At 44.0% G+C, this 65,262-nt stretch overlaps 1 protein-coding gene across 2 annotated transcripts; it reads right to left on the reverse strand.

Annotated features, from left to right (window-relative positions):
• Nucleotides 1–5,003: 5,003 nt before the first annotated feature.
• lrriq1 (leucine-rich repeats and IQ motif containing 1) lies at nt 5,004–55,704 on the reverse strand. Of its 2 annotated transcripts, XM_045688450.1 has the most exons (27): nt 55,595–55,704; nt 55,315–55,501; nt 55,020–55,122; nt 54,752–54,864; nt 54,550–54,658; nt 54,180–54,400; nt 54,006–54,083; nt 52,784–53,848; nt 50,916–51,068; nt 43,730–43,880; nt 41,804–41,997; nt 39,273–39,400; nt 38,078–38,151; nt 36,732–36,825; nt 32,491–32,667; nt 29,982–30,497; nt 29,422–29,614; nt 28,552–28,677; nt 27,891–27,998; nt 26,542–26,675; nt 26,286–26,357; nt 26,009–26,097; nt 24,848–24,949; nt 14,532–14,733; nt 13,721–13,781; nt 12,967–13,087; nt 5,004–6,896 (listed from the first exon to the last, which is right to left on the reverse strand). In XM_045688450.1, the coding sequence occupies exons 2-27, from the start codon at nt 55,441–55,443 to the stop codon at nt 6,763–6,765; spliced, it is 4,647 nt and encodes a 1,548-aa protein (XP_045544406.1). In that variant the 5' UTR covers nt 55,444–55,501; nt 55,595–55,704; the 3' UTR covers nt 5,004–6,762. The 2 variants fall into 2 exon arrangements, with proteins under 2 accessions (XP_045544406.1, XP_013981174.2); XM_014125699.2 differs by lacking the exons at nt 54,752–54,864; nt 55,020–55,122; nt 55,315–55,501; nt 55,595–55,704 and having other exon boundaries at nt 54,180–54,372; nt 54,550–54,637.
• Nucleotides 55,705–65,262: the final 9,558 nt, after the last annotated feature.

Consider the following 65,262-nt stretch of genomic DNA (forward strand, 5'->3'; position numbering starts at 1 on the left):
CAGATTGCATAGCGGAGAAGGTACGGTGGGATTCGAAATGGTCGGTGATCTGTTTGTTAACTTGGCTTTCAAAGACCTTAGAAAGGCAGGGTAGGATAGATATAGGTCTGTAACAGTTTGGGTCTAGAGTGTCTCTTCCAATCTTTGGGGGTCTCAGACGATACGAAAGAGAGGTTGAACAGGCTAATAATAGGGGTTGCAACAATTGCGGCGGATAATTTTAGAAAGAGAGCATGCAGATTGTCTAGCCCAGCTGATTTGTAGGGATCCAGATTTTGCAACTCTTTCAGAACATCAGCTATCTGGATTTGGGTGAAGGAGAAATGGGGGAGGCTTGGGCAAGTTGCTGTGTTGGGTGCAGGGCTGTTGACTGGGGTAGGGATAGCCAGGTGGAAAGCATGGCCAGCCGTAGAAAAATGCTTATTGAAATTCTCAATTATCGTGGATTCATCAGTGGTGACAGTGTTTCCTAGCCTCAGTGCAGTGGGCAGCTGGGAGGAGGTGATCTTATTCCCCATGGACTTTACAGTGTCCCAGAACTTTTTGGAGTTTGTGCTAAAGGATGCAAATTTATGTTTGAAAAAGCTAGCCTTTGCTTTCCTAACTCCCTGTGTATATTGGTTCCTAACTTCCCTGAAAAGTTGCATATCGTGGGGGCTATTCGATGCTAATGCAGTACGCCACAGGATGTTTTTGTGCTGGTCAAGGGCAGTGAGGTCTGGTGTGAACCAAGGGCTATATCTGTTCCTGGTTCAATTTGTTTTTAATGGGGCATGCTTATTTAAGATGCTGAGGAAAGCACTTCTAAAGAATAACCAGGCATCCTTTACTGACAGAATGAGGTCAATATCCTTCCAGGATACCTGGGCCAGGTCGATTAGAAAGGCCTGCTCGTGGAAGTAATTTAGGGAGCGTTTGACAGTGATGAGGGGTGGTCGTTTGACCGCAGACCCATTACGGACGCAGGCAATGAGGCAGTGATCGCTGAGATCCTGGTTGAAGACAGCAGAGGTGTATTTAGAGGGCAGGTTGGTCAGGATGATATCTATGAGGGTGCCCGAGTTGACGGATTTGGGGTTGTACCTGGTAGGTTCATTGATCATTTGTGTGAGATTGAGGGCATTTAACTTAGATTGTAGGATGGCCGGGGTGTTAAGCATGTCCCAGTTTCGGTCACCTAACAGTACGAGCTCTGAAGATAGATGGGGGGCAATCATGTGTGTGTATGCATGTGTCTGTGCCTATGTTTGTGTTACTTCACAGTCCCCGCTGTTCCATAAGGTGTATTTTTACCTGCTTTTTAAATCTGATTCTACTGCTTGCATCAGTTACCTGATGTGGAATAGAGTTCCATGTAGTCATGGCACTATGTAGTACTGTATGACTCCCCATAATCTGTTCTGGACTTGGGGCCTGTGAAGAGACCTCTGGTGGCATGTCTTGTGGGGTATGCATGGGTTTCTGAGCTGTGTGCTATTATTTTAAACAGACAACTCAGTACCTTCAGCTTGTCAACACCTCTTATGAAAACAAGTAATGATGATGTCAATCTCTTTTCCACTTTGAGCCATTGACATATATATTATTAATGTCAGCTCTCCGTGTACTTTTAAGAGCCAGCCTTGCTGCCCTGTTCAGAGCCAACTGCAATTTTCCCAAGTCCCTCTTTGTGGCACCTGACCACACTACTGAACAGTAGTCCAGATGCGACAAAACCAGGGCCTGTAGGACCTGCCTTGTTGATAGTGTTGTTAAGAATGCAGAACAGCGTTTTATTATGGACAGACTTCTCCCCATTTTAGCTACTGTTGTATCAATATGTTTTGACCATGACAGTTTACAATCCAGGATAACTCCACGCAGTAGCCTCAACTTGCTCAATTTCCACATTATTCATTACAAGATGTAGTTGAGGTTTAGGGTTTAGTGAATGATTTGTCCCAAATACAAGGCTTTTAGTTTAGGAAATATTTAGGACTAACTTTTTTCTTGCTACCCATTCTGAAATAAAATAAAATACTTAATCAGTTGTCTTCCTCAAATCAAGGGGATGCTGATGCAATCTTTGCAAGAGGGAGGGAATGTGGAGTTAACCATGACTTAATATGCCCCAGAGCAGGATTCGTTTCCATAGAAATTTAACTGGCTAAAAGGTGGAGCCACTTTTGTTTGACCTGTTATCCCGAGTTGAACTCAGAATTGACCAAACTTACCTCACTAACTCCTCAAACCTGCTTTTCATCAAGTCCCAGAATCTGTTCCGAAGTACAATTTCAACTGTCCCAAACTGAAGATGAATCATCCCAAATTAAATACTTTGTTTATTTTTATGTTTTGATATGCCAACATGGGTCTACTCTAGGACAGGTCAATCACAATGATTTAAAAGGCTAATAGGAGTACAACTGAAACAGATCAATGGGGCTGTCAACTGAGTCAGAAATTCACATTCAAACATGTGCCCCTAAAAAGGTCAACATTGGAATAATATTCTAATCTATTTAGCATCAATGTACATGTAACTGAATAAAGGAAACACTTGAGTAAATTAGAGATATTAAGTATATTGAAAGGTGGTGTATCCACACAGGTGTGGTTCCTGAGTTAGTTAAGCAATTAACATCCCATCATGCTTAGGGTCATGCATAAAAATGCCCAGTTGCCCATTATTTAGATTACCACGGCTAGAAGTGATTTAGATAGAGGGGTCTCAAAGGTTCATAGGGTGTGTGTGTCTTAGTCACCAGATCTCAACTCAATTGAACACATATGGGAGACTCTGGAGTGTTGCCTGAGACAGCGTTTTCCACTACCATCAACAAAACATCTAACGGTGTTACATCCCTCCAATAGAGTTCCAGACACTTGTAGAATCTATGTGCATTGAAGCTGTTCTGGCTCGTGGTGCCCAACACCCTATTAAGACATTTTATGTTGGTGTTTCCTTTATTGTGGCCGTTACCTGTAATAAATAATTAGCCTAATTAGCCTCAAAGTGTAGCCTAGGTGATATGTGTTTACAGCCTCTCATTCCACACTGATGCTGACATCAGGGAGACGCCAGAAAATGTAGCCAAACTTTTAATTACATAAATATATGCTAAACGCCAGTTATGTTTGACAATTATAATGTAGGATAATTAACATTAAAGTCTAAAGGCTTGATTCTGTTGACATACTCGAGGCACAGTTCTTTCAGACCAAATGGTCACAAGTGCAGAGAGCAAGGCCTGTGCTTGTTGCCTGGGGATTTTATGTCATTTTATGAGGCATGTCTTACCTTATTTCAAAGTAGCCTAGCCAAAATCAGACCATAGACATGTTGAGGGAATTATTTTATAAACAATTCCTTATGCCATTGAAACCAGCATTCTCACATGTTCTATAAGCGCGCATTGCTGAACTTACAATGTGAAGAAATAATAGTTTAATCAACATTTTAGGCTAAATGTTCTGATCTGTTGCATCAGCCTCATTGCTTTAGAATCTTTTGGGGATGTACAATGGTTGTATGAATTTTCTATCTATCGTCCCAGAGTCTGTTTTGAACCGTCACTGCTTGGCGCTTTACAGTGGGGAATTTTTTTCCCCTCAATCAAATTCATCATAACCTTCATCCTCCCCGCAAGTTGCGCTACTGCAACACAACCCTGCCCATGCAGGGGCCAGTTATTTGGTTTCTATCTACTCTGCCTAGACCAGAGGAGAACGGCTGCCCCCTCTCATTGACACCACAGGAGTTCATGACCGAAGACAATCATTGTACCAGTGCGCTATTGAGTCTTCATATAGGAATAAATGGTGTCACGTGATTGATGGCTTTGTCCACTCATACAGTCATTGGCCTAGATAGACTAGATAACAAGATAACAAGAGTGACATCGGGCTCTTCTTCAGGCCTCCTCCTTTATCTGTTATACAAGCGTTTTTCATCATGAATCTTGTTCTGGAGGCTGCCCTGCAGAGTGCTCATTAGCTGGCACAGCCACAAAGTCATACAATCTGATTTTAAACCTAACCTTAACCCTAACCACACTGCTAACCCTATTGCCTAACCTAAACCTTAAATTAAGACCAAAAAGCAAATTTTTGTTTTCATACATTTTTACAATATAGACAATATCAACTTTGCAGCTGGCCTAATTAAGGGGAAATCTCTCAGTTCTGCCTCCAGGATAAGACTCATAACAATAAACGTCAACCTACATATCTGGAACAGACAGACTCACATCATGATCTCTTCTCTCTCTACCCTCTAATGTCTTGTCTAAATGACTAATATATGACACACTTATTTTACCACAAATGTGAGCTTGGGGTGATTACGTATAATGAAATCTATTAGGCAAACAAACGGATACAGGACCTGAAGACATTGTGTGCAGCCAGGCGTTGAGGCGTGAATTCCTCCACTACTTTCTAATGAAAGACAGCATACAGTCAGAATTGAACAACGTCCTGTTAAAGATAATAATGGGAGATAAACCTACTGGGACAGACACACCCAGTCCTAGCAACACACGTAAGGTGAGTACATCCTGAGCATTATGAAAAGTTCTTCAAATGAGTGGCCTGAAAATGTATTGACGTATTAGTCGATGTTAATGTTAATTTAAGCAAAACAACAACTAACATATGGGAAAACAGTGTTTGGTGGACAGGGTAAACAATAGAATCCTCACCATTCCAAATATTGGCTGATAACACCATGCTATGGGCCAAAAGAGAAAATAATCCCCAGGTAAAAGCCCCAGGCTTCTCCCGAGGGGGACAGGAGTTCAATCCCCCCCTGAAGGAGAACAGTGCTCTTGGGTTTCAAACCATAACAGTCCTAATGGGCCGGGCAGGACCACCACCAGCACAACTGGCACTAGTCATGATACAGCACTGGTCCTGTCTGTAGACTACATTCCTGATGGGCTGAATACAGTCAAAACACCACCAGAGACCAGGGAGAGAAATATGAAAGTGCAGGGAGGATAAAATAAATAGAGGGACAAGCATTTCCTGCCAGGGAGCCACTCTCCTCTGCAGCTCCATCTATTTGTTTTCACATTCATTAACAGAACATTTACCGCCAACAGACAAGCGATGAACCTTCAACCCCAGGGTTAGCCGCTTTGGTAAGGCGGTGTTTGTGGTTGGATGGAATCTGAAATCCAAATACACAGAACAAGAACCATTGTAGTGTGCAGCTGGTAATAAAAAATAAAAAACACAATTGTAACACCAATGTTTGCGCTTTACTTAAAGCTGCGGCTGCTCTGACACGCTGTCTGGCAACATCTCTGGATATCCGCAACTCCAAACTTAGTTCAAATCGGCAGACTCTACTGTGTACTGTATTTACACTGAGTGTATGAAATATTAGGAACACCTTCCCCATTTGTCGGGGGCATGGACTCTACATGGTGTCGAAAGCGTTCCACAGGGATGCAGGCCCATGTTGACTCCAATGCTTCCCACAGTTGTGTCAAGTTGGCTGGATATCCTTTGGGTGGTGGACCATTCATGATACACACGGGATACTGTTGAGGGTGAAAACCTCCAGCATCGTTGCAGTTCTTGACACACTCAAACCGGTGCGCATGGCACCTACTACCATACCTCCCCATTCAAAGGCACTTAAATCTTTTGTCTTGCCCATTCAGCCTCTGAATGTCACACATGCACCATCCATGTCTCAATTGTCTCAAGGCTTAAAAATCCTTCTTTAACCTGACTCCTCCCTTTCATATGCACTGATTGAAGTGGATTTAACAAGTGACATCCATAAGGGATCAAAGCTTTCACCTGGATTCACCTATGTCAGGTGTGACTAATGTTTTGAACACTCAGTGTATATGATAGTAAAATCAAAAAAGAAACTTGAATATAATCATTATTTTACAATATCAAATGTATTTACCTTGATTATTAACATCTGAGTAAAAGTGCCACTTCATCAACTTAAGCAAGAATCAAGTAGCATTAAAAAAGCAACATTTTTCTTAGATATGCAACATCTAAGATAAGACACCTTCTACATGTACATTTTAGTAGCTGCTCTTATCCAGAGCGACTTACAGTTGTGAGTTCATACATTTTCATACTTTCTTTTCATACTGGTCCTCCATGGGAATCAAACCCACAACCCTGGTGTTGCAAGTGCCATGCTCTACCAACTCAGCCACACGGGAGCCAATTCTAAATTCTATATTTTCTTTTACCAAAGGCTACTATACCCCAGCAGCAGAGACCAGTCTGGAAAGCTTGTAAAATAAATCTAAATGAAATCAAAATACAAACATCCTAACAATTAGAATAGAAATGCTCTGTTTCTTATTTCCAACCATTGTCTGCATATTAAGCGTGTGATTTGTTGAGCGTTTTGGGACTTCGCTCCATGCGTTCCGGTGTTGGCTGAGGTCGCATTAAGGCAGCGATATCCATGCATAATGACCAGCATGAAAACGCCTGCAGATATTTGGGCTGGGCTTCTCCCATTGCTTTTAATTAATTTTCAGAAGACCCACGGAGGCCGAGCCCGATCTGAGAGCGAAAAGGCAGCTGCAAGGAATTTTAGCATAGGAGATTAATGACAATCAAAACTTTTGGGGGGAGGAAAGTAAAACGTTTCAGAATTAAATGTCAACATAATGCATATACTGTATGGGACTGTCAAAAAGTTACTGTGAACAGAATAATGGTTGTCATGCTTACTGTTTTGGACATACAGTGAATGAAGCTAAACCAGTTTCTTGGTAATTAACAAATGTCTTGTTACTTGTGCAGTTTGTCCCTTTTTTTGCCCCCTCCCCAGCCACCACTCATCTGGACAGGGTTATCCCGGAAAGACATGCGCTCCTTTTTAGATGAGGCAGAGGTCACTCTTTGGGGAGAAGGTGCTTCTTTGTCTGCAGAAAAAGAGAAAGACACAAAAGAAAAATCGAACAAAACTGCATGATATATTAGCATATCACATATCAACATTTCTCAGTATTTATGGCCTGATGCTCTTTGCCTGAAGAAAAATATATTGAAACATACCATTTACTGTAGTTTTATACAACGGGTGGGTCTAATCCTGAATGCTGATTGGTTAAAACCGCATTCCAGCTGGTGTCTATTCCACAAGTTACCACCGGCTAAATCTATGACGTTAAAATGCCTATTTACTCTGTTCCATCTGACTGAGCAATCCACTGTCTCATCAGCCCAGCCAGGTACTTTATAAACTTGATCTCCACTATAAAAAGCATCTAGACATTATCTCACATTTCTTTTAGACTAACATTTAGTTTTCAACAGCAGAAATTTGTATAAACCTTGCTGTCTGTATCTCCAACATTTGCAACATTGTTTCAATATTCAAATTCAATCTCCAAATGTCCAATAGTAATGAACGTGTCGGTAGTCGGATGAGACTGACAGGCTTTTCTCAGGCAGTTGAAATCATTAATCAGCATCATTTTTATGGATATATACAAATAACTATCAATAGAAAACAGGTGAAATGAAATGAAGTGCAGCTAGTTTGAAGTCTTTCCAGCTTCAGTTCGAAGTGTATGTGTTAGCTGCATTGTTGGCTAGCTCTTGAACAACAGTATCCTGACGAGAGAGCACACTTCTATGCCAGGTGAAGTCGCTCATCATTAGCTTATTGTTATGGATGTAAAACAGCTTAAACAAATGCAAATGCAGCTACCTCATTGTTATTCTGGCTGCACTGTTTGACGTGACTGTAAATTAGCCATAGTTGGCCAGCTAGCACGCAAGGGATAATAACGTTGGCTGCCAGTATGGCAATGGAACATTTAGAACGAACGACTGGATACAGAACAAAAAGACTGAATGACTGGGTCACGTCTCTGGCAACGGAACCGATAGAACGAACTACCAGCCGGCTTGGGTAGCAACTCAAGATTTGTGTCGGGAATATATCTTGTGGAAAGATGAAATAGTATGAATAAAAATAACGTTTAATGAAAATAATGTCAATCATTATTTGAATATGTTGGTAACCTGTTGTATAAAAGTGATAATTCCCTCGAAGCCGGTGTTTGAAGGATATATATGCACGGTAAACAACACCTGTGCCAATATATCCTCCAAACACCAGCTTCTTGGGCATTATCACTTAAATATATTACACTACATGACCAAAAGACCACCTTCTTGTTCCAAAATCATTGGCATTAATATGGAGTTGGTCCCCCCTTTGCTGCTATAACAGCCTCCACTCTTCTGGGAAGGCTTTCCACTAGATGTTGTAACATTGTTGTGGGGACTTCCATTCATCCACAAGAGCAATATTGAGGTAGGGCACTGATGTTGGGTGATTAGGCCTGGTTCGCATTTGGCATTCCAATTCATCCCAAAGGTGTTCGATGGAGTTGAGATCAGGGCTCTGTGGAGGCCAGTCAAGTTCTTCCACACCAATCTCGACAAACATTTTATTTATTCTTTTTACCCCCTTTTTCTCACCAATTTCGTAGAATCCAATTACAATCTTGTCTCATCGCTGCAACTCCCCAACAGGTTCGGGAAAGGCAAATGTCGAGTCATGCGTCCTCCGAAACATGACCAGCCAAACCACACTTCTTAACACCCGCCCGCTTAACCCCCGCACCAATGTGTTGGAGGAAACACCATTTAACTGACGACCGAAGTCAGCCTGCAGGCACCCGGCCACAAGAAATTGCTAGAGCGTAATGAGCCAAGTAAAGCCAAACCCTCCCCTATCCCGGACAACGCTGGGCCAACTGTGCGCAGCCCTATGGGACTCCCGGTCACGGCCGGCTGTGACACAGCATGGGATCGAACCCAGGCCTGTAGTGACGGCTCAAGCACCGCAATGCAGTGCCTTAGAGCGCTGCGCCATTTGGGAGGCCCGCGACAAACCATTTCTGTATGGACCTCGCTTTGTGCACGGGGCATTGTCATGCTGAAACAGGAAAGGGCCTTCCCCAAACTGTTGCCACAAAGTTGGAAGCACAGAATCGTCTAGAATGTCATTGTATGCTGTAGCGTTAAGACTTCCCTTCTGCTTCCCGAGTGGCGCAGCGGTCTAAGGCTCTGCATCGCAGTGATAGAAGTCTCACTACAGACCTGGGTTCGATCCCAGCCTGTGTCGCAGCCGGCCGCGACCGGGAGACCCATGAGGTGGCACAATTGGCCCAGCATTGTCCGGGTTAGGGGAGGGTTTGGGCGGCCGGGATGTCCATGTCCCATCACGCTCTAGCAACTCCTTGTGGTGGGCATGCACACTGACTTTGGTTGCCAGTTGTATGGTGTTTCCTCTGACACATTGGTGCGGCTGGCTTCCGGGTTAAGCGAGCACTGTGTCAAGAGGCAGTGCGGCTCGGCAGGATTGTGTTTCGGGGGACGGATGGCTCTCGACCTTCGCCTCTCCCGAGTCCGTACGGGAGTTGCAGCGATGGGTCAAGACTGGAACTACCAATTGGATATCACGAAATTGGGGAGAAAAAGCGGTAAAAAGTACAAAAATAAAATATTATAATAATATTTCCCTTCACTGGAACTAAGAGGCCTAGCCCGAACCATGAAACAGCCCCAGACCATTATTACTCCTCCACCAAACTTTACAGTTGGCACTATGCATTCGGGCAGGTAGCGTTCTCCTGGCATCTGTCAGATTCATCCGTCGGACTGCCAGATGGTGAGGTGTGATTCATCCACTGCTCAGGAGTCTAATGATGGCGAGCTTTACACCACTCAAGCCGAGCTTGTGTGACCTACCACTTCACGGCTGAGCCGTTGTTGCTCCTAGACATTTCCACTTCACAATAACATCAATTACAGTTGACCAGGGCAGCTCTAGCAGGGCAGAAATTTTACGAACAGACAGCCTATGACGGTGCCACAATAAAGTAACTGAGCTCTTCAGTAAGGCCATTCTACTGCCAGTGTTTGTCTATGGAGATTGCATGGCTGTGTGCTGGATTTTATACAGCTGTCTGCAACAGGTGTGGCTGAAATAGCCGAATCCACTGATTTGATGGAGTGTCCACATACCTTTGTATATATAGTGTACATATAGCAACTACTTTGTATAGCCTAGGCTACCACACTGAAATGCATGGACAGCTCCTCATGCAAAGTGTATGTACTAAACTCTGTTAACAGTCAGCTATAGGGGAGGCTGTTCCATTTCACCTGGGGATCAAAACTAAGCTCTCCAAACACAGGAACAAAGGGAGCGTGTCTGTGGGCATGATGTGTTCCACGTGTACCGGCCACAGTGAGCCAGACGAGCCCCACACAGGGAGCTCAGCAGTGGGGAGGATCACGAGGAGGTGGTGGGGGGCTGGAGCAAAGCACACATTACAGGTGTGCCAGCTCCCAATATCTGCACGGCTGGTGTCCCATATAGTGTATCATAATCTGTATGTCTATTTTTTTATGATTCAATGTAGGGAAAATATAACTCCCTCACACACAATTTTATCTCTACACATTTATTGTCAGTCAAATACTTTTTTGAAGGTATCCGAGCGGATAAGAGCATTGGAACAGTAACCGATATATCGCTGGTTCAAATCCCAGAGCCGACTAGGTGAAAAAATCTGTCAATATGCCCTTGAGCAAGGCACTTAACCCTCATTTCTCCAGTAAGTCGCTTTGGATAAGAGCTGAATTACTAAAATGTAAATGTTTTAAGACTTCCTTTTTATCATTAAACCATACTAAATATAATATTGAGTATCTGTGGCCACAGCTTATTTCCATCTGAATGGTTTGATCATTCAACATTTTATTGAAAACACTCAGCCAGCCACAGGGGTCATTTTGTGCTCATTTGGAGAAACTATTCAGAACTTGTGTGTTGAAATGTTGGTAATAAAATATTTATTTATTTGTTTGTTTTGAATCAAAAACAGAGGACAAAACAAATCTTGTCTTTATTAACACACATGTTGGTAATTTAGTTGCTATTTTCGACGGTCATGCTATTAAAAAGTAGGTAAATAAATAAACGGTCGCACATTCCCTCAACCGCTGTGACCAAACAAATCGCTTTCAGTCGGTTTACTCCCATTAGCTTTGAATGGGAACAACATTGAAGCAGTAGATAGGTAACTTAAGTGGTTTCCTCTGCACAAGTAATGAAAATATTTAGTGGGGCTGAAAACACACTTCATGGCTCCGCCCCAGCAAGCGGTGGGTATCACATTGCAATAGGTTATAGAGTTTTTACATGGTCTTTACTGCCATGGCAAGCTAAGTGAACCCCTGACTTTAAAGCTGGACTTTGATATAGTCTCTATACTCCTACAGAGGCAAATTAAATATTACAATTTTGTTTTCTGATAAATAACATATTTTTGCTGCTTTAAACTGGCATGGATTCTCCCTGCTTATACACATTTTCAAAAGAGAGCTTCCAGTCTATGGCACTACTGCTTTTCTTCGCAGAGTTGCCAGCTAAGAGCTGCACCATTTATCCATGAAATAACTTTTAGATTTTTGGCTAATTAAATGCAGTTTCCCAGTTTATGAAATATCAAATTGGCTTTTGAAAAAGTCACCAGTCTTACACATACATACATATTTCAATTTACTAAGTGTTGTTTGATCACAGAGCTGCACAGAAAGTCTTTCTCTTACCTCCTCACCCTGCTCTAAGTCCTACAACAAACGTGCCTTTATCACGCAGCCAGTCACTGCCCTCGTGGATATCATTTAGTAATCATCAGCGGAATGTAATTTAGCTTCGTTAGGAAGGAACAGTATTTGTCTTGTTTAATCTGGTCATCGGTTTGTTTCCTGGCTGTGTCTGTCAGAAGCATCTTTGTCACTCAAACTCCTGAGCGGAAGGCTGTCTGACAGAAGGGCCAGTCATTCTTCTCTGAAAATGACTTTTTTGCCTGTTTCTTGTCGAGGAGCAGCGCTCTGTCCCCTTCCCGACCCCGCTCCAAGCTCCCGATCGACCCGGGGCACTAAGCCGGACCCGTTATCCCCGCTCTGCCACGCACACACACATACACACACACACAACGCAACAGCAGCATACACACACACACACACACACACACACACACACACACACACACACACACACACACACACACACACACACACACACACACACACACACACACACACACACACACACACACACACACACACACACGCACATTGCACACACACAGACAGAAATAACACACACACACACACGTCATATTATCATAACCTACTATTCATCAGATTTATGACAGTAGTCTGTTTGGAACGTGTGCTGGCCAGGCAGCTCATCTCATCCTAAAGCTAGAGTGATTACAGTTAGATCATTGAAAAAGTGCTTTTCATTATACAAGACTTGTGTCTTTCTAGATTGGTCCAATGCTCACATGTGCCTGATATCATACTGCCTCTCACAGACACACATCTCGGCTAGTACTTGACCTCAGCGATTCAATTCTCTCAGGTTTTTCACTCTTACTTTTCAGTGACTTTAAGTGACAGAGAATTTTCTGTCTTTAGTGACATTTCAATGGAGGGCCGAAAAAATATTCCTGCTAACTTAAACCTAAAAACCAAATCATGGAATAAGCATTGGATAGGAAAATGTTTGATTTGCTTGCAAAGGACAAATATTCCAATTATGAAATCTTTGGAATATATTAACAAATTGACACATTTAATTATGTATGAAATAGTGGTAAACACACACAAAACGTGTATGTTGAACTAAATGTTTTGTGGTGCGTATATCCAGCAACAGGTAAAACAAGACAAGGCATTTGGGAAGGTAATAGGTGGGCTAAATAGTAGCTTGGTTGAGGTTAATAACATTTAAACTCATTCAATTCAGGAAATAAACAGAAATTCCATCTCCAAATATTGCTCATTAATATGCATTAAGGAAAATGTGAATTGAAAGTTCAGTTTACTTCCTGAATTAAAATGGAATTGACCCAACTCTGCTAGATAGTGAGCATGAAGTAAAAATGTAAAACTCACTTAGTTGCCCCATAAAGTTTCTCCGAGCTTGATTGTGTTCTTTGTGAGGCGGGGAGGTTGACGTTCCGCTGGCCCGCGACATCGGGGCCTGGTCTGGACCTTCTCTGTACCCTGCTACAGCCTACACACACACACACACACACACACACACACACACACACACACACACACACACACACACACACACACACACACACACACACACACACACACACACACACACACACACACACACACACACACACACACACACACACACACACACTGTTCAAATAAGGTCAAACATGACTTTTCTCACGCAACTGGCCCCAACATTTTGAAAATATTCAACAGCTAACTACGCGCTCATGTGCTCAAAGCAGAAAGGCAGTGTGTAGCTGAGGAAAGGGAAAGGGGGTGGTTAATTCAAACTGCACAGGGAGACCTGCGACGAGCATCAATATCATCCTCTGTTCTCCATAACCCACACTGCACTGACACTAGTACTTCTACAAATCAAAGGAAAAATTGCCGTGAGTTGATCAAATTCAAAGTGTCGTTACACTGGAAATAAGCCTTTTGAAAAAGAAACATCTTAAACTCTAGGCGGAGTGGGAAACCAACTATGGAGTGAAACTTAAATATGCACTTGAAATGTAAACAATGCATGCTTCCATGGACTTTCTCCGCAACCAAGATACAGACAGAATGAGAGGCAATTACTGTGAATCAGTCGTAGGTGGAATGTAACAGCGAGTCAAAATAAATAGCTCACCACGAGCTGCACTCTGCCTCCTTTCAGTACGTCTGGGTCAATCTCTGGGAGGAAACCATCACTGGAGACAGACAGAAAGGTTTCAGAACTCTGCTATTAGTGGTCGCTCTCCAATAGTGTGGTGGTTTCACTCCAACACCTCAGATCTATCACAGCATAAACATCAGATCAGTGGCATTACTGGCTTCCATTTAACTGCTATCATAATCCCAATGTCTTATTTCATATGTTATAGCCCAATATTCTATATGTGTAGGGAAGTATTTAAACACTTGCTTAGGTCCAACCTCTGATCTTTCCAAGCATTTTTTATATGCTAAAACAGGATGGATAAAAATTGTAAGAAAAATAAGAAAACATATCAAATCATACTACTGTACACATCCATTGCATTTGTTACCGCTTCTACCAGTTTTTTCCCCCCGAAAATGCTAGATATTAAAAACGAAATAAAAATGGTCTGTATTCTTGTTTTGTATTTAAATATATTTCCAAAATTATAATTTCTGCATAAAGAAGTCATTTAATTGTTTTAAATGTTCTTGGGACATAATGTTCTAAAACAATTCGATTCTAGAACATTAGCCTTTATAATGGGCCAATACTTTCTGCCACTTCTGTTCATTTTTTATGTAATAAACATGTAATATCCCTTTCATCCCCATCACCTGCATACATACATATATATATATATATTTACAATAATGTAATCTAATCTACTGTCCATCATTGTTATTCTTCTGTATGTTGAACATGAGTTGCAGACATACAATATCATGTACTGGTGCATATCAGGTCTAGAGAACCTCACCTCTCAGGACGTCTGCTGTCAGAGTGCACAGGCTGGGTGTGGAGCCACTGGTAAGTGCGTTCCTGGTTCACCAGTGTTTGGTCCACTCTCTCTGTTGCGTACTGGTTCAACAGCATTTGGTCCACCCTCCCTGGTGCTTGCTGGTTTAACCGCATTTGGTCCAATCTGCCTGTTCCCTCCAGGGCTAGTTCTGCCTGGTGAGCTGCACTTGACAGAAAATATATTTCCGTAAAACATCCCTGGTGACAACAGTTACAAGAAAATCACAGAGCTGCTTCCCTACACAGTCCTGCTGCTACAACGTTAACCAGGTGCAGAGACATCTTTACAAATGATGTGAGGCATAATTTATATAGGAGAGAGAGAGCGGTTGTGTTAACACATGCACACCAACACCATATTCCCTATATAGTGCACTACTTTTGACCAGAGCCCTACAGGCAATACACTACATAGGGAATAGGGTGCAATTTGGAACAGGGCCAAGGATAAATAAACAGAGGGAGCCTGGACTGTGACAAAGATTGACAAGTCGAGCGCTAGGCTAGGTTTTCCTCCCGAGCTGTATGAGACAGATCAGTGCTTAGCTAAAGCTCACAGCGTTTATGTTGGGGCTTAAGGTAGCCATTTGTTTGGAGGGCTCTGGGGGCATTACTATAATACACTCAGAGTTGCTGAATGACGCAACAGCCAGGAGAGGTTGGGGGTCCTTTGATGGTGTGTGTGTATGTGTATGTGTATGTGTGTGTGTGTGTGTGTGTGTGTGGTTGTGTGTGTGTGTGGTTGTGTGTTCTTGTAAAATGTAATTAATTTGAGCAACGTATCAAATAGAGAAAGCATTCAATGATTTACGAACAACTCTGAAAATCCCATAATAAAGGCCGTAATTCAAAGTAAACATTTGATCCCCGTTCACGGCCCGCCAACATACTGCCGACAGTAATGCTGCCTAAGATGGCCGTGAATTGATAAGGAATTTTGACAGCCCGGTGCTGGAACTAATGACGCATTTATTTAACTCATTTTCATGCTTTCGCCCAGCAGTAAAAAAGGAGAAAAGGTTTCATAGCTGGCAGTCATCAAGGGTTAATTAAGAACCCACTAAAAACGTCAAGTGATGGAAGCTCCCCCGAGGCAGTAAGGCCAGGAGATGGTGTTTCACACTTCCTGGAGCAGAAAGTAGAAGTGGCATGTTTTAGTAGAACATAAAAAAATACACAGTACTAATGTATGTTTTACATACTTTTTAATACTGCATTGTCCTACTGTAAACAGTACCTTCGGAAAGTATTCAGACCCCTTGACTTTTTCCACATTTTGTTACGTTACAGCCTTATTCTAAAATGTATTTAAAAAAAAAAAAATCCTCATCAATCTACACACACTACCCCATAATGACAAAGCAAAAACAGGTTGGCATTTTGCAAATTTATAAAAACAAATAAAAAAAATGGAATATTACATTTACATAAGTATTCAGATCCTTTACTCAGTACACTGTTGAAGCATCTTTGGCAGCGATTACAGCCTCGAGTATTCTTGGGTATGATGCTACAAGCTTGGCACACCTGTATTTGGGGAGTTTCTCCCATTCTTCTCTGTAGATCCTCTCAAGCTCTGTCAGGTTGAATGGGGAGCGTTGCTGCAAAGCTATTTACAGGTCTCTCCAGAGATGTTAATTCAGGTTCAAGTCCGGCCTCTGGTTGGGCCATTAAAGGACATTCAGAGACTTGTTCCGAACCCACTCCTGCATTGTCTTGGCTGTGTGCTTAGGGTCATTGTCCTGTTGGAAGGTTTTCATCAAGGATCTCTGTGTACTTTGCTCTGTTTATATTTCCCTCGATCCTGACTAGTCTCCCAGTCCCTGCCGCTGAAAAACATCCCCACAGCATGATGCTGCCACCACCATGCTTCACCGTAGGGATGGTACCAGGTTTCCTCCAGACATGACACTTGGCATTCAGGCCAAAAAGTTAAATCTTGGATTCATCAGACCAGAGAATCTTGTTTCTCATGGTCTGAGAGTCTTTAGGTGCCTTTTGGCAAACTCCAAGCAGACTGGCATGTGCCTTTTACTGAAGAGTGGCTTCCGTCTGGCCACTCTACCATAAAGGCCTGATCGGTGAGTGCTGCAGAGATGGTTGTCCTTCCAGAAAGTTCTCCCATCTCCACAGAGAAACTCTAGAGCTCTAGACCATCGGGTTCTTGGTCACCTCCCTGACCAAGGCCCTTCTCCCATGATTGTTCAGTTTGGCCGGGCGGCCAGCCAAACTTCTTCCATTTAAGAATGATGGAGGCCACTGTGTACTTGGGGACCTTCAATGCTGCAGAAATTATTTGGTACCCTTCCCCAGATCCGTGCCTCGACACAATCCTACCTCTACGGACAATTCCTTCGACCTCATGGCTTGGTTTTTGCACTGACATGCACTGTGGGACCTTATATAGACTTTTATTTTATTTTATTTAACCTTTATTTAACTAGGCAAGACAGATGTGTGCCTTTACAAACCATGTCTAATCAATTGAATTTACCATAAAGTGGACTCCAATCAATTTGTAGAAACATATCAAGGATGATCAATGGAAACAGGATGCCCCTGAGCTCAATATCGAGTCTCATAACAAAGGGTCTGAATACTTATGCAAATAAGGTATTTCTGTTTTTAATTTAATACATTTGCTGTGTAGATTGATGAGGGAAAACAATTATATTATACATTTTAGAATAAGGCGTAACGGAACAAAATGTGGAAAAAGTGAAGGGGTCTGAATACTTTCTGAATGCACTGTACTAGTACTCCTTCCACCTTCCCCTCACCCCCAGGCCCATGCAGTTCCCTGTCCTGATCCAGACATAACCCTCCTTCGACTATCCCCCTCAACCCACCCTCACACCCTGTCCTGTTCCCCTGCTCCAGGACAGGAGGAGTCATGCCTGTTAAGTGGGGCTTTTAAGCACATTATCCAATCTCTCTCTATCGAGGCGAGGGGGGGCAAAAGGGAGGCAGGGGGAGCCCTGTCTTAAATGATATCTGAGAGAGAATATGCTCATTCAAGGGGGGCCTGGGACAGTCTGGATGGGGAGGTGGGTGTGGTCAGGGTCACGTCCTGCAGCTACCAAGTCGTAAAGGAGAGGCACGTCGTAGGCACTTTAGAGTAATTCAGAACAAGTTGTGGACGCGGGTGGTGGATGACTGTAATCCCATGGCTCTGGATCCGAAGGTCACGTGTTCAAGCCCAGTTCAATCCTTCTTTTTTTTTCACCTATCCCAAACCTTAGCCCTTAACTTAAAAACATACCAAGATTTGACATTTGGATAAATGGAACGATACTGAGCAGAAGGAGCAACCCAGTGTGTCAAAAACCCTTCGAAATTTGACATTTAAAGCAACTTCGAAATTTGACGTTTGGAGAAACATGGCTAAACGTCAGAATCTTTAGTCAAATTGGTAAACCCATGAGATCTTGTTGGTTAAACTAGCCTCATGGGATCTTCATAGATTTCACCAAAAGCCAATATGAGCTTCTCTCCCTCCCTCCCTTCCCCCTCTCTCTCTCTCTCTCTCTCTCTCTCTCCTTCCCTCTCTCTCCCTCTCTCTCTCTCTAGCGCTGCCTCCTGCCCTGCCCTGTCGTGGAGATGACCCTATGGGGATATGCCGTTGTGAGTTCCAGCGCCAGACTTAAAGCAGGAGTGGAGGAGGAGAGGAGGAGGAGGTCAGCTTTTATCATAGGGCCTGTCTCCTACTTTCCTTCACCCAGGGGTCAAGCCTTCACCTCAAGAGAGCAAACCACACACGGTCACCCAGCGGTCAACAGGCAGGCGGCGCAGGCCACAGACACACACACACACACACACACACACACACACACACACACACACACACACACACACACACACACACACACACACACACACACACACACACACACACACACACACACACACACACACACACACACACACTATGATAATAACAGTCTTTATTAAGGAAGGTGAGATGGCTGAGCTGGCTCCTGGCCTGCTCTAATTCACACACTAGCTACATGCTTGCACTATTTCCAGTATAACTTTGCAAATATAGTATTTTAGGCGTGATATTTTTCATGTTTTCCCAATATGATACTATTTTGGATTTAACATTTAAACCCAAATTTGATTACCAATTCCCATAAAGTGAAAATGTAGGATGTTATATCCCTACATGTAATAACAGTATTTTTTTCCATCGTCCATGTTGTTAGTTCATAGCCGTTCAGAAGGATTCTGGGTAAGTCAAGCATGTAGGAGCCGTTCGCTTGTTTCGTTTGTTCAATTGTGTTGTTTATATATTCAGAATGATATTATTGTGATTTGTGAAACTAAAACAACAATCCTTATCACTTAAGCCTGTGTTATTTATCCATATGCAACCGTATCAAATCTATAAAGAAAACAAAGAGAGATACAAGTTCAAACTAATAGGTTACTTCCATCTAATTGTTCATTATGAGAGCTTGATGTGGGGACTTCAATCACTGAGGTAATAGTCAGGTACACACCCAATAAACAAGTTACTAAACCATTAGACATGGTTGAAGTAACGTTAAATATGACATTGTTATCTCATCATTTCTGTATAGTTTGAAGTGCAGGTGAATTATTTCATGATTCCTTCACCCAGATGCTAAATTCAGAAGCTAAATTCCCTGTCAAGCGTGTCAGAACTTTGGATAAGCACCAAGCCAACAGGCAGCTATAACCCACACCTCCAGCCGGTCCAAACCCTGACTTCCTATTGCATTGCAACCACATTTCCACTATCGTTCCCAGTATCTTTCCTCCTCCCTGGTCCTGATCATTCATCAAACAGGCTCTACCTTGCAGAGCAGAGCGCAACACATCAGCTGATAAAGTACAGGGTCAATGACTTGGGGTGCATCCAAAATGGCACGCTATTCACTACACCCGTGTTTCCGCTGCAGTCATTTATATGTTGCGCTGTGCCACGGTAAAATAATTGCCGCTACGGCAAAAAAATATGGAACAGGAAAAAGCGCCTCTGCCACGGAGCACTTTGAAGATGCTAGAACAGTCCACATTTACGTTTCCTCTGCAAACAAAACTAGTAATGAATATAAACATATGACTACCCCATAGTAGAATAGTTTATCTATTTACCTAGTCGGCTTATTGTGTGTTCTAGCCTATGTGAGAGAAATATTCCCTACGGCACTCATGTTAGGAGTGCCATAGGGACGTGCATTCTGACAAGCAGTCAAAGCATAACATTCATGTAAGGAGTGTAATTTAATTTTTTTAAAAATGTTCACCTTTATTTAACTAAGAAAGTCAGTTAAGAACACATTTTTATTTACAATGACGGCCTAGGAACAGTGGGCTAACTGCCTTGTTCAGGGGCAGAACAACAGATTTTTACCTTGTCAGCTCAGGGATTCAATCTAGCAACCTTCCGGTTATTAGTCCAACGCTCTAACCACTAGGCTACCTGCCGCCTCATAGAGACATGCATTCTGACAAGCAGTCAGTGCACAACATTCATGTTTGGAGTGTCATAGAGAAATGCATTCTGACAAGCAGTCAATGCACAACAATTCTTGTAATTGCGGGAAAAACAACAGTTTTAATGGCCTTTGTTAAAAAGAGGAGGATTCCAGCTTTCCATTCCTAATTTACTTATTTCTCAACTCCTAAATATGTGTGAACTGCACCATTTTAATTCTTAAGAGTCTAAGCTGAATTGTCTAAGCTGACATATGGAATTGTTTTAAGATGGTCATACCATGAATCATTTAGCTATTTGATTTAACATTTTTGGACCCCTTTAGGTATAAAAAGATATATACAATATTGAATTTGGCCTTTGCTACTATAGCCCATAGAAACGCATTGAATAACACATTCATAAATGGCAAAATAAATAATAAGGAATAAGGTTTTGAAATATCTGTCCTATATCTAGGAGGTATAAGAATCCTCAGGAAATATATATATATATATTTTTACACATATTTAACCCCTTTTTTTTGGTAGGCACAAAACTACCACCATACTTCCATTCATTTTTTAAACCGGTGCCGGATGCCTTCAGACGGGTCCCGTGACACTTGTGGGGCAAAACGGTGAACACCATCATGTTCGTGAGAATCTCCCCTTTCCACAGTGGGGTCACATTAGTTTGTAGCCTAAACAGTTCGGAAGCTACAGACAGAAGTTGGCACATTGACAGTACTGACTTCAGACGAGTCCCGTGGTGCTTGTGGGGAGTCGTAGAGCACCATCGTATTCGTGAGAGTCTCATCTTTCCATAGAGTAGTCATAGCTACAGACGTTTTCATAAAAATGACATTTTTTGGGATGTCTCATGGTCTGACAAACACCGCTGTAGCTCAGCCACTTTCCACATCAGATGCAGGAAGCCGCCCTAGGCGGATGTAGTGGATTGAGACGCAGCCCATGCAAAGAAACAGATCTCTAGTTTAAACCCAGATTTTTTTTGTAGGGGCATGGTTAAGCACGTTGCTGCTCCGCAATTCACCGTGATTGCATAGGGGAGAGTGGTGCTAAATGTAACAAATAATTTTACCAATATGCTATTGGGCTCATTTATGGAGGTAAACTCAGCAAGAAAAGAAACGTCCTCTCACTGTCAACTGCGTTTATTTTCAGCAAACTTAACATGTGTAAATATTTGTATGAACATAACAAGATTCAACAACTGAGACATAAACTGAACAAGTTCCACAGACATGTGAATAACATAAATTGAATAATGTGTCCCTGAACAAAGGGGGGGTCAAAATCAAAAGTAACAGTCAGTATCTGGTGTGGCCACCAGCTCCTCCTCATGGACTGCACCAGATTTGCCAATTCTTGCTGTGAGATGCTAACCCTCACTCTTCCACCAAGGCACCTGCAAGTTCCCGGACATTTCTGGGGAGAATGGCCCTAGCCCTCACCCTCCGATCCAACAGGTCCCAGATGTGGTTAATGGGATTGAGATCCAGGCTCTTCGCTGGCCATGGCAGAACACTGACATTCCTGTCTTGCAGGAAATCACGCACAGGACGAGCAGTATGGCTGGTGGCATTGTCATGCTGGAGGGTCATGTCAGGATGAGCCTGCAGGAAGGGTACCACATGAGGGAGGAGGATGTCTTCCCTGTAACGCACAGCGTTGAGATTGCCTGCAATGACAACAAGCTCAGTCCGATGATGCTGTGACACACCGCCCCAGACCATGACGGACCCTCCACCTCCAAATCGATCCCACTCTAGAGTACAGGCCTTGGTGAAACGCTCATTCCTTCAACGATAAACGCGAATCTGACTATCACCCCTGGTGAGACAAAACCGCGACTGGTAAGTGAAGAGCACTTTTTGCCAGTCCTGTCTCGTCCAGCGACGGTGGGTTTGTGTCCATAGGCGACGTTGATGCCGGTCAATGTCTAGTGAGGACCTGCCTTACAACAGGCCTACAAGCCCTCAGTCCAGCCTCTCTCAGCCAATTGTGCACAGTCTGAGAACTGATGGAGGGATTGTGCGTTCCTGGTGTAACATGGGCAGTTGTTGTTGCCATCCTGTACCTGTCCCGCAGGTGTGATGTTCTGATGTACCGATCCTGTGCAGGTGTTGTTACACGTGGTCTGCCACTGCGAGGACGATCAGCTGTCTGTTCTGTCTCCCTGTAGCGCTGTCTTAGGCGTCTCACAGTACAGACATTGCAATTTATTGCCCTGGCCACATCTGCAGTCCTCATGCCTCCTTGCAGCATGCCTAAGGCACGTTCACACAGATAAGCAGGGACCCTGGGCATCTTTCTTTTGGTGTTTTTCAGAGTCAGTAGAAAGGCCTCTTTAGTGTCCTAAGTTTTCATAACTGTGACCTTAATTACCTACCGTCTGTAAGCTGTTAGTGTCTTAATGACCGTTCCACAGGTGCATGTTCATTAATTGTTTATGGTTCATTGATCAAGTATGGGAAACAGTGTTAAAACCCTGTACAATGAAGATCTGTGAAGTTATTTGGATTTTTACGAATTATCTTTGAAGGACAGGGTCCTGAAGGACAGGGTTTAGACATTATATTTTAAATGGTGTCAGCATCATTTTATTTTCATACATTTTTTTGTAGAATGTCCTTTTAAAAACTCACCAGAACTGAGATTCTCAGGCCATCTACAGTACATAACAATTATCCCCCCGCCCCCTCACACTGCTACAACATTTTTCAGGGCCTGGTCAAAAGTCAAAAGTAGTGTACTATATAGGAAATAAAGGGCCATTTCAAACACAGCCTTGGACTCAGGAGTTGACTCCCCTGTTCCGAACCTCCTCCCCGTGCCCCTCCTCACCCCATCTCCCCCCTCCCCACCTCCTCATTGGGTTTCTGATCTGACTTAGGGGAACCCTGTAAAAAGCATAACCCAAAACCACTGGGGTTCTGGACTGGAGCAGCTCCCGCTGCCTTTTTACAGGGGCCTGGGCTAGGCTGTTGGGTGGCTGGAGTAGAGGCGTGGTAACCGGGGTCTGGCTCTAGGTCAGTGGGGTTTCTGGGTCTCTCTCCATCGGCTGGCTGGCCTGGGCTGGGTTGCCTCCCCTCTCCTCTGCCTCCCCTGGTGCTGACCTGTGGAAAGCACCCCCTCAGATCCATCCCCATCCCCAGCTAGCGCCCCGGGCTCAGCCAGCCAGCCCAGCCGGAGCTCCCCGGCAGGGGCTAACGTTTCAGGCTTCGAGTCAAGCCCCTTCTGGAGGTGATTAGCCCCAAACCCATGACAGATTCTTTCCGAGATATCCGACGCGGCGTGTTTATTTTATCCAGGCTCTTTGTGTGGATGTGCTGGACATGAGTAACCCACTTGAAATGGGTATCGGCTTACATACCCGGAGAGAGGGGAGCAGGGCCGGGGAGCTGCCGCAAAGTGTTTCATGAAAGGAGGAAAAAATATTTCCCCTCTCTCTTTTTGGACCTATCTGTATTGTTAAAGTGTATTGGCCTGGTCTGTGTGGGCAGATGGTGCATGGAGGGAGAGAGAAGTACATAGAGTCTAGTCCACCCTGCCACCCCCCCTCCCATCCCCACTAACCACTTTTCTCCATACTTTTTACCAGCACCTTTTCTTCTCAACCCACTCACCACCAACCCCACCCCACCACAACAAACCCACCCACCTAGCCTCGCTACCCCAACAAACCAACTCACCCATCTAGCCTCCCTTCCCCAACAAACCAACTCACCCATCTAGCCTCCCTTCCCCAACAAACCAACTCACCCATCTAGCCTCCCTTCCCCAACAAACCAACTCACCCATCTAGCCTCCCTTCCCCAACAAACCAACTCACCCATCTAGCCTCCCTTCCCAAACAAACCAACTCACCCACCTAGCCTCGCTACCTTAACAAACCAACTCACCCACTTAGCCTCCCTTGCCCAACAAACCAACTCACCCATCTAGCCTCCCTTCCCCAACAAACCAACTCACCCATCTAGCCTCCCTTCCCCAACAAACCAACTCACCCATCTAGCCTCCCTTCCCCAACAAACCAACTCACCCATCTAGCCTCCCTTCCCAAACAAACCAACTCACCCACCTAGCCTCGCTACCTTAACAAACCAACTCACCCACCTAGCCTCGCTACCTTAACAAACCAACTCACCCACTTAGCCTCCCTTCCCCAAAAAAACAACTCACCCTCCTAGCCTCGCTACCCCAACAAACCCACCAACCAACCAACTCACCCAAACCAAGAGACTACTACTACCCCCACAAAACGACTTATGTCTAAGACAAGAGGTCTTCAGTTTGTTCAGTCTGGAACCCCTCAGTGCCCTACCTCCCCAGTACTTAACTCAATTTCACACTTCAAGTCATCTACAAAGCCCTGCTGAAACACAATCATCTTGTTTATCATCCGTCATCCCAAACTACTTCATGTCCCACTATTTACCACCGTTCATGTGCCTTCAATTTGGTCACCGGTCTGTAATCTCTAAGCGTTTCTATTTAATACACGAAGCAGTCGTACTTACTTCCTCCAGATAGTAAACGTCTCATATTGAAAGCACTAAAACACACACATACATAAGCATGGCTCTATGAGCTGTAGTATACATTTGTGGGGGATTGAAGTATGCTGCATCACGTACATTTTGATCCGAAAAAAATACATAAAAATTGTCACCATCTCATTTAAGGTTAATGAGGTAGCTTAAATGCATGGTAATATGCAGTACAGTTGGCTGGGCTAGGTTTGCCTCAGCTCAGTAATGTGATAAGACTATATTACTGTAGTGTCTAGTGTTGTCTGAGTCCTACCCTTTATGTAGTCTCTCCTCTCTGGAGAGGGCTTCTTTGGAGCTTCCATAGGGGCATGCTGGTTGCTATGGTTCCTGAAAAGGGCCAGGCGTACAGTTGGGTCTAGAAGAAAGAAAGAAAGAAAGAAAGAGAGAGAGAGAGAGAGAGAGAGAGAGAGAGAGAGAGAGAGAGAGAGAGAGAGAGAGAGAGAGAGAAAAAAAGAGAGAGAGAGAGAGAGAGAGAGAGAGAGAGAGAGAGAGAATGAGAGAAAGAAAGAGAGAGACAGTGCGAGAGAGAGAGAAAAAAAGAGAGAGACAGTGAGAGAGAGAGAGAGAGAGAAAGAAAGAGAGAGACAGTGAGACAGAGAGAGAGAGAATGAGAGACAGTGAGAGAGAGAATGAGAGAGAGAGAAAGAAAGAGAGAGAGAGTGAGACAGAGAGAGAATGAGAGAGACAGAATGAGAGAGAAAGAGAGCGAATGAGAGAAAGAGAGAGAGAGTCTAACATTAAACCCACAGCATCCAGACAAGAACCTTTGGGTTCTGGATAAACTCACAGCAGAGACCCTTCATGACATGCAGAGAGCCTAACACTATGCATTCACTACTTGGGCAGATGACCGTTGATACAAGCCTGTGTGGCAGACAGAGAGAAAGATAACTGGATCTAGCGCTCTGGTACTGTATCCTGATCAACGACCAGCCTCACTCTGTCTGTCCACTCTACTTGGACGTGGCACTACTACCGACCCGACGACCGACCAGTGTTTGAGGTGAGGTCACATTTCGGTGTAGCCGTGATAACCCATGCAGAGTAATGAAAACTGTCTCTGGGACGATGGCTCGGAGAGAGCGTCTGGTTGGTTGGAAATAAGGGAAGGGAAAGCCACCGGTTGGTTTGGTTAATTTCCTGTAAGGGCTCTCTGACTGGGGCCAATAGGAGATGACAGGGCCAGACCTCTGTTACCTCTGCTGTCTGTTACGGCTGATTAACATACACAAGGAGGAAAGGCTCAATGCTGCTAGCGTGGCAATATAGTTAAAAAAATAGAGGAGAAAGGAGAGCCTAGACGAGGTAGGTTCTAGGGGGGTTTGGTTCAGTAATAGTTGCTCAAGCCAGTTGAACATCTGTAAATAGTAAATAGATTCCAAATGTAAATAAACTTCAACTGATTTATGCAGACCCAATAGTTTTCTCTGCCTCTGCTTCTTAGACTTCATCTTCTGAGCTCTCTTCAGCATCATCAGAGCAGTGTGGCTGTCTCTGAACCCCCTGGGGAGACAATGACACACATGTCACACGCTGAATCTAAAACATCCTCACTACAACACTCACACACTGACAGTGACAAACAGCTTTTGTCCCATTAGGGTACAGCATACAGGACAGAGTTCGGGATTTTGTTCTAAATTTGGCAGAAATGTACCCAAAATATTCCCCCTCTTTGCAACTCTACTAACCACTCCTCCAGAATCTTCTCTGATCTCTCAGAAAGACCACTGAGCCCTGACGTGGAGACAGGAGATTTAGTTCTGAAATAAATTGGAGGAAAAAAACACTCTCAATCTTGATCCTATTTGGAAACAATAGTTTATGAAGGCACTTTCATTGGTGATTAGTAAGGAAGCAAGCCTTCACTTGTGGCATCCATGTTGGCTTTGTGAGAACTACCTAGATGAAAATGTGTCGGCCATGACGGCTCAATCAGTTTCCTACCTGCTGATGCTGTCAAGGGAAACTCTATGCTCAGCAGGCTCTGCTCTCTCCCCACCCATCCAGGCCTGCTTGGGCTTCCACAGAAGAACAGGTGGGCTGGTCTGCTGGTTGGCATCTGGATGATTCAGAGGACGCTGAAATACACAGTCAGAAGAGAGAAGGTTGTTATCATGTACTGTAGCATTATATCAAAGAAGAAACGTGTTCAGGTGTTCTTAATGTTTTGTAATGGCAACAGGAGTGATAGTCAGCTAATCATGAAGAACAGACTATTATTGACCCTGGCACTATGGGTGCAAGCCCAGTGCTTCCCCTAATTAATAGGAAATGTGAGGATCGAACACCTAAAACACAACCTTCCAGAAGTTTGCCCTTTTCTAAATGGTCTAAATGAGAAAAGGAATTACAAAGTGTACACTAAGATCCAGCATTTCCATTCCCAGAAGACCCTAAAGTCAAAGTCACAACTTAAGTAGTCTTAAAAACATTTGAAAAACCTCTCCCTCCTCTCTGTCGAAGTGGTAAATTGTTTAAATAGTTTATCCCTTTGGAGATCACGTTAGCTAGTGTTAAAACATTAAGGCCTGCCCGGCCTGGAGGCAGCTGCCTCCTTCAGTGAGCGCCAAGCAGAGCGGCTAGCTAAGGTGATATAGAGTCCTGCCTGCAACGCTCATCCAAAGCAAAGAGCCAGGGAGAGATATCTAAGGAAAGAGCCAGGGAGAGATATCTAAGGAAAGAGCCAGGGAGAGATATCTAAGGAAAGAGCCAGGGAGAGATATCTAAGGAAAGAGCCAGGGAGAGATATCTAAGGAAAGAGCCAGGGAGAGATATCTAAGCAAAGAGCCAGGGAGAGATATCTAAGGAAAGAGCCAGGGAGAGATATCTAAGGAAAGAGCCAGGGAGAGATATCTAAGCAAAGAGCCAGGGAGAGATATCTAAGGAAAGAGCCAGGGAGAGATATCTAAGGAAAGAGCCAGGGAGAGATATCTAAGGAAAGAGCCAGGGAGAGATATCTAAGGAAAGAGCCAGGGAGAGATATCTAAGGAAAGAGCCAGGGAGAGATATCTAAGGAAAGAGCCAGGGAGAGATATCTAAGGAAAGAGCCAGGGAGAGATATCTAAGGAAAGAGCCAGGGAGAGATATCTAAGGAAAGAGCCAGGGAGAGATATCTAAGGAAAGAAAAAGGGCCCTGGCTCGTGTGAAAAATGACATCTGCTGATGCATAGGGTATTTCAGGCCTCCTAAAAGTAATTGTGTTTTTCAAGGTAATACATTTGAGGATTAATCAGTGAGAGTTGTGGTGGAGGACTTTTTTCTTTTTGGGGGGGGGGTTCAGTGCTGTGTGTTACCTTTGGACCAAGCAGCTGGTCTGGGAATGGAGGAGAATGAAGGAGGGTTTTGGGAGGTGAATCGTCAGACAGCAGAGAAGTCATCATCCAGTCTCTCTCTAGTGCCATCTATTTACAAGCCAAAGGAGATGAGAATCACCTTTAGTGTGAAACAACAACATTAACAGACTACAGTACTGGACATCAAGGTTTTTCTATTCCCTCCAAGGGTTTGGTGGTGACTTCTTCAAAGTAAACAGCAGATCATCATGTGATAGAGGTTTTGTTTTGTTTAAATATTTGAGATGAGTGCTTCACACACGCATGCACGCACACATGCGAACGAACACACACACAGACACTACATAGACACATTCTCAAGTGGATGGTATTTGAAGAGGACAGAGGGCAAGTGAACTTGTGGATGATGAAAGAATAGCTAAAATGCCATTCATCATGTAGAATCTTCCAGTTTCCCCTGGCCTCAGTATAATGGGCAGTGTTCTTTAATAATCCTAATCCCCAGGGAATAGCTGAGTGGATGAGTGAGAGGAGTAGGGGAAAGGGGAAACGTGCCTGTCTCCATTTTTCTGGGGGGCAAGGTCAACTTGATAGGGGGTTTGAGGTCCAGACCAGTCAACCCAGAGAGAGTCAGTCTGTGAAGTTTGTACCTACTGCCTACCTCATCAAAGACAAATTCATCCAGGTTCACCTCCTCGAAGGCCTCGTGATCTCCGGGGTTGAAGCCCCGAGCCTGGGCCAGAGCAGCAGCCAGCCTCCTCCTCAGAGCGAAGCCTCTCCAAACCGCCTGGAGGAACGAAGGTACCAGAGGAAGAGCCATGAATCACAGACAAAGTTAAATATTGTGTGTTATCCCATTAGGAAGATAAAACACGTTAACCTCTGTTTAATTGCTGAGTGATCTGCTGTTTGAACTCTATGTGACTTGGGCGCTAGGAGACTAATGGAGCGCCAGCAAGGGTTCTAAATCCTCAGAATTCCCAAAGGAATGACTTCACAATGTGAGCGGTGCTGGAATCTGGAATCCTCACCGCTCCCACTACTGCAAAATTTGATTAATCATTTTATCCCCCCACTGCCAAAGACTCCTCAAGGGCCCATCAAGTACAGAGAGAGAGAGGGGGGAGAGAGGGATGGGAGAGGAGGAGAAAAGGGGAGAGAGAGGAGAGGGGACGTTTCAAGAGAGGTGTCAGGTAGAATGTTTGATCTATTGAATCATAGGATAACCAAATTAAGCCTCAATATCATATAAGATCTGGACATATCTTTATTATTAACAAAAAATATATATTCTCAGAAACATGTTACTGGACCTCTATGACAAATGAGAAATTAAATTTCTATAAAAACGGATCAACTCAAACTATCTATTTGTGGGGTTGATCGAAGTATGACAACGATTTCTGAGTAGACAGTCATGTATTTCCATAAAACCGGTTGAAAAAAACCTGTCAGCACGGCCAGTCTAATAGTTATGATAAAGAGTTCAAGGAAGTCACTCGCAGCCCAGTTTCCTGTGACCCTGACTTACCTGGATGGCAGTTGCAGCGTAATCTGGTTCCAGACGGCTCTGCTCTGACCCAGTATGGCCGGGTCCTGTGTCTACTCTTCCCCTCGCTCTTCCCCTTCTTCCTCCTTGCCCCTCTCCTGGAGGTGGACGCAGCTGGATCCTCTGACGTCCTCTGTGTCCTCTCCAGTGACGCTGGATCACCACAGCTGCCATGCTGCTCCGAAAAAAGACACAAAAAGAGATACATAATGATATCATACCCTCAGTCTCTTTGACCATGGGTGCGTCTGAAATAGCACCCTATTCCCTATGGTACATAGGTTGCCATTTAGGACGCAACACACACATTTATTTCTGTCCAAACATCTGGCTTGCAGAGACTCCAGAAGAGGAATCCAGCCTGTCTCGAACAAGCTTATATCAAAGATACAGCCCTCTTAATGATAACTGTGTGTCAGAGTGAATATGATGTTCAACATCGATCAACTGGAGAACACTCTAATGATGACAAATGCTCATTGGCAGAAACTAATAAAAGTAGAGAAACTATGAAAGAATTCATGAGTGAGGGAACACTTTACGTTTTGAGGTCCAGCTTGATGTGAGCTTTGGGGAAGGGTGAACTGCTGGGCTTGGCAGTGGCATGGGACGTTTTTTCCTCAGAGAAGGTAGAGCTGGAACAGGTGTAGCTAGCTGGCGTTGCTGGCTTCAACTCGGGCCTAGTGGACACAGTCCCTAGACTGCTGATGGATCTGTATGCTGGGGGCTGAAGCAGCTTTTCACTGTTGTCATTGGCTGGGCTGATGAGGGGAACCACATGTGGCCAGGTGTTTGTGTTTCCACAGGACTTCTTTTCAGGTTGCTTCCTGTTCGTGACACTCGTGACACCACCATGTCTGTCCATACCCTCTACGTCAGACTTTTCGGCAGGGATCCTGCTAACCCTGGCAGTGTCACTCCTGTGACCGTCATCCTGTATGTCGGTGATGCTGGTGTCTCCATATTCGTGAGCGTATCTGTGCTCCTCAGCCAGCTGTACAGCTTCATCATGGAGCTGGAGGGAGCGCCTCAAAGCATCCAGGGGAGGGAGAGCACCGCTGCGCACACACAAACACACGTTCATATGAAGATCACATAAGTCGATTTTGGATGTCGTTCTAGGTTTGGTAACATACATTCCGTCCTCTCTCATACAAGGCCTACTAGATAAGCAATGGCTAACGTAGATACAAACGTCTGATGAATACCTACAAAAACAACAACACCTTTTTCATATTTGATCACCTAGTATCTGCATTGAAAAAATGGCTTACTTTTGGGCTGCAACAGGCTTGCCTTCACAGAGGGTGTATGGGTGTCAGTTCTGTAATCCCATATAATGTCTCTTTCATAGAGGGGATTAAGTTGGTACAAAGCCACCTCAATGGAAACTTAACGAGTCTATTAGCAACGCTTGGATCCGCTTCCCCCAATCTATCTAAGGCCCTCAGGGCTACTCAGGGCTACTGGGTACAAAATATACAACCATACACGGCCTGCCCACTAGCCCGAACAAGCCTTCACAATGCCCCTGCTATTCAACTAGAAGGGGGGTAAAGAGGGTGACCATATAGACAGTGACCTCGATTTCTCCTCCTCGTACCTGCCAGTTCACCACAAGGTCGAGGGAAAGGTGTATAACAGTAAAGGAAAACGGTGAATAGTCGGTAAGGGAGAAAATATACACGTTTTTGTATCTTAAAGTCCCATTTAAGGTTGGATAAATAATCATTTATGCTATTAAACAATGAAGTTCATATTGTTTTGGCGGAGTGAAATGGGACCTGTGGAGAGCAGTTACATGAGGGGAAGTCAAATACCTGCTGCCCTGGGGCTACTAGCTATAGCAGTTCAAGCAATACCGTACCTTCAGGCTCTGATCAGGCCCTACACCCAAACAAGGGCACTCCGTTCATCCACCTCTGGCCTGCTCGCCTCCCTACCTCTGAGGAAGCACAGTTCCCGCTCAGCCCAGTCAAAACTGTTCGCTGCTCTGGCACCCCAATGGTGGAACAAGCTCCCTCACGACGCCAGGACAGCAGAGTCAATCACCACCTTCCGGAGACACCTGAAACCCCACCTCTTTAAGGAATACCTGGGATAGGATAAAGTAATCCTTCTAACCCCCCCCTTAAAAGATTTAGATGCACTATTGTAAAGTGGTTGTTCCACTGGATATTATAAGGTGAATGCACCAATTTGTAAGTCGCTCTGGATAAGAGCGTCTGCTAAATGACTTAAATGTAAATGTAAGCACATGATGGAACTGGAATGATACATTTTAATGGAAACTAACTGGGATTCATTCAGAAAGGTACTTCGACCCCATTTACACTATGTGAAATGAGGACGGCAATGTAACATTGCAGATAGGCCTATTTTTGTGTTTAGTCAAATCCGTCAATACACATAGAAACTTATAGAGAGAGTAAGGACATTTCAGATGAAATACCTTTAATTTCTCTCGACAGTGTTGTAAAACTTTACACAGCAGGGTAAACCCCAGGATGTCTACATAATTTTACCAGCTTTACTAGACAGGCCTGAGCCACAGCCAGACTCTTCACCTCTCTAGACCTTGTCTGGCCCTGGGTCGAGACTTGAGCCAGGGGTTAACTGGCTGCGGTGGTCCCTGCCCTGCCCCCAGAAAGGCCCATTGTCCAACGCCCAGAGGGGGTGCATGGAGCATGGACGGGGTGGAGAGGAGCGCACTGTGGTCCCCCCTGAGCCATGGGACTCCTTGGTCTCACCCATACCACTAGACACCACTGCGTTTCATCTTTTGTGAAACATAATTATGGTGAGGTCAGAAAGATAAGCTGAGGGTTGACCACTGGTCTATATGTTGGTGGTCTGGTCTGTCTAGGGGTGTCCGTAAAGACTAGTGTCCTCAAACTACTTACAAAAACAGCTAAACATTGCCTTTCAGCTTTGGACACCCTGTGTATCAGTTATGCTAATAATACTAATATGCAGGTTAGAGTTTGTCTGTATGATGTTGCTATCCTACAGCAGAAAAGCTGACGAGAGTCTGTAGTAAGCTGCATTAACCTGAGTTGTGCTGTGTGGCTGTGCTGCAGTGTGTGGAGCTGCTGGAGCTGTGCCTGACAGAAAGCTAGAAAGCTGTTCTGAGGCAGCAGGGCCCTGACTAGACCAGGACCAGGAGAGGAGCCGACAGGCTGCCCGTCTATGGCCTGTAGACCCGGCACAGACCTCTGCAGACTGGACCTGTGGAAGATAACATTGTGGGTTAATCAATAAAGATCATCGCTGGATGCTATAGCATAGTAGGGTTTAATTCAAAAAGTCATGTCCTATACTCCAAAAAGTCTACAACTATTCAGGGTGACAATTGCAGTCAGTAAATTTATTTAAAAAATCTCGACACTAACTATACCGGCATGTAACTCCAATGTAATAAACACCTACGTTTTAGGCCCTGTCATGTAAAGTGCTCTCCATATTCTAAAACACTGGGCTTCTAAAACACTAAATTGATACATGTGTCACGCCCTGACCATAGAGAGCCCTTGGTTCTCTATGGTGTAGTAGGTCAGGGCTTGACTAGGGGGTGATCTAGTATATCTATTTCTATGTTGGTGCTAATGTGGTTCCCAATTAGAGGCAGCTGTTTATCGTTGCCTCTGATTGGGAACCATATTTAGGTAGCTATTTCCCCACCTGTGTTTTGCGGGATATTGATTGTTAGTGTGTTTGGGTACTACGTCCTCATGGTCTTTGTAAGTTTTGTTAGTTTCACTTAAATAAATATGTGGAACTATACTCACGCTGCGCCTCGGTCCGCTCATTTCCAAGACCATGACAACATAACACAATTACATATTCAACATTGTTAAAGTAGGAATTGTGAATGATCCTGGATTTGATTTGAACTCAAACTGATTATAAAAAATGTAAAGGGTAACCCATTTTCTGAACTGACAAAGTTCAAATTGAATTGCCCCCAACTCGGATGTCTAAAGTGTACTATGATGTGCCAGTGGATAGCCTCAGCTTGTTGTATCCAATAGTTTGGCAGAGAAGTCCTTAGGCAGAGCAGATACACCTCCTCGAGAGAGCGAACAGGGATAAAATGAGTTTGACATTTCAGGCCCAGCAGAATCAAAGCCATTTTCCTCCATGCGAAACAAGAAGTATGTTAGAGTCTTGATTTTCTCAAAGCAGAAGAATGTGATGACATGTTGAGCTGCAGATGAAAGACTTTGGGGCTTCAGGCTCTGGTTTTCTTTGTTTTTGTTGTTATTTTCCTTTTTTCCTCAACCACTAAAAGAGTGAGTGACTTAAGTTGTATCCAATGTATCCCAAATGGCTCCCTATTCCCTATGTAGTGCACTGGTCAAAAAGTAGTGCACTACATAGGGAATAGGGTGCCATTTGGGACGCAAACCTTAAGCTGAAGCAGCTGATGGTGGCCTGGCTGTGCTGTGAGGGGGATGGCTGCTGAGCTGTGTGTCTATGGGAGAGAGAGGTAACACCGGCCTGAGGCTAAGGATGTGCAAGCTGAGGAATCCCAAAAAATGTGCCAGCAGAGAAAATGGTCTCCAAAGCAAACTGCATGGCCAAATGTGGTCAATCGATGCCAATGTGAAAATGTAGAAAGAAACACATTAGGAAACGCATACAGTATTACTGAGCCGTGACAATTTACAAATAGAGTAAACTTATACAGTATGAATGTTTTCTGTGATATGACTAATCTTTATCTGTAACTAATCTGTAATTATTAGTCTTTATGAAATGTTTAAATGTGAAAGTGTACTTAGAAACAACAACTACTACTAACCTAAAGCAATTTATGTTCACAATAAATGTTTGGTTAGTATTTGCTTCTGGTCATTTTACCACAGGCGCCGTTGCTGTCAATAGGAGCCTAAATCCAATACAAAATGTGCCAAAAGGATGGGAGCCTTTAGTTTAGTTCATCAACATCAGGCGTAAATCTGGCTTAAAATATCCTAAAGAATGATGGTGGGGCAAGAACTCGCTGAACTCCCTGTACTGTGCCTCAAACATGACTCTAGGTCACAGGTTGTGCAGTCCACTGTCAGAGTAATGGGGTTTTGATGGGCCCCACCTCAACCTCTCTAACACACACACACACACACACACACACACACACACACACACACACACACACACACACACACACACACACACACACACACACACACACACACACACACACACACACACACACAAGGATTAGATTCCAGCCCTACAGGCTTGTCGTCTGGCCGACCGGACCCTCTTGTAACGAAGCATAAACCATAATAAAGCCTTGATCCTCACATGAGCTCATTGACGTGAGGTGGGCACACACAATGCCTTTCATGGTTAAATGTTTTTGGGTGGAAAAAAACATGCTTTGCAATTACGTGCCACTGGTTATTTGTGTTTAACGTACAAGGTTCAAATGAAAGAACTCAGGAAATTAGCTTAAAATATGTCAGAATGCTGAGCATTTTTGACCTGCTTGGCTCATTTGAATAAATGTATTTATTAAGCGGAACCTATAGACGTGGACATGCAGCTCCTTCTCTCTCTAACAATACAATGTTCCATCCTGGTCCTAGCTAGGCTCTCCAGCTGAGTCCTTCCCTCCATCCTATCCGTCTTTGTCTCTCTCCGGTTCGAACCTAACCCAACCTGGCTCTATATATTTCATTTAGTGAAGACTTCCTTGAAAACACAGGCTCTTAAAAGAGGTCTGATTAATCAGGCGGAGTGCTATCTTCTTCCCCTGGCTCAGGGCTGCTGGAAGTGTATTTCTTAGCAATCTCCATTTGGTGCTTTAGTTTAGTCGGTGTTATCGCTGGACTGGGATGAAAGGGCCAGGGGGAGAGTGGGGAAATACAGGGGGCTAATTCCACTGTTGGCATTGGAGGTTAGGTAAAGTTCATTGGGAATATTTATTCTCCATTGAGGCTAACGGTGGGGCACCCCAGGTAATAGAAACCCATATGTCTGGGTGGGTGCTGACTGCAAAAATGTATGTAGATAGAATGCATCATGATGTGGTGTACAGTACTACTACTGGTTGATTATAATAAATATTCAGATATACAGTAGAGGTAGTGAAAAATAAGTGTGTTAATCATGGTTCTTTTAAGTGTTTGCTCAGTGGCACGTTTTTTACATGACTTGGGAGAGGAAAGGGTAGTAGGCTACTGGTATTATTAAATCCTGTCGTAACAGTTCTTGAGAGATCCAGGCATCATCTTTTAGGCTAATGCTATGACTAGACGGACCTTAAAATGTTCAAAAAAATATTTGTCATTTCACACTTCATAAAAGTTATGCATGGTTTGTCGGTCATAAACTGTTAAGACCACTAATGACCGCGTGTAATGCTGAAATGATGAAATCTAGCTAGACTACCGGTAATTGAAGTTAAGTGCTCTAGCTAGCACACATTTTTCATATCAACTCATTTGGACCCACTTAAATGTACATGAGGAAAATGTTTTGGCGCTGTAAGTGAATGAGCAAATTGACATTGAAAACTTAATAGATTTTTCCGTTGAATAAATATTTTGGGAGCTACTGACACTCAGTGCTACAGAGGTTGCGCGACTGCGCGGTGCGGATATCGCTGGCACATTGGCTAATCCAATAGCATTCCCAGATTGCTAGGCTAATCCTGGGATGTGGACAGGAAGCTCTTGTGTTCTGGTGGAATGTTTATTCTACCTTAGTCACCACAGCCAACATCCTCCTCCAGACTGGGCTCACGTTCTGCGACAGGAGGGATGATATGAAATGGCTTGGCATTCCCGTTGGTATGTAACCTAACTTCTCACATCCGCCCCAGCAGGGATATTCCAAGCAAAGCTAGAGAAGTTAATTGTGTCTGTCTGTCTCTCTACAAAGCCATTTTAAAATCATACATTTTTCAACTAATCGTTGCAATGTTGATGACTGGGAATGTATTGTATGTACCACAGGAGGTTGGTGGCGCATTAATTGGGGAGAACGGCTCGTGGTAATGACTGGAGTGGAATTAGTGGAATGGTATCAAATACATCAAACACATGGTTTCCAGATGTTTGATGCCATTCCATTTGCTCCGTTCTGGCCATTATTATAAGGCGTTCTCCCCTCAACAGCCTCCACTGTTATGTACCCGTTATGATGCAGCGTCGAAGTACAGTGTTACCGAATAAGGTGATGTGTGTATAACAACATTGCTTTCTACCACGGGTGCATGCAACCCAGGGCTTGTCGCTCATACATATTCACATATTTTGTGTTTCTCATTGGGCTTGCCCTACCTCCACATGGTCTCTTGCTGAAGGGGATTCCCAGTGAGATGGACCTCTCGGAGGAGTGGACATCCCTGCAGACTCTCACACAGGTTCTGCAGCTCTACAACAGTCAGGCAGAGCAGCAAAGGCCTGAGCTTATGGTTTACATCGCACAGAGGCAGAGCAGCAGAGGCCTGAGCTTATGGTTTACATCGCACAGAGGCAGAGCAGCAGAGGCCTGAGCTTATGGTTTACATCGCGCAGAGGCAGAGCAGCAGAGGCCTGAGCTTATGGTTTACATCGCACAGAGGCAGAGCAGCAGAGGCCTGAGCTTATGGTTTACATCACACAGAGGCAGTGCAGCAGAGGACTGAGCTTATGGTTTTACATCGCACAGAGGCAGTGCAGCAGAGGCCTGAGCTTATGGTTTACATCACACAGAGGCAGAGCAGCAGAGGCCTGAGCTTATGGTTTACATCGCACAGAGGCAGAGCAGCAGAGGCCTGAGATTATGGTTTACATCGCACAGAGGCAGAGCAGCAGAGGCCTGAGCTTATGGTTTACATTGCACAGAGGCAGAGCAGCAGAGGCCTGAGCTTATGGTTTACATCGCACAGAGGCAGAGCAGCAGAGGCCTGAGATTATGGTTTACATCGCACAGAGGCAGAGCAGCAGAGGCCTGAGCTTATGGTTTTACATCACAGAGGCAGAGCAGCAGAGGCCTGAGCTTATGGTTTTACATCGCAGAGGCAGAGCAGCAGAGGCCTGAGCTTATGGTTTACATCGCAGAGGCAGTGCAGCAGAGGCCTGAGCTTATGGTTTTACATCGCACAGAGGCAGAGCAGCAGAGGCCTGAGCTTATGGTTTACATCGCACAGAGGCAGAGCAGCAGAGGCCTGAGATTATGGTTTTACATCACAGAGGCAGAGCAGCAGAGGCCTGAGCTTATGGTTTACATCGCACAGAGGCAGAGCAGCAGAGGCCTGAGATTATGGTTTTACATCGCAGAGGCAGTGCAGCAGAGGCCTGAGCTTATGGTTTTCACTGTCTATATATCACTATCGCTGGTACCTGATCTTGTTATGGAGACTGTATCTTTATCTACTGCTGGATCCCCTGACATTTACTGGATGGAGGTGCATCGCATTCCCCAGATGTGTGACATTATGCATATCGTAGACATAGGCATTACCATAGATCCACACTTAAAATGCTCCCTCCCACTCACATAGAGAGGCACATAGCAGAATAATATGAATGGAATAGCATGAAACTACAGTATGTAAATGACATAACAACATGACAACTGAAATATTTGGATCAAAAGTTTTTGGGACATCAAAAGATACATTTTTTAAATAATAAACCATTACCTGAGAGGCAGTTGTCTCTGATGTCCAGCTTCTCCAGTGACACAAAATGACACAGTGATGGCAGTTGGGTTATACTGCAAAACACAAATTAAGAAAATACATGTAATACACTGTAATGGAAAACTGTAATTTATACAGTCATTTTAGGTATTATCAACAGTAAAAAAATAACTTGTTACTTCAGCATACTGTATATTATAGTGCATTTTGGGAAAAGTGCTGTATTTTGAATGATACTGTAATTCCACCCCACAGAAAACAGTATCTTTGGAGCGCCAAAAACCTTTTGACCATTAGTGGGTGAATGGTATTGCTGTTTCTGTCTCATTAACATATTTTGAGGTGTGCCTTGTAAGAGCCTATATTTGTTGCACCCATGACTGAGAATGCTGTACCAATTTAACTCCTATGTGGTTATAGTGCCCCATGACATTTAAAATGTATAGGGGACAGATTTGAGTGGCATCAAGACCTAAAACTTAAATGGTTGAGCATTTTGCCATGTCCTTCAGGTCTGTTTTGCTCTGTAGTTGCTGCCAGTTTGGAAGCCTTTATTAAGGCCTCTAGATGTGCAAATGATATAAAACATAAAATATTCATTAATGTACTGTAATGTGTAAACACTTTACCTAGTCCAATTACAGTAAAATACTGTGAAATACAAACCCCTCATCTCAATGAATTTCAATCATTCATCAATTCATTCATTCCGATTACAATAGCATTTACTTTTTTTACAGTATAATACAGTCAATTTTACAGTATTGTACTGTGAATCATTACAGAGTACTTGCTTTGATACCGTATTTATATTATAGTGGGTGCACTGTAATATGAAATACCGAAATTTACTCGCCACCGAGCTGCCTGCAAGATGCTGTTAAATTCATGGCAACCCCTTTACCGATCATTCAGCAACATTACATTGGTTACATTGGTTTTCTTAAACCTTACAAATGTTATCACAAACACTGAATTACTTACATGTAGCTAGTACAATTTAAACTGGGCTAGTCATTGGCATTGGCTACATTGGATTTTTTTAAATCCTTTATTTAACCATAGAAGTCACATTGAGATTTACATATCCTTTTTTTTTTAAGTGAGCCCAGGCCAAGAGAGCAGCATACATATAGTTACACAACACAACATAAAACATGACAATGGCATCAGATGGAATGCCATGTGATGTTACCTGTTTTGGGCCCCAGAGAGGAGCTGCATCAGGGGGAGCCAGCAGGCTGTCAGGCCCTCCAGTGAGGAGATGCTGTTGTCCTCCAGATGGAGCTCCACCAGGAGGACCTGGTTCCTCAGACTGGGTAGCTGGGGGAAAGAGAAAGGGGCAGGAGGAAGGTAGAGAGACCGACAGCGACAGCGAGAGAGATAAGGAGAGAGACACAGAGAGACATAGAGAAAGATAAAGAAAGAAAGAGAGACAGAAAAAGAGAAAGAGAGAGTGATAGAGTGAGTTTACCCACAGTGGCAAGAAAAAGTATGTGAACCCTTTGGAATTACCTGGATTTCTGCATAAATTAGTCATACAATTTGATCTGATCTTCATCTTAGTCACAACAATAGACAAACACAGTGTGCTTAAACTAATAACACAAATTATTATATTTTTCATTTCCATATTGAATACATCATTTAAACATTCACAGTGTAGGTTGGAAAATGTATGTGAACCCCTAGGCTAATGACTTTTCCAAAAGATAATTGGAGTCAGGAGTCAGCTAACCTGGAGTCCAATCAATGGCACCACGGAAGAAGCCACTGCTGTCCAAAAAAAACATTGGCGCACATCTGAAGTTCACAAAAGAGCACCTGGATGCTCTACAGCTCTTCTGGCAAAATGTTCTGTGGACAGATTAAACTAAAGTTGAGTTGTTTGGAAGGAACACACAACACTATTTGTGGAGAAATAATGGCACAGCACACCAACATCAAAACCTCATCCCAACTGTAAAGTATGGTGGAGGGAGCATCATGGTTTGTGGCTACTTTGCTGCCTCAGGGCCTGGACAGCTTGCCATCATCAACGGAAAAATGAATTTCCAAGTTTATCAAGACATTTTGCAGGAGAATGTAAGGCTATCTGTCCGCCAATTGAAGCTCAACAGAAGTTGGGTGATGCAACAGGACAACGACCCAAAACACAGAGGTAAATCAACAACAGAATGGCTTCAACAGAAGAAAATACGCCTTCTGGAGTGGCCCAGTCAGAGTCCTGACCTCAACCCGATTTACAATGCTGTGGCATGACATCGAGAGCGGTTCACACCAGACAACGTAAGAATATTGCTGAACTGAAACAGTTTTGTAAAGATGAATGATCCAAAATTCCTCCTAACCGTTGTGCAGGTCTGATCCACAACTACAGAAAATGTTTGGTTGAGGTTAGTGCTGCCAAAGAAGGGTCAACCAGTTATTAAATCCAAGGGTTCACATACTTTTTCCACCCTGCAGTGTGAATGTTTACATGGTGTGTTCAATAAAGACATGAAAACGTATACTTGTTTGTGTGTTATTAGTTTAAGCGGACCGTGTGTCTATTGTTGTGACTTAGATGAAGATCAGATCAAATTTTATGACTAATTTATGCAGAAATCCAGATAATTCCAAAGGGTTCACATTCTTTTTTTTGCCACTGTAGCTACTGGTGCTGCTGACAGGTACTACTGGTGCTGCTGACAGGTACTTCTGGTGCTACTGACAGGTACTACTGGTGCTGCTGACAGGACCTACTGGTGCTGCTGACAGGACCTACTGGTGCTGCTGATATGTACTATTGGTGCTGCTGACAGGCACTACTGGTGCTGCTGACAGGTACTATTGGTGCTGCTGATATGTACTACTGGTGCTGCTGATATGTACTACTGGTGCTGCTGATATGTACTACTGGTGCTGCTGACAGGTACTACTGGTGCTGCTGATATGTACTACTGGTGCTGCTGACAGGTACTACTGGTGCTGCTGATATGTACTACTGGTGCTGCTGATATGTACTACTGGTGCTGCTGATAGATACTACTGGTGCTGCTGACAGGTACTACTGGTGCTGCTGATAGATACTACTGGTGCTGCTGATAGATACTACTAGTGCTGCTGATAGATACTACTAGTGCTGCTGATAGATACTACTGGTGCTGCTGATAGATACTACTGGTGCTGCTGATAGATACTACTGGTGCTGCTGATAGATACTACTGGTGCTGCTGATAGATACTACTGGTGCTGCTGATAGATACTACTGGTGCTGCTGATAGATACTACTGGTGCTGCTGATAGATACTACTGGTGCTGTTGATAGATACTACTGGTGCTGCTGATAGATACTACTGGTGCTGCTGATAGATACTACTGGTGCTGCTGATAGATACTACTAGTGCTGCTGATAGATACTACTAGTGCTGCTGATAGATACTGCTGGTGCTGCTGATAGATACTACTGGTGCTGCTGATAGATACTACTGGTGCTGCTGATAGATACTACTGGTGCTGCTGATAGATACTACTGGTGCTGCTGATAGATACTACTGGTGCTGCTGATAGATACTACTGGTGCTGTTGATAGATACTACTAGTGCTGCTGATATTTTTCCTTATAATCCATCATGCAGGATTAATGTCGGTAGCACTTTAATTAGTTGAATCTACTACTTCCCTGGTAGTTAGGCCTACATGGTCTTAACTAACTATCATTGATATACTGACTATGTATTTTACCTCAGTGAGATTGTTTCCTGTCAGGTCCAGTGTGTTGAGCAGAGCACAGTTGTCCAGGCCCTCTACACTGGACAGATGGTTGTGAGACAAGTCCAGGTGTAGCAGCGTGTACACCTCTCTCAGTCCTCTAGTACTGATCAGCTGGTTGTGGTCCAACAATAACTTCTGCAGCCTCTTCAATGGCTCCAGACCACCTTTATAGGAGAAGAAGAAAAATAAAGAGAAAGAATTTTCCTTACATTAGTATGTTTCAGTATGTAAAGTAGTAGATAATGGCATGCTTTATTTGCATACCCAAAGAGTTATGGGGTAGAACAAAATCTGATTGTGGAACTGTGAGGGGTTGAAGTAGGATTCATATGAACCAAAGAAGATCTAATTTCAGTGTGTGGCCAAGGTTACCGTTTTAGTAACGTTCAAAGCTAAACTGCCAATAAAAAAGCATTCACTGTCTTCTCAGGCAGTTAATATCTATTCATGACTTGAGGCCTGGCTCCTGGTCTGTTATTCACAGTAAATAAGTCACATTTCAATATGTACTGAGCAGGGGATCAAAAGAAGAGGTACACTGCTCCCTAGTGGATAGCAGTGGTTACAACTAGCCATGAAGTATACTGTAACTGTAGAGCAGGCAGGGGTGTGAGTCAAACCACGCATCTGGAAGGCTGCACAGTCTGTTGATTTCCATCCTTGCCTTTGAATCATTGTCTAATTTAGACCTGGAAAATCAAGTATGGGGTGCTGATAAAAATTTAAAATTCAAACTGAGTTTTCCACACTCTGTATAGGCTATGAGCTCAGCTTTCCGACGCGATGGGGACCTGAGCTCAGCTTATTGATGCGGTGGGGACCTGAGCTCAGCTTACTGATGGGGACCTGAGCTCAGTTTACTGATGCGATGGGGACCTGAGCTCAGCTTACCGATGGGGACCTGAGCTCAGCTTACCGATGGGGACCTGAGCTCAGCTTACTGATGCGGTGGGGACCTGAGCTCAGTTTACTGATGGGGACCTGAGCTCAGCTTACTGATGCGATGGGGACCTGAGCTCAGCTTACTGATGGGGACCTGAGCTCAGATTACTGATGCGATGGGGACCTGAGCTCAGCTTACTGATGCGATGGGGACCTGAGCTCAGCTTACTGATGCGATGGGGACCTGAGCTCAGCTTACTGATGCGATGGGGACCTGAGCTCAGCTTACTGATGGGGACCTGAGCTCAGATTACTGATGGGGACCTGAGCTCAGATTACTGATGTGATGGGGACCTGAGCTCAGCTTACTGATGGGGACCTGAGCTCAGCTTACTGATGGGGACCTGAGCTCAGATTACTGATGCGATGGGGACCTGAGCTCAGATTACTGATGTGATGGGGGCCTGAGCTCAGCTTACTGATGGGGACCTGAGCTCAGCTTACCGATGCGATGGGGACCTGAGCTCAGCTTACTGATGGGGACCTGAGCTCAGCTTACTGATGCGATGGGGACCTGAGCTCAGATTACTGATGCGATGGGGACCTGAGCTCAGCTTACTGATGGGGACCTGAGCTCAGATTACTGATGGGGACCTGAGCTCAGCTTACTGATGCGATGGGGACCTGAGCTCAGATTACTGATGGGGACCTGAGCTCAGATTACTGATGCGATGGGGACCTGAGCTCAGATTACTGATGTGATGGGGACCTGAGCTCAGATTACTGATGGGGACCTGAGCTCAGATTACTGATGCGATGGGGACCTGAGCTCAGATTACTGATGCGATGGGGACCTGAGCTCAGATTACTGATGGGGACCTGAGCTCAGATTACTGATGCGATGGGGACCTGAGCTCAGATTACTGATGCGATGGGGACCTGAGCTCAGATTACTGATGCGATGGGGACATGAGCTCAGATTACCGATGCGATGGGGACCGGAGCTCAGCTTACCGATGCGGGTGATGGAGTTGTGCGAGAGCTCCAGAACGTCCAGATCCACAGCACCAGCCAGACCATGAATGGATGTCAGACGGTTCCGGCCAAGTCGAAGAACTCGGAGGTTAGCCAGATTCTCACAGTCCACAAACGTGATTGAGTTGTCCTATACAGACATGACAATCAAAATATGTCTGAGTTTTCAAATACCAAGGATTTTATACTTTTACATGCTGATTTGATCACCGTGAGAGACAGCATGCAGTGTTGTGTGTGTATATAATATAATACTATGTAGCTGAAATATACTATGTAACACATACGCTGAGTGTAGAAAACATTATGAACACCTGCTCTTTCAATGACCAGGTGAATGCAGGTAAAAGCAATGATCCCTTATTGATGTCACTTGTTAAATCCACTACAAATCAGTGTAGATGCAGGGGAGGAGACAGGTTAAAGAAGAAGGCAATACGCTTGACCTCATCTTTACTAGATGCTGTTCTTCCACTAATCTCATTGCAACTCCCCTCCAAATCTCCGACCACTACCTTGTATCCTTTTCCCTCTTGCTCTCATCCAACACTTCTCACTCTGCCCCTACTCGTATGGTATTGCGCCGTCCCAACCTTCGCTCTCTCTCTCCCGCTACTCTCTCCTCTTCCATCCTATCATCTCTTCCCTCTGCTCAAACCTTCTCCAACGTATCTCCTGATTCTGCCTCCTCAACCCTCCTCTCCTCCCTTTCTGCATCCTTTGATTTTCTCTGTCCCCTATCCTCCAGGCCGGCTCGGTCCTCCCCTCCTGCTCCGTGGCTCGACGACTCACTACGAGCTCACAGAACAGGGCTCCGGGCAGCCGAGCGGAAATGGAGGAAAACTCGCCTCCCCTGCGGACCTGGCATCCTTTCACTCCCTCCTCTCTACATTCTCCTCTTCTGTCTCTGCTGCTAAAGCCACTTTCTACCACTCTAAATTCCAAGCATCTGCCTCTAACCCTAGGAAGCTCTTTGCTACCTTCTCCTCCCTCCTGAATCCTCCTCCCCCTCCCCCCCTCCTCCCTCTCTGCGGATGACTTCGTCAACCATTTTGAAAAGAAGGTTGACGATATCCGATCCTCGTTTGCTAAGTCAAACGACACCGCTGGTCCTGCTCACACTGCCCTACCCTGTGCTTTGACCTCTTTCTCCCCTCTCTCTCCAGATGAAATCTCGCGTCTTGTGACGGCCGGCCGCCCAACAACCTGCCCACTTGACCCTATCCCCTCCTCTCTTCTCCAGACCATTTCCGGAGACCTTCTCCCCTACCTCACCTCGCTCATCAACTCATCCTTGACCGCTGGCTACGTCCCTTCCGTCTTCAAGAGAGCGAGAGTTGCACCCCTTCTGAAAAAAACCTACACTCGATCCCTCCGATGTCAACAACTACAGACCAGTATCCCTTCTTTCTTTTCTCTCCAAAACTCTTGAACGTGCCGTCCTTGGCCAGCTCTCCTGCTATCTCTCTCAGAATGACCTTCTTGATCCTAATCAGTCAGGTTTCAAGACTGGGCATTCAACTGAGACTGCTCTTCTCTGTGTCACGGAGGCTCTCCGCACTGCTAAAGCTAACTCTCTCTCCTCTGCTCTCATCCTTCTAGACCTATCTGCTGCCTTTGATACTGTGAGCCATCAGATCCTCCTCTCCACCCTCTCCGAGTTGGGCATCTCCGGCGCGGCCCACGCTTGGATTGCGTCCTACCTGACAGGTCGCTCCTACCAGGTGGCGTGGCGAGAATCTGTCTCCGCACCATGCGCTCTCACCACTGGTGTCCCCCAGGGCTCTGTTCTAGGCCCTCTCCTATTCTCGCTATACACCAAGTCACTTGGCTCTGTCATATCCTCACATGGTCTCTCCTATCATTGCTATGCAGACGACACACAATTAATCTTCTCCTTTCCCCCTTCTGATAACCAGGCGGCGAATCGCATCTCTGCATGTCTGTCAGACATATCAGTGTGGATGACGGATCACCAGCTCAAGCTGAACCTCGGCAAGACGGAGCTGCTCTTCCTCCCGGGGAAGGACTGCCCGTTCCATGATCTCGCCATCACGGTTGACAACTCCCTTGTGTCCTCCTCCCAGAGTGCTAAGAACCTTGGCGTGATCCTGGACAACACCCTGTTGTTCTCCACTAACATCAAGGCGGTGACCCGATCCTGTAGGTTCATGCTCTACAACATTCGCAGAGTACGACCCTGCCTCACACAGGAAGCGGCGCAGGTCCTAATCCAGGCACTTGTCATCTCCCGTCTGGATTACTGCAACTCGCTGTTGGCTGGGCTCCCTGCCTGTGCCATTAAACCCCTACAACTCATCCAGAACGCCGCAGCCCGTCTGGTGTTCAACCTTCCCAAGTTCTCTCACGTCACCCCGCTCCTCCGCTCTCTCCACTGGCTTCCAGTTGAAGCTCGCATCCGCTACAAGACCATGGTGATTGCCTACGGAGCTGTGAAGGGAACGGCACCTCCATACCTTCAGGCTCTGATCAGGCCCTACACCCAAACAAGGGCACTGCGTTCATCCACCTCTGGCCTGCTGGCCCCCCTACATCTGAGGAAGCACAGTTCCCGCTCAGCCCAGTCAAAACTGTTCGCTGCTCTGGCACCCCAATGGTGGAACAAGCTCCCTCACGACGCCAGGACAGCGGAGTCAATCACCACCTTCCGGAGACACCTGAAACCTCACCTCTTTAAGGAATACCTAGGATAGGATAATGTAATCCTTCTAACCCCCCCCCCCTTAAAAGATTTAGATGCACTATTGTAAAGTGGTTGTTCCACTGGATATCATAAGGTCAATGCACCAATTTGTAAGTCGCTCTGGATAAGAGCGTCTGCTAAATGACTTAAATGTAAATGTAAATGTAAGAATTTTTAAGCCTTGAGTCAAATGAGATAGATTGTGTATGTGTGCCATTCAGAGGGTGAATGCACAAGACAAAATATTTAAGTGACTTTGAACGGGGTATGATGGTAGGTGCCAGGTGCACTGGTTTGTGTAAAGAACTGCAATGCTGCTGGGATTTTCACACTCAACAGTTTCCCGTGTGTATCAAGAATGGTCTGCCACCCAAAGGACATCCAGCCAACTTGACAGACATATAGATATACAGTTAAAGTCGGAAGTTTACATACACCTTAGCCAAATACATTTAAACTCAGTTTTCACAATTCCTGACATTTAATCATAGTAAAGATTCCCTGTTTTAGGTCAATTACGATCAGCACTTTATTTTAAGAATGTGAAATGTCAGAATAATAGTAGAGAAAATGATTTATTTCAGCTTTTATTTCTTTCATCACATTCTCAGTGGGTCAGAAGTTTACATACACTCAATGAGTATTTGGTAGCATTGCCTTTAAAATTGTTTAACTTGGGTCAAATGCAGGGGCGGAAATCCCGGGGGGGACGGGGGACACACGACCCCCCCATCCTGGGAAAAATATGATTTGTCCCCCCCAATATATCACTGAAACATAACTATGTAATTTAAATAATATTAATAATACGCAATGAAAGCAATTGTGCTGATTATAGACACTTAATAGCGCGTTTTTAAGTTTCAAAAGATTGCGACCCCCCCACCCTTTGCCTCACAATGGTTTGATCCACTGCCAGTTCCTTAGCTTGCTAGGTAACAGAGAGGTCGTATCTACTGTAAGTTAGTGCTTCAAAGTCCCTGTGATAAGGTTAGCGATAAACTGAAATCCAAACTGAACAGAACTACACTCTCTTCTACCATTGTCTTAAATATATTTAATGGTCTCGTTGCAAAAGCTAAATTGTCGCAAGGGAACTTTTATTTATTTATTTATTTTATTTCACTTTTATTTAACCCGGGTAGCAAAGATTATAGCAAACACCACTGAAACTGAATTGGTGCTCGCTAGCTTTGCAAATTCAGCTATTGTTGGAAGCCAGCCAATATGAAACAAACTATTAAAATTACAAAAGGTTGCAGCATATGTTGTGTAAATGGTGAACTCATACAGCTGTCAACTCTTGTCATTTTAATCCGTTTCACATTTGCTAGCTACCTTTTAGATCGAAGCCCAAATAGAATGATTGAAGATGATAGAAGCCCATCTCCTACTGTAAATAACCTACACACTGTGTGTGTAGCCAGCCAGCCAGCCAGGTAGAAAAATGGCAGAAAAATAAAAGGCGGACATCAGAGTATTTTTCAATACACCAAAACGCATAGTAAGAACCCTAGTAGCCTAATATCTCAAAGACTAGTTGATAAAATGTTCATAAGAAAGAAATGAAATTCTAATGGAAATGTTTCACAATGATGTCATTAGGCAGAGCAGGCAACAGATGGCACACAGACAGCAGAGTTGGGGACAGATATGCAGGGACAGACTGGCAGAGACAGGGAGTCTCAGGTAAGTTTGTTGAGTCTTTGTTTGGCAACATTATGAAAGGTTATCAATTTTTTTGACTTGTAAAATAGGAACATAATTGGAAAATGCCATGGATACCCCCACTCTCAACTTAAACTGGTGACTGAACTAAGATTTGTTAAAGGCAATGGTATTGCTGTTGTGATTAGTTGTGTAGTTTTGGGTACCGGTAGTTAGGAGTAACACCTTATTTCTTTGGTTCCTCAATATACATTTACCATATTACAATGTAGGCTATGTGTTACAGCACTACTTTTGGTGTCCCCCTCAGGAATTGCTCGAGAAAATTTCATGTAATTGTCCCCTCCAAAGTTGATATCAGATTTTCGCCCCTGGTCAAATGATTCGGGTAGCCTTCCACAAGCTTCCCACAATTAGTTGGGTGAATTTTGGCCCATTCCTCCTGACAGAGCTGGTGTAACTGAGTCAGGTTTGTAGGCCTCCTTGCTCGCACATACATTTTCAGTCCTGCCCACAGATTTTCTATAGGATTGAGGTCACGGCTTTGTGATGGCCACTCCAATACCTTGACTTTGTTGTCCTTAAGCCATTTTGCCACAAATTTGGAAGTATGCTTGGGATCATTGTCCATTTGGAAGACCCATTTGCGACCAAGCAACTTCCTGACTGATGTCTTGAGATGTTGCTTCAATATATCCACATAATTTTCCTGCCTCATGATGCCATCTATTTTGTGAAGTGCACCAGTCCCTCCTGCAGCAAAGCACCCCCACAACATGATGCTGCCACCCCCGTGCTTCACGGTTGGGATGGTGTTCTTCGGTTTGCAAGCCTCCCCCTTTTTCCTCCAAACATACGATGGTCATTATGGCCAAACAGTTCTATTTTTGTTTCATCAGACCAGAGGACACTTCTCCAAAAAGTACGATCTTTGTCCCCATTAATCATTGTACCTAAACTGTATGTGTAAACATGTATACACAGGGCCCAGCTGTAAAAGAGAGCTTGGTCTCAGTCTGTGTTCCTTGTTGAAATAAAGGTATAATAATAATAATAATAATGTGCAGTTGCAAACCGTTGTCTGGCTTTTTATGGCGGTTTTGGAGCAGTGGCTTCTTCCTTGCTGAGCGGCCTTTCAGGTTATGTCGATATAGGACTGATTTTACTGTGGATGTAGATACTTTTGTACCTGTTTCCTCCAGCATCTTCAGAAGGTCATTTGCTGTAGTTCTGGGATTGATTTGCACTTTTCGCACCAAAGTACGTTCATCTCTAGGAGACAGAACGCGTCTCCTTCATGAGCGGTATGACGGCTGCGTGGTCTCATGGTGTTTATACTTGCGTACTATTGTTTGTACAGATGAACATGGCACCTTCAGGCCTTTGGAAATTGCTCCCAAGGATGAACCAGACTTCTGGAGGTCTACAATTTATTTTCTGAGGTCTGATTTCTTTTGATTTTCCCATGATGTCAAGCAAAGAGGCACTGAGTTTGAAGGTAGGCCTTGAAATACATCCACAGGTACGCCTCCAATTGACTCAAATGATATCAATTAGCCTATCAGAAGCTTCTAAAGCCATGACATAATTTTCTGGAATTTTCCAAGCTGTTTAAAGGCACAGTCAACTTAGTGTATGTAAACTTCTGACCCACTAGAATTGTGGTACAGTGAATTATAAGTGAAATAATCTGTCTGTAAACAATTGTTGGAAAAAGTACCTGTTATGCACAGCGTAGATGTCCTATCCGACTTGCCAAAACTATAGTTTGTTAACAAGAAATGTGTGGAGTGGTTGAAAAACGAGTTTGAATGACTCCAACCACAGTGCTCCCTGCCTGTGCCATTAAACCCCTACAACTCATCCAGAACGCCGCAGCCCGTCTGGTGTTCAACCTTCCCAAGTTCTCTCACGTCACCCCGCTCCTCCGCTCTCTCCACTGGCTTCCAGTCGAAGCTCGCATCCGCTACAAGACCATGGTGCTTGCCTACGGAGCTGTGAGGGGAAGGCACCTCCGTACCTTCAGGCTCTGATCAGGCCCTACACCCAAACAAGGGCACTCCGTTCATCCACCTCTGACCCGCTCGCCTCCCTACCTCTGAGGAAGCACAGTTCCCGCTCAGCCCAGTCAAAACTGTTCGCTGCTCTGGCACCCCAATGGTGGAACAAGCTCCCTCACGACGCCAGGACAGCGGAGTCAATCACCACCTTCCGGAGACACCTGAAACCCCACCTCTTCAAGGAATACCTGGGATAGGATAAAGTAATCCTTCTAACCCCCCCCCTTAAAAGATTTAGATGCGCTATTGTAAAGTGGTTGTTCCACTGGATATTATAAGGTGAATGCACCAATTTGTAAGTCGCTCTGGATAAGAGCGTCTGCTAAATGACTTAAATGTAAATTAAATGTAAATGTGTATGTAAACTTCCGATTTCAACTATATATATATATATATATATATATATATATATATATATATATATATATATATATATATATATATATATATATGTATGTATGTATGTATGTATGTATGTATGTATATATATATATATATATATATATATATATATGTATGTGTGTGTGTGTGTGTGTATGCAGTGTATGGTTGTACTATATAGTAATATATAGGTGTAAAAAAAATGTCTGGCTTTCAGTGTCATTACCATATGACTATTTGTTCACTTGTTTATTTGTCAGGGACCATGTACAACATTCCATTGCACCAGATTTGGCTAGATAAACCATTTCTGTACAGCTTACCCCACATGTAAATGGTGGTGTACATTTACCTGTACATCGATGTAGCGAAGCTCTGTGCATTGACTGAGGCCCTCCAGGGATTTAAGGCCACAGCGTCTCATGGTGAGGGTCTGCAGTCTGGGGCATTGGGACAAAGTAGAGAGGCTACAGCCAGGGAGATCCTCCAGAACAACTGTGGTCACCTGCATTGGAAGGTAGAGCCCAGTCAGTGAAATATTGCTTTTGGTTTTGTTATGGTTGGTTTGTTGGTTATTTGAATGTGTCTGATTGACTGTTTTGTAGACATGGGTCAAATGCATCTAGGTCCAATACTTTCAAATATCCTACTTGTAGTCTAGTATAATACCTTTAGTGTTAAAAGCTAAATCAAGCGCAACTTATACAACTTATCACTTATTTTTCTGGAAAAACCTTTATGAAATAAAGCAGGGGTAGGCAACTAGATTCAACGAAATTCATACCTTGATTACATTAAGACACGATTGCATATGTGACCGACCGGCTTGATTCTGTCTTAAGTAGCAGCATTTTATATTGTGTTTTTTACATTGGATAAAAGTGGAGACTCCGAGTTAGAAAATGGTATATCATACACTACAGTTGAGGAACAAAGGGAAAGTAATTCTGCTTGGAAAGTTGATAAACTTGTAACCTCACTTTTGACAAAATGTCCCTTGAATGTTTTGGTACACCTACGGGAGAGCTCTTCTTTGTCTATACCAATTCAGCATCGTCCACACACTCTTAAGCTTTAGCCCCACCCAGCTCTTTAAGGAATCATATGTGAGGCCATGTATTAAACAACCTAAGATTTCAAGACGAAAGGCTGGTTTATACTACGGGTGTGTTCGTAAATTCAATATGGAGTGCCAGAGTGTGCTAAGAGTGCGCTCTGGGCGTTCATTGTCAGATTGTTCATTTGTAAATTCTGAGTGTTTTTCGCTCTCAGAGCATTCAGAGCACACCCTGGATGCTCTGGCCCAGGAGTAGGGTTGAGCCGAGCGTTCTGACCTAACAACAGCAGTCAAGCACCCAAGCTAACTGGCTAACGTTGGCTAGCTACTTCCAGACACAAATGAGGGAACAGCTCACTCTGACCATTTTACTCGCCCTAGCAGAGCTGGTTAGGCTTTTTTTATGCTATCCAGAGCGTTGGTGACTGCAACTGTACTGCTGGCAACAATTTAATTACGCTTTTTTTGCCAACGTTTACTGACACCGGCCATTCAACGGGTGTTCGTAAATTTGTCAGTTATTCTGCTCTGGCACACTCAGACGAGAGTACTCTGAAACAGTTGTTGCAGTGACGTTCTATTGAAATGGATACTTGCATACTGGAGTCTTTTGTTAAGTTTTAATACGTGCTAAAAAAAATGAAAATCTGTGTTAGACAGGATTACCCATACTGACCAGCTCAAATAGACAGAAGCGTGCTATATGGCAGACCAATCCAAACTCATCTCTCGGCATGTCCAGCCCACTCATTATCTCAGCCAATCATGGCTAACTAGGCTCGTAATTGAACAATTTCATTCATATTTACAATAGGGCTACACGTTTGTTATTAAGGCACATGAAAGTTCACATGGTCGAGAAGGCATATCTGCCCCAAAAAACATTTTGATAAAAAAAGTTTATGTTCAAATGGCTCTCCTGTGAAGTAGTGACCTACGACATACGCCTAGTTTCCTGAAACGGGCCACATATACATCTTTTTTTATTCCTGGGCATAGTTTGGAACAGATTTCCTAACTTAAACAAATGTTTTTCTTAATTCCTGGTGATTTTAGTCAACAACAAAAAAAAGCACTCGCGGGACTGTTTTGGCCTGCAGGCTGTCTGTTACCGACCCCTGAAATAAAGAGTATCACATTGTAGATCGTATCATGCAGGTTACCTCCTGAGGGGAGTTCCAGGCCCCAGACTGAAGGAGTGTTTCTGGGCAGAGGAGGGGTAAACCGCTCCCCTCAGCGGCCCTCCTCCTCCTCTGGGTCCTGATCCCCTGCTGCTGCTTCCTCTTGTTCTGCAGGGAGAGTTTGGACCAGGAAGTGCAGTCCCTCATCCAGGCCAGTCTCCTCTGCTCCGTCTGCTCTGGTAGAGATACACTCATACGCTCAAAGGCAGACTGAGGGACTGAGGCGCTGGGGTCAATGGGGGGAGAGCTGGCAGTGGGGGAACATTCAGTGGCGGCTGATTTCTCCTCTCTGGCTTTTTCCCCACTCAGGTTTTGACTTTCCTGCTTCACTATGCCTGTCTCCAGCTTTTGCAGGCTCTTTGGTTTCCTCTCATCTGATTCCATCCTAATCTCTTCCTCCTCTTTGCTTTTCCTTTCATTCTCCTTTTCCTCCTGTCTTTTTCTCCGCTCCTCCTCCCTTTCTTGCTTGTCTTTCTCCTCCCTAATCTGCTCCTCCTTCTCTCTCCTCTCCTCCTTCTTTCGCTTCTCCTCTTCTTTCTTTCTCTTCTCTTCTTTCTTTCTCTTCTCCTCTTCTTCATGCTTCTTTCTCTTCTCCTCCCTTTTTCTTCTCTCTCCCTCTTTTCTGTTCTCCTCCTCCTCCCTCTTTCTCCTGTCCTCCTCATCCTGTCTCTCTCTCTCCATACGGACTCGATCCTCTTCTTTGGCTCTCTCATACTCTAAGCTCCTCCTCTTCAGTGCTTGCTCCTCCAACTCTCTCCTTCTGTTTTCCTTTTCCTGCTTCAGCCGCTGCTCCTCCTGTTCCCTCCTCCACCTCTCCTCCCTCTCCTTCCTCCTGCTCCTCTCCTCCTCACACCTCCTTTGTTCCTCTCTTCTGCGGTGGAGCTCAGCCCTGGTCCACCGGCGTGCCAGGACGCCTCTGAGGGCAGTCTGGATAGTGATGGCCGCCCTACATCGAGACTGGTGGGTCTTCCTCCTCTTTTCCTCCTGCACCTTCTCAAAGGCCCTCCTCTCCTCCTCCATCTGTCTCTGGAGGCTGCTGATCAGCTCCTGGTTAGTGTGGGAGAGTGGAGGAGACAAGTTAAACCAATAAAAACTGAAAAGAAAGATGAGCCCCTTCTGAAAACACTTCCGACCTAGCCCCTCTCCATTGCCAGTGTTTCAGTGTTTGCACATCTAAATAAAAATGTGATTGAATCTGGCCCACCTGCTGTTTGAGCAACTCTTGTTGAAGCTTCTCTTCTGCCTCTCTTTCTCTCATCTCCTCCATGCCTGTAGGGCGATGCTACAGAAAGACAATGACTTCTTCAGTTGGTCACTCTTAGTTACGGAAAACATAGAAACGGGAAATGGGAGAAAGGGATGATATGAACTATCTCACCCTATTGCCCTCTTCTATCTGCCTCAGCTCCTCCTCAAAGTCTCTCTGTCTGCGTTTCCTCCACTCCTCCTTTTCTCTCTGCTCATTCTGCTCCTTCTTTCGCTCCTCCTCGTATTCCACAATTCTCCTCTCATCCACCTCTTTCAACTTACGCTCCAAAGTTTTCAGTTCCAAACTGAGTTGCTTTTCAGACCTTAAATATGCATCACATTCAATATCATCTGTGTCAAACAGAAAGACACAGGTCACAGCTCCATTAGTTTGAAGAATATCACCTTTTTTCTTTTCTTTATAGGGCTGGACTAAATGAGGCAAGGGTGACATCTTGTGGGCATATATATCACACACGCACACAGAAATATACACATACCCTCACTGTTGTGTGGCACTCTGTCTGTAATGTCACTGTCAGATACAGTGTGAGGGCAGGCCTTGTTGGGGATAGTTTTCAACTTCTCATCCTCCATCTCGAACATGACCTAAATCAATCAAACATATTTAGCCTACGTCCCAGCACAAATTACATAACACTAGTACTTTAGTGCACACAAGCCTTGTTAAACTAGACTCACTTGTTCTTTTAACTTCACAGGGTCCTTGTGTAGGCCTAAGTCAGAGGCCAGTTCCATTAAAAGGTCTTCAGAACGACTTGAAATGATGGAATACACCTCAGCCGCTCCAGAATCTGAAAACAGACAATGTACAAAGACATTGAGTCACATATACACAACAATAGTATGGCATCATGTAGCCAGCAGCTAGCCTGACTGATGAATAAATGATCCATGCATTTTCTATATTTCTGTAGCCTATGCACATTCCAGAGGTCCTCATTCCTACCATCATCTTCATTGTCCTCAAGGATGAGCTTTTCAAACTGACTTGCTCTGTTCTCGGAGGCTTCAAAATATTTGAGCATTGATTCTGGGATTTTATCTGAAACCTGGGGGTATTGAAAGGTGAAACGTTTGGTTTACATGCATTTGCAACCAGTAGACATTCATTGGCAAGTAGTATAAAAACATTGTGCAAACAGTAGGCTTGCGGGCCGTGTTAGACTATGGAGATTATTAGGCCTACAAATTCTAAGTACACAAACTCTCACTTCCAGTTGGCTAATAATACATCAACTCACATCATCTTCATCAGCATGCTCTTCATCAGCAGATGAGTAAAAGTCTTCCTGATAAGAATGATCTAATTCAATATCATCAGAGGAGTTATTGATGCTCAGTTTGCTCAGGTCTTCTTGACTGACATCCATGGTCTAGCTAGCAGCTTCAGGAAACAGAGGCAGACGGGCCGTGTTTCTGTTTCAAACACTGCACGAAAACACGGAGAAGAGATATAAGACATTAAACTTTTTACATTTTATTCACACGAAATGTTTCTGTTTTAAATAAGAGGTAATTTACCTGTGTTTGTCTGTGTTTTGAATACTTTGCTAACCGGTTTTCTAACCAGGAACGTCAAATCATTCTATCCGCGTCTAAATGGAACTGTGGTCACTATGGAAACTGAGGAGAACACTACGGAACACCACTCAGGACAAACGTAACCCTGTAGGGTGTTGCCTTGCCATTTGGCAACATACCATTTCTCTACATTTAATTTACAGATAAAATGGGAAACATTAGTGACCAGTATCTTTGTTTTATTGTTAGGCTACGTCAAATCATAGACTTGAAACTGGACTCAAATGAAAAGAGTGCACACATAATTGCTTCATGCAGGAGAGGGGCCTTGGTGCTTCAGGTAATTTACATGACATGCAACTATTTTCTGTGACTTTCTCTTCTATGTGCACGGCATAATGTCCAAACATTCCCTTTATGTTTCAAAGAACTTTAGCCTACTACTACAGTAAATCATGTGGGGAAAGTACATTGCAATCATGCAAGATCACAGTAGATGTTATTCTTTGGAATTGAAAAGCCTTGCATGGGCCTCAAGCGCTGTCTTTGTCCACACACACTCTCTCTTTCTCTCTCTCTCTCTCTCTCTCTCTCTCTCTCTCGCTCTCCAAAGTTGAAGGTACTGTTGGGGCCAACAACACAGACTGCAACCCACTGTACAACAATGACATTTCTGATGACAAAGGAACGGAACCTTTCCCACATGGAAAGTGCAGCACTTGTAGTCCGTCTCTCTGAGGAGATTCCAGAGCGGCCCTCGCAGGTTTTCCCACACCCATTCCCAGGGGCTCTCAGAACTTCAGAACTTTACAACTTCCGCCACCTTGTTCAGTGTTTCACAGGAGAACATTGTGTCCTCACCTTTTTGTGTTCAGACTCAGAAGTCATTGAGTCTTCTCTCATGACTTGCCAGAATTCAAGGACAACACCAATGGCTAAATGGCGCCAGATGCACCCTATCATGTTACCTCGAAAAACCAACATCAAATTCCATAGATTCTCTCCAAAAACACAATGTGGTCTATACACTGAGTCTACAAAACATTAAGAACACCTTCCTAATATTGAGTTGCACCCCCACCCCCCCACCCCCCACCCTTTTTGCCCTCAGAATAGTCTCAATTTGTCAGGGCATGGACTCTACAAGGTATTGAAAGCGTTCCACAGGGATGTAGGCCCATGTTGACTCCAATGCTTCCCACAGTTGTGTCAAGTTGGCTGGATGTCCTTTGGTTGGTGGACCATTCTTGATACACACAGGAAACTGTTGAGCGTGAAAAAAAAACAACAGCATTGCAGTTCTTGACACAAACCGTTGCGCCTGGCACCTACTACCATACCCCATTCAAGGGCACTTAAATATTTTGTCTTGCCCATTCACCCTCTGAATGGCACACATACACAATCCATGTCTCAATTGTCTCAAGGCTTAGAAATCCTTCTTTAACCTGTCTCCTGACCTTCATCTACACTGATTGAAGTGGATTTAAGAAGTGACATCAATAAAGGATCATAGCTTTCACCTGGATTCACCTGGTCAGTCTATGTCATGGAAAGAGCAGTTGTTCTTATTGTTTTATATTCTCAGTGTATGTATATGCAGTCTGAAAGGTCAACAGACAGTGACACTGCCAAACGTGTTTGTATGTGTGTGTGTATACGAGCATTACAAAGGTCATTACGGGTCACGGTACCACTGCAGTCCCAGCATTTGACAGGGAGAGTTTTCAGCGGAGCCCCTGTTGTTGAAGTCAAACTGCCTGCCCCTCTGTTCCATCAGGTCCCCCTAAGAAGCATTGACAAAGTTCAATTGCTCAAAAAGGCCCCATCAGCAAGCCTTGTCCACTCTGATTAGGCCCCGGCGGCGTGCGGCCCTTTGTCAGTAGGCAAGGTGTCCTGACGCTTTTGTCCGGGAGCACAGAACCCAGACAGCAACCAGACAGGCCCAAGCTGCAGATTTACACAACAGATTACAGCAGTCAATGGCGGCTACGGCCCAAATGGAGTGCCGGTTTGGATAGTTTGGATAGCCACCGTGTGTTTACTCTGTCAAGGGTTTTCTGTTACTGGACTGTAGCTATTATCTGGGCCTCTGAGTCCTGGCCGGGTGCTTCAAGCCTATCGCTTCTGTCTGGCGCTGTGAGGAGAGGGGGCTGCTGAAAGAAATGAAAAACGTGACAACGAAGTTCCCATGTATCTCTGGTGCTTCTCATACTGTAAATTAGATTAGACATAGTGTGGAACAAATAAAACATTTATTGTGTTCAATGTTGTCTCGCAATATCTAGGGATCTATTGTATTCGTTGTATAATAGGTAGGTGGCTTAGAGGTTAGAGAGGTAGATCTATATAGCCACTCTGTATAGAGTGTTGCCAGATTGAATTCCAGTCAAGGCACTGCAACAATAGGAGACAATGAGAGGCTTCTGAAAGTTACTTGTGGGTAATGGTTGTTTATAGATATTACACTCTTAGAAAAACGTTTTGTAAAGGGCTCTTCGTCTGTCCCCATAGCAGAACCCTTTGAAGAACCATTTTTGGTTCCAGGTAGAACCCTTTTGGGTTCTGTGTAGAACCCTCTGTGGAAAGGGTTCTACATGGAACCCAAAAGAGTTCTACCTGGAACCAAAAAAGGCTTCTTCAAAGGGTTCTCCTATGGGGACAGCCGAAGAACCTTTTGGGTTCTAAATAGCACCTTTTTTTCTAAGCGTGTATACTCACGTGAGGGGGAAATTATTAACCAAGATAATCCCTGACGAAAGGCACTGACATAAATTTGAAGCATAATCACCTTAAGTTGCATTCTTTGGCTAAGCAGCAGTCACATTTGATTCACACCCAACAGAATACACTTCTGGTTCACCTCCCTCTAAGCCTCAAAATGAGCCCCACCCAAATTGCTAGGCTTCACCTACTGTAAATCTTCAAGGCTGAAGATCAGATATGAGATTTTTGTTATTATCCATCGATAAAGTTATAGTAATAACTGTGGGTTGTAAGTGAGACATTCCTGCAAGGGGAGATTTGGATTGTCTTTCAAAGTTATGGTTATGGTGCCAGTATGACCTTACTATTTCAAAGCTGCTTCTGATTACTATGGGATTATATGTAATCGGAAATTCCCTACTAATGAGAGTGAGGTTGGAATGGGCCTCCTGGAAGCTGCATGGTTTCATTGAGGAAATACAATGTGCTGGTGGTCAGAACTACTATATGTACGCTGTTATGATGTAGGTCCTATCTTACAGTTCAAAGAAAGTGTTACCAGATGTTCGTATGGCAATGCATTGGTGCCATACAGTACATTTCAGGCATTCAAATACAGTAGATTTCAGTGGCAGTTGGTGGCTTTTATGAGCATGGCCTTATTTCTATTACAGCATATTGGATGAGTGTCCTTCATATTCCATTCACCCAATTCAATGTAACATCCATAGGTTTAGGCCATTATATGATACTCAAATTTGACCTATACCCATCATGAGGTTGCTACAACCTAGTCAATGAATGAAAGTCGAAGGTCGAGATAATTTTTAGTAATCAAGGTGACAGACAGTGACACATTCAATACCGCCTTGGACACTCTTGCCTGCATCTAGCTGATCTATGGTGTAATCACTAGTCCAACAGTTGCAAACGAGAGTTTCTATTGGACAAATGCAGGTATGTTTATCCCCGTTTCATTCCGTTTGCTTCCATTTAAGAAACGTTTTTCAACAGAATCAGCAGAATGAATACACCCCTGATTACACGCAAACATATTTCACTTTCATAGCAGCCAGATACTAACAGTATGATCACTTTGTTCATTCCTTCTCGCATCTACGCACTCTCCTCCTCTCTCACCTTTTCCCTTCGCTTGTGGACTTCAGTGCACAACACATCAGCTGTCTGTGACCAGGCAAAAAAAGCTTTCCAAGCCAAACCTTCATATTATAACCGCCAAGGGACAGGTCAACATTTACTGGGGGAGGGATGGTCCAAAATAGGGTAGGGTTGTCAAACGTTTTTTTTGTTGCTTTGGGGAGGGTTGTGTGGGTTTTTATTGGGCACAAGGGATGGTAGTCCTCCCCTTTCTCCTCTGAGGAGCCTCCACTGGTAGATTTCAGCCCTTCAACGTCAGTGAAGAAGATTATGGATTGAACGTCTTTGTCTGAATATTCATCAGATCTCACAGGTGCGGGGTACTGTATCTCCTACAGTGCATCTTTAAACAGTGTGGGCATCCTCTCCATTGCCATAACTCCATTCAGCTGAAGCAGACTGGTCGGGCTCTCTGCTTCCAGGAGCTGTCTGAATCCCTCAAAGAATCCCAGGCAGGCTCCAAGTCTGTACACCCTGGATCCCATGACTTGGATGAGCCCCGTGACACAGGACAGTTCCCAGTGAAAGAAGGAAGGAAGGAAACAAGTCCAACACTGTAATTAATCCTCTCTTTGTCAAAGCATCCCTCTAAAAGAACTTAAGATGACCAGCAAGTCCATTCTTAAATCCCCCACATTAGTTCCATTATCATTTTTTAAATCAACTGTATAGGCCAGGGGTTAAGGGGATGGGTTTAAAGAAAATGGAGCCGTGTGTGAGAGAGAGCGAGAAAGATGTCCCTTTGTCCTGATGGTATGTGTTAGTCACATGTAACTGAACTGTGATGCACAGAGATCTTGAGCAGATGGGATTTAAAAGCATGGGACTACTTTATACAGGGTTGACTCATTGACAACAATCCCATTTGCAAAGACCTGTTCAGAGAGCTGTTCAAGTCTGCTGTATATCAGAATGAGGATCTATACAGTTTGGATGCTATTTTACCGTTTCAGAGTGATAAGATAAAATGCTGAGTCACCACAATGGCAGTAATTTTACACACATTTTAACCTCTGGCAATCCTATTCCACCAGGTGAATAAAACTAAATGTAAAATCACACCAATGTAGTACTTCAATACTTGTGTCTTAAAGTTATCAGGTCATTGTACATACTGTACTTTCATTTCTGACCTTTGGACAAATGCTTGAATGGTAAAACCTGTCTATACACCTGTTGTTGGAAGTCGATCAGAATTGGTTATAAAAGTTAAAATCAAAGTTTATTGCAGGTCTTCCCCAACGCCGAGTGCATGTCACGTCCTGGCCAAGAGGGGCTGTAACTAAACTCAATTCAGTACCATAGAGCCAACTACACCACCAAAAGCATAGGGAGCTCTGAATAACTCATAACATGGGTTTGAGTGGAAATACATGACAAGAAAATCCCAAGCAGGTAACGGTTCACACGTTCATTTATCTATATCCCAATTTCAGTTTCTATGAACCAAGTTAGCTTTAGCTTAGCAAACAAAATGGAGGGAGGATATCACAAACAGACAATGAAATCAAACAAACAGGTTTCAGTGGAGGGAAATCACTACACAACTTTAGTCATCATTCCATCAAAGTAACACTTAGCGAAACCAATGCTTCCAAAAGCACCTGCACCTGGGCAGCCACATCGCAAACAAAATATAGAAAGGTTATAAAGAGAGGGAAGCCAATCACATGTTTCAATTAATCAATCAGCTAACAAACACTAAATTAGGAGCACCTTGCCCAAAGCATGCACAGGAATTAGGGTATTCGTCACACCTGTGACACATACTGTACACGCAGGAAGATCTTAAGCCTTATTCACTGAACTTCCTAAAAACAAGCCACTTTGATAAAGCTATGCTTTTATGTACCAGGTTGAGAGAATTAACATAGCAGGTTAGGAGAATTAGATTGTTAGGAAAAGGGTTAGGGATTGCGAAAATGCTCTCCTAACCTGCTGCAAAAAGTAACTTGTATCGAGATAGCGTGTTTTTAGGGAGTCCCCCACTGCAGGCCTTAATGCTTGTTTGGTCATGTGACAAGTGTATGTAGACGGGAGAAATATTGTTTTCCAGCTGAGGTTAAACGCTGCAATTGTGGTGGTGAGCATGCGCCCAAATTCCTGAAGTGCCCTGTTAGGGTGAAGGAGACAGAGCTGGCCAGAGTAAGGGCTGTCCAACATGTCTCCTATCCTTAGGTAATGAGAAGAGTGGAAGAAGGGAGTGACGCTGAAGAAACAAAGGTATTAGGATCGGAGACGTCAGGGAATGTTCCACGCCAACAGAGGGATCCTGACATGTTGCATGTTAAGAAGGTGATCTTTGTATTGTTTATGACAGTGGTTATAAACTGCACAGCACAAACAGAGAGGAAATCTGAGAAAATAGGAATCGTGAGTGTGGCCGAGCATTTTTTGGGGCTCAGGGAATCTATAGCAGAGGCATTCCAAGAAATGATTGCGATGAATGTGTGAGTGTATAGTATTTAGTGCTTCTTTTCCATGTAAAAATAAAAAAATATATTTATTTGATGGGTGAACTATGATTTAGTTATGGATATCACATGCTTATTTTGGTACAGTAGTCCACACATTTTCCGCTCTTTGGGATCAATTCAACCAATCACTTAATGTTAGCGTTGCACCAGATGTCCCAATTATCTGTCCTTCCTCCCAAAGAGTACACTTCTTCACTTAACTTCGCTGATTTGAAAGACAATGGCTAGTGTAAGACATTATGGTGGAAACTCCCACTAGCTGATGCCTCCACCAATCCAATGCTTTTTCCATGGCCTACAAAGGACTATATCATCAGCTGAGGGTAGAAGGACCAGAGTCCTGGATGGACATCGTTATATCCAGCAAAAACACTGTGACGTAAGAAGCGAGACACAACATGATAATTGCAGACACACATAATATACTGTTTCGTACAGTGTTCCTCTGATTGCTGCCTCAACATTGCAGTCACTAAACTCTATTGTCAAGGCTGACCAGGCTAATGTCATTCTTGTCTAACTGTTAAGTGTGTTCCACTGTTTTATCACAACACGTTTGAACTGCATGTGCCATATGGAGGCTTGCAACCTGATTGGGCATGCAGAGGGTTAGTGTTCACTAAAGTACAGTAGATACTGGCCAATTCATGAACCAACTATATTGCTCTGGTAAAGAGGAGGGGAGGAAGAATGGATTATGTGTAGGTCTTTTTCCCTTCAGAATCCATGTCCTATTCAGATTGTGAATTTATTGAAAGTCACACTGTAAAGGATCAAGACTGTGTGTAACGCCCTGGCCATAGAGAGGGGTTTTTTGTTCTTTATTTTGGTTAGGCCAGGGTGTTACATTGGGTGGGCGTTCTATGTTCCTTTTTCTATGTTTTGGTATTTCTTTGTTTTGGGCCATGTGTGTGGCTCCCAAACAGGCACAGCTGAAGCTCATTGCTGCTGATTGGGAGTCACACATAAGGAGCATGTTTTTCCTTTGGGTTTTGTGGGTAATTGTTTCTGTTTTGAGTATGTTCCTAACAGGACTGTTTGCTGTCGTTTTTGTTCATTTTGTAGTGTTCTCTTGTTTATTTGAATTAAAATTCTAATGATGAACACATCCTCTGCTGCACCTTGGTTCCCTCTTCCAGACAGCCGTTACACTGTGCTTGATGACAGACAGTGCAATGTCAGAGAAAATTGTACTGTCTAAGAATAACCCATTCACATGACTCATTCATCCTTGTGAGTTTTTTTTCTCAATGAGAAGGTTACACCGGTCATCAGAATAAGCATGTGGGTTATGACAATGGCATTGTGAAAGCCAATGCCTCAACTTTCCAATGGCTTTCGGGTATTCACACTCTTGATGGCCTCACGGCATCAGGTTCCCAGAGTCGGGGTTATCCCATGAAGAATTCAACAGGTAGGCTCACAGCAAACCACCAGCTGTGACCCATCCTGTGTTTACCATCACAAGATGTCAACAGATCCGTTCAGAGAAAGGTGGAATGGTGATGTTATAAAGTCATCAGATAAATTGGTAACATTTTACTTAAAGACAACAGGTATGATCCTAAATGATCTTTTATTATGCACTGTAAGACTTGTTAGAGGCCTTTTTGTTACATCAACTCTACAAGGTCTCGGTTTGAACACCATGTATTGATACTGCTTATCTGCAGATTACTATCTCACATCGTTTTAAAACAGGAAACAGAAGATCAAGCACTATTGAAATTGTTGAAAGAACTGGAAGAATTTAGGAAACAAGGAATTGGATGAATGAAATAAGCATGTTCGAAAAAGATCAAACTAGAATTCCCCAAAAAATGTCACACAAACTAAACAAAACAAAAATGGCATAAATTTCCCCTTGCTCTAATGGTGAAACATCCATCGTTGTATACAGACAGTCACCCCCTCATCCCCAACCCTCAGATTACCCTATGTGACCATTTATGTCACCCTTACCTTACCCTTTTGTCATATTATTATTATAAAACGTTTTAACCTATATTTATTCAGGCGAATCAACTAAGAACAAATTCTTATTTACAATGACGGCCTGGCCAGTGACGATTTGGAATTGCTGTGTAAAAAATTAAATGGCTAAAAAATACATTGAAATCACAGGATAAGACAGACATCCCGACACAGAATGACAGGGACATATGACAAACACAAAAGTCAATGCGGAACAGTTAGAGCACAAGGAGAACAGATATCACAACACAGTGGGGCAGAAATACATGGTAACAACACAACATTTATTAAAAACAGTCAGCATAGATAGTAAACAGTCAGCAATACATTTTGATAGAATATCAGGCGGGCCTACAGTATCTATAAGAACAACGTAAAGCGTCCATGGGAATGTTCACAATTGAATTGAATTTGTTAGAATCACACGTTAGAGTCCATGAATGACGTGATTTGGAAGAGTTACAAGTTAATATCAGTGAGGATGACCATGAATGACATTATTAGATAGGGTAACAAGTACAGGTGTCAGAGAACATTTCTGTGAGGGATTTCTTAAAGGCTCAAAGACCCATTTCTCAAGTTTGAACCTTTCTTGGAGCTCGTGCAGTCAATGGCTGCAGCAAACTGAAAAGGATGGGAGAGTTTGAAGAATCTTTAACTGAATGTGACGGGCAGATCTGGTGTTGTAAGTAGAGGAGGAGCTATGTACCAGAAATTGAAGGCAGTTAACAGATGAGTATTTCATCATTACCTTAGTTGTGCTCGAATGACCCTTGGGGCACTGTCGTCTTTTTTACTACTAGTTGACGTCACAGTGATTCTGGGATTGTCTCATGAGTGGAGTCACCATCCTGTTCCAAGAACATTATGGTCAGTCTATAACATCACAGTCTGTATGCCTGAAGCACACACACATACACAAACACATACACACATACACACACATACACAAATCTTCAAATGTTTCTGACATAACTTGTGTCTGTGTCGATGTGTGGTTATCAAATTTCACTGTTATGAAAAGAATGACCCTCAGATTGGCATTCTTCTCAGACTGACAGATAGCTGACGTTGCTCTGACTCCAGACAGCCAGACAGCCAGACAGCCAGCCAGCCAGCCAGACAGACAGACAGACAGACAGACAGACAGACAGACAGACAGACAGCTGACGTTGCACTGATTCTCATCCCCAGAGATACATGGGCGTGTCCCAAATGGCACCCTAATTCCTTTATAGTGCACCACTTCTGTTTAAAAGTAGTGCACTAAATAGTGTAATTTGGGTTGAACACTATATCTCTAAAGTGCTAAACACTAACAAATAGTAGAGAAGATAGAGAGTAACAGGCTAT

Source organism: Salmo salar, chromosome ssa10, assembly GCF_905237065.1.
Source record: "Salmo salar chromosome ssa10, Ssal_v3.1, whole genome shotgun sequence".
NCBI classification, from domain to species: Eukaryota; Metazoa; Chordata; class Actinopteri; order Salmoniformes; family Salmonidae; genus Salmo; species Salmo salar.

Coding starts and splice junctions, on each gene's coding strand:
- lrriq1 (XM_045688450.1), bottom strand. CDS start 55,443: ATGGATGTCAGTCAAGAAGACCTGAGCAAACTGAGCATCAATAACTCC. Junction 26,098..26,285: donor GAGAAGATTCTGGAGGAGTG/GTTAGTAGAGTT, acceptor TTGTCTCCCCAG/GGGGTTCAGAGACAGCCACA. Junction 13,782..14,531: donor GACAGCAGACGTCCTGAGAG/GTGAGGTTCTCT, acceptor GTCTGTCTCCAG/TGATGGTTTCCTCCCAGAGA.